This window comes from Sapajus apella, unplaced genomic scaffold (assembly GCF_009761245.1).
Source record: "Sapajus apella isolate SASKATOON/1434 unplaced genomic scaffold, GSC_monkey_1.0 scaffold59, whole genome shotgun sequence".
Classification (NCBI taxonomy): Eukaryota; Metazoa; Chordata; class Mammalia; order Primates; family Cebidae; genus Sapajus; species Sapajus apella.
The window spans coordinates 2,863,955-2,936,043 of NW_022436999.1; the positions used below are offsets into that span (position 1 = coordinate 2,863,955).

The 72,089-nt window shown below is 38.8% G+C and overlaps 2 protein-coding genes and 1 long non-coding RNA gene across 3 annotated transcripts in view; 1 reads left to right on the forward strand and 2 right to left on the reverse strand.

The window, feature by feature from the left end:
- Positions 1-24,419: 24,419 nt before the first annotated feature.
- LOC116528513 (disintegrin and metalloproteinase domain-containing protein 21-like) lies at positions 24,420-30,392 on the forward strand. The gene is given in 2 exon segments (XM_032245759.1): positions 24,420-28,074; positions 28,076-30,392. Coding segments are annotated over 2 exon segments (2,163 nt in total). The 5' UTR covers positions 24,420-27,415; the 3' UTR covers positions 29,580-30,392.
- Positions 30,393-40,117: 9,725 nt separating this feature from the next.
- Positions 40,118-42,555, reverse strand: LOC116528514 (disintegrin and metalloproteinase domain-containing protein 20-like). The gene has a single exon (XM_032245760.1). It carries the CDS (start codon positions 42,489-42,491, stop codon positions 40,260-40,262), a length of 2,232 nt encoding a protein of 743 aa, XP_032101651.1. The 5' UTR covers positions 42,492-42,555; the 3' UTR covers positions 40,118-40,259.
- Positions 42,556-63,488: 20,933 nt separating this feature from the next.
- The window catches only part of LOC116528716, an 8,963-nt gene continuing 362 nt past the window's right edge, over positions 63,489-72,089 (reverse strand). The window contains exons 2-3 of the long non-coding RNA XR_004259160.1: positions 72,037-72,046; positions 63,489-63,777 (exon numbers count right to left, since the gene is read on the reverse strand). This is a non-coding gene — a long non-coding RNA (uncharacterized LOC116528716). The remainder of the gene's footprint in view (positions 63,778-72,036; positions 72,047-72,089) is intronic.

Genomic DNA, 72,089 nt, shown 5'->3' on the forward strand with positions numbered 1-72,089 from the left:
TTTCCAGTCATTAATATATAAGCAGGTGGATAAGTCTTAGTATTTTCTGATCCAACAGGGTCATGAATTATATCTAGCTGACAAAAAACAATGGGGACAGTTTTGAAGTAACTTCCACTAGCCAAAGTAAAGCATGTGCTAGTTTTTCTATGTTAGATTTAGTGATAAATATAGGAAGTCTGTCCCCTTCAACAGTCAAATCCCTAATCAGGAATAGTTCACCATTTCATGTATTTTGTAAAATATGGAGGAACCTCAGTGTTAGTAAATGTCTTTGGTTCAGAAGGCTATTGAGGTTGTTTAATTCTTTTTATTCTCTGACAAAAGTTATTTTTTGAAGAGAAGTGTAATACTATGTGTGAAGGACTGGAAGTTGTACACAATTGAATCATTTGACAAGGAAGATTTCTTGTATTTTACACTTGGATTTCACTCGTTCTATGATCTTTGAAATACTGCACTTGTTATTTGGAGAGAGGTTGTGGTCTACAAATTTTCTAAGTCTATGCTGTCTATTTGAAAGTCTGGTTATTGCTCAGTGGTTGCAATTAAGCAATTTTCTGCCTTCATAGCACCAATTAGAATTAGCTTTTCAATTTGTATCTTTCAACATTAAGTAGCCTCATACGCTTAACTTATCACAGCCTTTCTTCAAGGGAACAATTTCACAGATCTCTTCCATTGTGTTGTAAGAAATACAGTAAGAAGAAATGATGCTCAGCTTCCAATACCCAAATCTATATTAGTCAGGGTTCTCTAAACAGAACCAATAGGATCTGGATGTAGATATATGAGAGGTAATTTATTAGGGGAACTGGCTCATGCAATTATGGTGGCTGAGGAATTCTATGGAGACCTTGGGGTGCAGGTGTTATGGCTGAGTCCAAGTCCAAAGGCTGCAGAACCAGACAAGCCCATAGTGTAACTCTTGATTGGAGGCTGAAGACCTCAGGACCCTGTGGGCTGCTGGTGTAAGTCCTGGAGCTCAAAGGCTGGCAAGCTTAGAGTTCTGATGTCCAAGGCAGCAGATGAAAAGTCTGTCCCAGCTCTCAGGGAGAGCCCAATTTGCCTTCAGTAATTGTTTTCTTTGGGCCCCCCACCTATTGGATGATGTTCACCAACAACTCCCCACCTGATCCATTCAGGCTCACACTCTATCTCCTTTGGAAACATTCTCACAGACACACCCAAAATAATGCTTTACCAGGTTTCTAGATATTCCTTAATCCAGTCAAGCTGACACCTAAAATTAAGTCCACCACCAGTCCAATCCTTGCCAGTTTGGCGCCCATATGCATATCCTTAAGTCTTAATTTCCAAATAAAGACAATAGTATGTCATTATTTGGTTTTGTTTAACATATATGCAACTGTCCTGTGTTTGTGATTTTCAGGATTTTAGACATTAGGGACTTCGACATTAGGGATTTTGATCTTTCAGGATTTCAGTGTTCAGGATTATGGCATTCAGGATTGTATCTTCTGGGATCATAATCCAACCCCCTACTAACTTTTTCTTTTAAGTTTTCCTAGAAATTGTAATCAGCCAGAATCCTGGAGAAGTAAAAGCATGAAAGGAACCTCATGTGTGACGGAAATGGACCTGAGTAATACAAGGAATGAGGCGTAGCAGACAACGTTGGTGTTCTGTCCAGATCCCCTGGGCTTCCTTCCATTGGTTCAGCGTGGCCATTCTCCAGCTGCTGCAGGTTCTGTTGCTAACAGCTCACACCTGCAACAGTCTCAGGAGGATTGCCCTTGGCGGATTGAAGCAACATCACTAAGAGGTGTCTGGAAGTTATGCACTCATCTCTGTAACAGCCTGTGAACAATGACTGCCTGATGCCCCATACGGAGGTACAAAAAAGCCTCACTCCCTGGCCACCAGGTAGGAATGAGCTCCTGGACATTTCAGGATGATGCTATAGCTAAAAATAATGGACTTGCTTCCCTTGACCTCTTCTGTTTTCCTCATTCCCCCGCAGATTCCTCGTGCAATCATGCAATTTCTTTCTTAATAAAATACTTGATTATCTCTGTCCTGCTTTTGTAAAGTTCATTTGGTAATTTCCCCCTAGTATCTAAAATTGGAATTCTTAGTTCATCATTCTGAGCCTTTTTGCCTATTTGAGAATGTCTAATAATGATCCATTTTGCTCAAAGGGAGACTTTAGCAGCACTCTTTATCATTCAGTTATAAGAATTAATTTCCATTACGATTTTTTTTGGCCCACAAATACTTTTAAAAATTTCCAAACACCCACGAGGGGTATTTCTACTTGTCTTTTTGTTACTGATTTTTAAACTTATTTTATGGCTGTTAGATAAGTATTTTGTATGATACTAAGTTTTAAAAATTTATTGAGATGTGTTTTATGCATTGCCATAAATATTTTGTGCTGGGAAAGAATGTATATTCTGTAGCTGTTGAATGCAGTTTTCCATATATATTCTTTTCATTAAACTTGTTAATTGTGTTGCTTAGATTCTTTACATTCTTTTTTTGTCTCTTTGATTTCTTATGAGGAATTAGTTAAAATCTTCCTCTGTGATGGTGAGTTTGTCCCTATATTTTGAACTGTTATTAAATGCACAGAAGTTTAGAATTGTTATGTTTTCCTAATGTATCAAAGCTTTATCATTATGTAGTGACTGTCTATCTCTCTAGAAGTGCTTTTTGCTTTAAAGTCTATTTTGTCTGATATTAGTACAGCTACACCAGATTTCTTTGTTTAGTGTTTTTCTAGTCTATTTTTCCATCCTTTGACTTTCATGCTTCCAATGTCCCTATATTATAGATTTACAGGTGAGGCTCTTAGAAAGAGCATAGAGTTGGCTGGGCGCAGTGGCTCACACCTGTAATACCAGCACCTCGGGAGGCCAAGGTGGGCGGATCACAAGGTCAAGAGATCGAGACCATCCTGGCCAATACGGTGAAATCCCATCTCTACTAAAAATACAAAAAAATTAGCCAGGCGTGGTGGCACACGCCTGTGGTCCCAGCTACTCGGGAGGCTGAGGCAGAAGAATCGCTTGAACCCAGGAGGTGGACGTTGCAGTGAGCTGAGATTGCGCCACTGCATTCCAGCCTGGTGACAGAGCAAGACTCAGTCTTCAAAAAAAAAAAAGAAAGAGCATAGAGCTGTATTATTGTTAATCCAGTTTGACAATCTTTGACTTCTAATTGTAGAGTTTAAGCAATTTCTGTCGATTAAGATTCATTTTATATTTGGTATGTCACAAATTTATATTATCAAAATATTCACTGAACCATCCTAGCAAGGACTGCCTCTTCCAGGTATATCCCTGCTGAAATATAAATTTCCAGCTCCATTAACATGTAAACCCATTAATAGGCTTGGCCATGTGGGTTTTTTTTTTTTTTTAACCAATTAAAACTGAGTAGAGGTAAATGTGCCACTTCTGAGTAGGGCTTTGTTTTTTTCTTTTGTTTTGTTTTGTTTTGAGATGGAGTCTCACTCTGTTGTTCAGGCTGGAGTACAGTGGTGTGATCTTGGCTCACTGCAACCTCTGCCCCCCAGGTTCAAGGGATTCTTCTGCCTCAACCTCCCAAGTAGCTGGGATTATAGGCGCCCACCACCACGCCCAGCTAATTTTTGTATTTTTAGTAGAGACAACATTTCATCATGTTGACCAGGCTAGTCTCAAACTCCTGACCTCAGGTGATCCACACGCCCCAGCCTCCCAGAGTGCTGGGATTACAGGCGTAAGCCACTGCACCAAGCCTGAGTAGAGGCTTTATAATCAACATTCAAAAGCTGAGTTGTTCTCTGCCACAATCCCTGCAGTATTCCACACTATGGCTGTTCCTTTATTGTGTCCCAGATTGAATAGCTAAAGCTAACTGAAGGCTGCTGTGTGATGTGAGAAATAAACCTTGGATTCCATAAGTCACTGATATTTGTAGGTGACTTATGATTCTGACCTTATGAAGTCAGAATAATATATTTAAATTTATTTCTACCATATTATTTGCTGTTCTGTATCTATTATTCCCTGCTTTCATTGTCTTCTATTATGCCTTCTTGATTGCTTTTTAAATTTTTAAATTTCTTCCCTAAGAGTTTGGAATTTTTTTTCTACATTCTTTTAAGTTACTTCCCTATATATTTTAACTTGTATACCAGTATTTATTAGGATAGGCTATATTATGCATAATTTCAAATTCTCTGTGGCTTAGACCAATACAGGTTCCCATTCTTCCTCTACAATATGCAGGTAGATGGAGGGTCCAACATGTGGGAGCATCACCAGTTGTAGTGGCAGAAAGAGGGAGCAGACAGTTTGCAGCGGCACCTAAGTGAGTCTTTCTAGAAGAGACTTGGGTCACTTCTGCTCAAATTTCATTGAACAAAAGTTCCATGATCACATCCAAATTCATGGGAGCAGGGAAGTCCAATCTTCTTGTGTGAGTGGAAGGAGAAGAAAACCTGGAATATTGATGAAGAGATGTAATGTTTACCACAGAAGATGCCATTCTGCTTACCAAAGGTTTGAGTCACCTCCTCCCATGCAGAATACTTATCTCGAAAAAGACAACCCAAAAGTCCCATCTAGATAGAAAGTTTAGCTCAGAGTTAGGTTTCCTTTACATTTTGGAGTAGAGCGGATGCCTGGCAGTCTCTACATCGTCTTGATGTGGTTTGTGTTTGTTTTTTTGAGACAAGATCTCACTTTGTCACTCAGGCTGGAGTGCAGTGGCATGGTCATGACTCACAGCAGCCTAGATCCTCCTGCCTCAGCCTCCTAAGTAGGTGGGACTACATGCATGAGCCACTGCGTCTGGCTAATTCATTTATTTTTTAGAGATGGGGTCTTGCTATGTTGTCCAGGCTGGTCTCAAACTCCTAGGCACAAGCGATTTTCCCACCTTGGTTTCCCAAGTGTTGAGATTATAGGTGTGAGACACCATGCTTGGCCTGGTTACTCTTGATATAAGCCTGTTGGGCCAAAAAGACATACTGAATTCATTGCAAGCACCCAGTATACAATGACAAAACAAATACAGCGTAGCTAAAAAAAAAAAAATCCACTTGGAAAAGAAAAACTCTGTGATATGTAACAATCACTGGTCCACAACAATTGAAATTCCAGTTGGCAAGTATTGTTAAGGCCTCTATCATTGGGGGGATGGGAAATTTGTGCGGATATTTCTTGATTAAATCTACTCTCTAGTGGGTGGAGGAACTTACTTTTCCATTGTTCTCTGTGGCCCTGACTACATTCTGGAAAGTTATTTGTTTTTCATTATCCTTCTTGGCCACATCTGAAATAGAAGACAACAGAGCTACTAGTGGGCTATGTAGCGTTCTCAGCTATTAGATGTCACTGGGAATGACGCACACTTTAGCTCTTTTTTCCAAGTTATTTTATCAAACGAAGCAGTTTGTTGGGCACCACACCCTTAACTTCATCTTTTTGCCCTATTGGTCAATGTTTGTGCTGCCAATAAAGACACACCTGAAACTGGGAACAAAAAGAGGTTTAATTGAAATTACAATTCCACATGACTGGAGAAGCCTCAGAATCATGGTGAGAAATGAAAGGTACTTCTTACATGGTGGCGGCAAGAGGAGAATGAGGAAGAAGCAAAAGCAGAAACCCCTGATAAACCCATCAGATGTTGTGAGACTTAATCACTATCACGAGAATAGCACAGGCAAGTCTGCCCCCCATGATTCATGGGGCCCTCCCACAACACGTGGGAATTTTGGGAAATATAGTTCAAGCTGAGATTTTGATGGGGACACAGCCAAACCATATTATTCTGCTCCCAGCCTGTCCAAATCTCATGCGCTCACATTTTAAAACCAATCCTGCCTTCCCAACAGTCCCGCAAATTCTTAACTCATTTCAGCATTAATCCAAAAGCCCACAGTCCAATGTGTCATTTGAGACAAGGCAAGTCCCTTCTGCCTGTGAGCCTGTAAAATTGAAAGCAAGCTAGTTACTTCCTAGATACAATGGGGGTACAGGTATTGGGCAAATATGGCCATTCCAAATGGGAGAAATTGGCCAAAACAGACTTACAGGGCCCATGCAAGTCTGAAATCCAGTGGGACAGTAAAGTTTTAAAGCTCCAAAATGATCTCCTTTGACTCCAGGTCTCACATCCAGGTCACACTGATGCAAGAATGTGTTCCCATGGTCTTGGGCAGCTCTGCTCCTGTGGCTTTGCAGGGTACAGCTCTCTCCCAGCTGCTTTCATGGGCTGGCATTGAGTGTCTGTGGCTTTTCCAGGTGCATGGTGCAAGCTGTAGGTGGATCTACCATTCTGGGATCTGGAGGATGATAGGCCTCTTCTCACAGCTCCACTAGGTGGTGCCTCAGTAGGGACTCTGTATGGAGGCTCCGACCCCACATTTTCCTTCTGCACTGCCCCAGCAGAAGTTCTCCATGAGGGCCCCACCCTTGCAGCAAACTTTTGCCTGGGCATCCAGGCATTTTCATACATCTTCTGAAATCTAGGCAGAAGTTCCCAAACCTCAATTCTTGACTTCTGTGCACCTACAGGCTCAACACAACGTGGAATCAGCCAAGGCTTTGGGCTTCTGCCCTCTGAAGTCACGGACTGAGCTGCATGTTGATTCCTTTACGCCATAGCTGGAGCAGCTAGGACACAGGGCACCAAGTCCTTTGGCTGCACACAGCACAGGGACCCTGGGCCTGGCCCACAAAACCACTTTTTCCTCCTGGGCCTCCGGATCTGTGATGGGAGGGGCTGCCATGAAGTTCTCTGACATGGCCTGGAGACATTTTCCCCATTGTCTTGGGGATTAACACTAGGCTCCTTGATACTTATGTAAATTTCTGCAGCCAGCTTGAATTTCTCCCCAGAAAATGGGTTTTTGTTTTCTTTTGCATAGTCGGGCTTTTTCACTCTCATTGCCCAGGTTGGAGTGCAAGTTTTCCAAACTTTTATGCTCTGCTTTCCTTATAAAACTGGATGCCTTTAACAGAACCAAAGTCATCTTTTCAATGTTTTGCTGCTTAGAAATTTCTTCTGCCAGATACCCTAAATCATCTTTCTCAAGTTCAGAGTTGCACAAATCTCTAGGGCAGGGGCAAAATGCTGCCAGTCTCTTTGCTAAAACATAACAAGAGTCACCTTTGCCCCAGTTCCAATAAGTTCCTCATCTCCATCTGAGACCACCTCAGCCTGAACCTTGTTGTTCATACTGCTCTCTGCCTATGAGCCTGTAAAATTGAAAGCAAGCTAGTTACTTTCAATTTTGGGCAAAGCCACTCAACAAGTCTCTAGGAAGTTCCACACTTTCTGACATTTTCCTGTCTTCTTCTGAGACCTCCAAACTGTTCCAACCTCTGCCTGTTACTCAGTTCCAAAGTTGCTTCCACATTTTCAGGTATCTTTTCAGCAATACCCTACTTTACTGGTATCAATTTACTGTATTCGTCTATTTTCACGCTGCTGATAAAGACATACCTGAAACTGGGAACAAAAAGAGATTTAATTGGAGTTAGAGTTCCACACGTTCCACCTCAGAATCATGGCAGGAGGGGAAAGGCACTTCTTACATGGTGGCAGCAAGAGAAAAATGAGGAAGAAGCAAAAGTGGAAACCCTTATAAACTCATCAGATCTTGTGGGACTTAATCGCTACAGTGAGAATAGCACAGGAAAGACCAGCCCCTGTGATTCAATTACCTACCCTGGGGCCCCTCCTATAACATGTGGGAATTCTGGGAGATACAATTCAAGTTGAGATTTGGATGAGTACATAGCCAAACCATATCACCCTGTGATCCTTCCTTAATCCATCTGGTGGTTCTCACAAGGGTATAATGTTTATACTGCTAATTTAACCTCTGCCTTAAGGCTGAGTTGTAATTGGCCTTTGCTACTCAAAGATTTTCTTACATTCACCTTTTACTTTTTGGGTTGGTGAACTACTTTTCTATTCTTGAAAGCTCGTGGATTTTTGTATTCTCTATACTCCCTTTTATTCCTGTTTGCAAACACACAAATTCCTTACTAGACTTGGAAATGGCCAAATGCAGCCAACAATAACCAACACTCACTAATAAAGTTTTTTTTTTTCCCTATCCTCTTCCTCTAGAGTTACATATAGCTTTATTGAGTACATAATATGAATCCCAGGTTATGGGAGATTACATCTTACCAATTATTGTGGCATTACATCTTTCTCACCTTCAATATGCATTTCTTCACAGCTTCCCATACCAATGCTTGTTTCTGTTGGGACAAAGCAAGTTATGCTGTCACACAAATAACCCTGAGTTTTCAGAAGGAATTAGACTTCATCCAAGATTTCACTCTTGATTACAGGCTATGAAGGTTCAACAGGAATAGTGCCAGGCTCTGGTCAAGATGGCAGTGAAAGAGAATGGTTACTCAAACTACGTCTTAAAATACTCTCTGGCAAGTGACACTTTCATACACCATTGATCAAAGCCAGTTTTTAGGCAAGGCTAACATCCAAGTAGGCAAGGAGGTCCAGAACCCTATATTCCCCAAAGGAGAGAAGAACCATAAATACTGAAGGGTAACGTTAACATCTGCAAAAAAGTTAATATCTTTAGCCTCTTTTAAAATAATATAAGGACATTAGAAGATTTTAATTTTTTTTTTTTTTTTTTTTTTGCAGTAGAGTCTTGCTGTGTTGCCAGGCGCCAGGCTGGAGTGCAGTGGCGTGAGCGTGGCTCACGGCAACCTCTACCTCCTGGGTTCAAGCAATGCTGCTGCCTCAGCCTCCCAAGTAGCTGGGACTACAAGCGTGTGCCACCACACCCAGCTAATTTTTGTATTTTTTAGTAGAGACGGGGTTTCACCATGTTGGCCAGGATGGTCTAGATCTTTTGACCTCGTAAGGTGCCCGCCTCGGCCTCCCAAAGTGCTGGGATTACAGGCATGAGCCACTGTGCCCAGCAAGATTTTAATTCTTATTTTTCTTAACTTACATAAAAATTTCTTAGGATATTAGTTTTATCTTTCCAATTTTTGTCTCGCAATTAGATGTTATTAATATTAATTATTATAATATCAATATTCTATAATAATAATATTTAATATTAATATTCTATAATATTAACATCTATAGTATTAATAATATATAATTATTAATATTATCTTCTTCTACAGCCAATTTTTTCCCTTTTTTTTTTTTAAATGGAGTTTCACTCTTATTGCCCAGATTGGAGTGCAATGGCGTGATCTTGGCTAACCACAACCTCTGCGTCCTGGATTCAAGTGATTCTCCTGCCTCAGCCTCCCGAGTAGCCGGAATTACAGGCAAGTACTACCACGCCCAGCTAATTTTTTTTTTTTTTTGTATTTTTAGTAGAGACAGGGTTTCTCCATGTCGGTCAGGCTTGTCTCAAACTCCCGACCTCAGGTGATCCACTGGCCTCGGCCTCCCAAAGTGCCATGATTACAGGCATAAGCCACCACACCTGTCCTACATCCAGTCTTTATTTAGATTGATTCCTGGGTTTATCACGTTTTTTTTTTGCTTTTTTTTTTTTGAGAAAAGAGCCTCACTCTGTTACCCAGGCTGGAGTGCAGTAGCGTGATCTTGGCTCACTGCAACCTCCTACGTTAAACCAATTCTGCCTCAGTCTTCCAAGAAGCGGGGATTACAGGTGCCTGCCACCACACCTGGCTAATTTTTTATTTTTAGTAAAGACAGGGTTTCGCTATGTTGGCCAGGCTGGTCTCAAACTACTGACCTCAAGAAATCCACCTGCCTCAGCCTCCCAAAGCGCTGAGATTACAGGCATGAGCCACCACACCTGGCCACGTTTACTACTTTCTTCCTTCTCCAATATTACATCTTAAGGGGTTCAATTTTGTGTGTGTGTGAAATATACCCTTTAGAATCCTTCAACTGTTGGGTGTAAATTGTTTATTTTTGTTTGTCTGAAAAGGTTTTATTTCACCACCTTTTCCTTTTTTAAAGTGAGAGTTTATTTTCCTAGGCACTCAATTGTAGGCTTGCATTTCAGATTTTGAAAGCACGATTTCACTGTCTTGACAGTACCATTGTTGTTGAGAATTCAGCTGTAAAATTAACGTCACTTTTATGTAATCTTCCTTTCCTGCTAGCTTCTTTAAAAATCTTCTTTTGTTTACTTTTCTGTGGTGCACTATAATTTGTTTGGGTGTAGAAGATCTTTAATTCATTTTGGGGTTTGGACACCTTAAATCTGTGGAATCTTGTCTCTCTTCAATCTGGAAAACTTTCAGCCTTCACATCTAGGATTATTGCCTTTGTCAATTCTATCCTGAAAATTTGATTAGATGTAAGATAGATCTTACTCTAATATCTAGGATTTTTCACCTATCATACATTATTTACTTTTTTGCCTCTCTTTTCTCTATATTGTATAATTTCCTTAGAACTATGTGTCAGGACCAGGTGCAGTGGCTCATGCCTGTAATCTCAGCACTTTGGGAGGCTGAGGCGAGTGGATCACTTGAGGTCAGGAGTTTGAGACCAGCCTGGCCAACATGGTGAAACCCCGTCTGTACTAGAAATACAAAAACTAGCCTGGCATGGTGGCGCATCCCTGTAATCCCAGCTATTTGGGTGGCTGAGGCATGAGAATCACTTGAACCTGGGAGGTGGTGGAGGTTGCAGTGAGCTGGTGACACTCTGTCTCAAAAAAAAAAAAAAACTATATGTCAGTTCACTAATTTTGTTTTTAGTTGTATATAATCTGCCATTGTACTTTCAGTATTTTTTCTATGTATATTGAATTTATATATATTTATATATTATTTAAATGTGCATATTGATAATAATTTTTTTATTTTTATTTTTTATTGTACTTTAGGTTCTGGGGTACATGTGCAGATCATGCAGGATTGTTGCATAGGTACATATATGGCAAGGTAGTTTGCTGCCTTCATCCCCCCATCACCTATATCTGGTATTTCTCCCCACGTTATCCCTCGCCACCCTCCCCACCCTCCAATGTCCCTCCCCTAGCCTCCCCCAACTGACAGCAGTGTGTGGCGTCCCCCAGCTGACAGCAGTGTGTGATGCTTCCCTCCCTGTGTCCACATGTTCTGATTGTTCAACACCCACCTATGAGTGAGAACATGTGGTGTTTGGTTTTCTGTTCTTGCGTCAGTTTGCTGAGAATGATGGTTTCCAGATTCATCCATGTCCCTATGAAGGACATGAACTCACCATTTTTTATGGCTGTGTAGTATTCCATGGTGTATATGTGCCACATTTTCTTTATCCAGTCTATCGTTGATGGACATTTGGGTTCATTCCAAGGCTTTGCTATTGTAAACAGTGCCACAATGAACATATGTGTGCATGTGTCTTTATAGTGGAATGATTTATAATTCTTTGGATATATGCCCAGTAACAGGATTGCTGGGTCAAATGATATTTCTATTTCTAGGTCCTTGAGGAATTACCACACTGTCTTCCACAATGGTTGCACTAATTTACACTCCCACCAACAGTGTAAAAGTGTTCCTATTTCTCCACATCCTCTCCAGCATCTGTTGTCTCCTGATTTTTTAATGATTGCCATTCTAACCAGTGTGAGATGGTATCTCAATGTGGTTTTGATTTGCATTTCTCTAATGACCAGTGATGGTGAGCCTTTTTTCATATGTTTTTTGGTCTCATAGATGTCTTCTTTTGTAAAGTATCTGTTCATATCCTTTGCCCATTTTTGAATGGATTTGTCTTTTTTGTTTGTTTGTTTGTTTTGTATATCTGTTTAAGTTCTTTGTAGATTCTGGATACTAGCCCTTTGTCAGATGCATAGATTGCAAAAATTTTTTCCCATTCTGTTGGCTGCCAGTTCACTCTAATGATTGTTTCTTTTGCTGTACAGAAGCTCTGAAGTTTAATTAGATCCCATTTGTCTACTTTGGCTTTTGTTGTCATTGCTTTTGGTGTTTTAGCCACAAAGTCCTTGCCTAAGCCTATGTCCTGAATGGTTTTGCCTAGGTTTTCTTATATGGTTTTTTTTGTGTTAGGTCTTATGTTTAGATCTTTAATCCATCTGGAGTAAATTTTAGTGTAAGGTGTCAGGAAGGGGTCCAGTTTCTGCTTTCTGCACATTGCTAGCCAGTTTTCTCAACACCATTTATTAAACAGGGAATCCTTTCCCCATTGCTTGTTTTTGCCAGTTTTGTCAAAGATCTGATGGTTGTAGATGTGTGGTGTTGCTTCTGTGGCCTCTGTTCTGTTCCATTGGTCTATATCTCTGTTTTGGTAACAGTACCATGCTGTTTTGATTACTGTGGCCTTATAGTATAGTTTGAAGTCAGGCAGCATGATGCCTCCAGCTTTGTTCTTTTTGATTAGAATTGTTTTGGCTATGTGGGCTCTCTTTTGGCTCCATACGAAGTTTGAAGTGGTTTTTTCCAGTTATGTGAAGAAGGTCATTGGTAGCTTGACGGGGATAGCATTGAATCTACAAATTACTTTGGGCAGTATGACCATTTTCCCGATGTTGATTCTTCCCAACCATGAGCATGGAATGTTTTTCCATCTGTTTGTGTCCTCTCTTATTTCGTTGAGCAGTGGTTTGTAGTTCTCCTTGAAGAGGTCCTTTACATCCTTTGTTAGTTGTAGTCCTAGGTATTTTATTAAGGTACATATTGATTATATACATACAATTCAAGTTCTATTTGGTTTTCAAAAAAACTGTCTAGCCATTGTTATTATTTGTTACTAATACCTCCAATACTCTCTTGTTGAAATCATAAAACATATTTTTATAATATTCTGTCTGATAATATGAGAAGCAGAATTATTTGTAATTTTCATTCTGCTATTGTTTTTATTGTTACTTATTCCTGGGACTTTGTTTCCTTCTGTATTTTGTAATGTTCAAAAACTCAAGTGGGAATTTTATGAGACCTAAGTTGAAAATGTATTTTTCCAGAGTTTGCATGTTTTTCCTTCCATGTTTTGAATGTTTTTACTTCCATGCTTTGAAATACCACTACTCAATATTCCTTCAGAATAGATATTGCTCAAAGTTTTTAGTGCCATGTAAGTGTTATCAATTTATTCCCCTAAATGACACAAAGCCTAGCTTACGTGTAGGGAAACACAGGGAATTTATCTCCTCTTCTCCCACCATCAAAGGTAAAAGGCAGTTTTCCTTGTTATCCTCATCTGCAGGTTGTATTTTCTTTTCATTTACCTTGTTTGTATCCTATGGCTCTCCTAATAACATCTCCTTGGCAAAGACCAGACATTGCCTGCTGCTCCCATCGTTTCATGCAGCCATCAAAATAGAAGCTCAGTTTCACCAGGGACGGACAGATATCCTCAGAGAAGGTACCATCTTCAGCATCACTTTCCTCTCTGGGTTCCTGATTTTATTCCATTTTTGGTGGAGAATTTCCCTTACTTTATCATAACACATAATTTTTTTCACCATCCCAATAGTTTAATATTAAAATTAAATTAAAATATTGGGAGGGTGAAAAAAGTTATGTAGCATTTTAAATTATTTTGCTGCGTGAGCTTGGAACTGGACATGTTGTCTGCCATAGTGCCAAATATGGAAGTCCAGTTTTCCAAATTTTGTTTTTCTTATCATTTATTCTGTTACTTTTAAACAAATACACTAGAAAGATCATTAGACCTGGTGTTTGTTTCATAGAGCTTTAAACTACATTGGTCTATCCAGGAGTTACCGGCTTCGATCCTCTAAGAAGAATCTCCAGCACTTCCTGTTCTAAGCAACTACCTTGTCCCTCTTTTACTTTGTCCACTTCCTTGTTTTTGCTCCCTACATGAATCTAGATTGTACTCAAAATCTGACCTTTGTCTTTATTTTTCATTCTAAACCCCAAATCAAGACCACTTGGACTTGAACAGAAATGTAGCTTTCTCAGTTTTCATACTTTTGATACTTCCTAGAATTTGCCTTTGCCGACATCATTGATGTTTCTGCTTTTTACATTCAAAATTGGTCATTAAACTTGAGCAGATCCTATGCCAATCATCCTACTCTGTTTTTAGCCACCTGACTTGTGCCCTAGAAAAGCCTTCTCCACTCAAGAAAAGGAGAAAAATCAGAAAAACACCACTAGTTTGATCTGTAACCAGTCTTCTGACAGTGATCAAATTTTAGTGTCTCTCTCTGTTACCCAGACTGGAGTGCAATGGCATGATCTCAGCTCACTGCAACTTCCACTTCCCGGGTTCAAGTGATTGTCCTTCCTCTGTCTCCCTAGTAGCTGGGATTACAGGGCCTCGCCACCAAGCCTGGCTAATTTTTGTATTTTTAGTAGAGACGGGGTTTTTCCATGTTGGCCAGGCTGGTCTCATGCTCCTGACATCAGGTAATCTGCCCGCCTCAGCCTCCCGAAGTGCTGGGATTACAGGTGCGAGCCACCTGTGGCTTCTTTAGAGGTTATTTTTACTTGTACATTTTCCAGGCTTTAGCGTTGCAGTTTATGTTGCTGTTTCTCACATGGTACATAGTTCCAAGGAGACATCTTCTCTTTGTGTATGTATGTTTTTCTCCTAATAAAATACTATGGACAGAGGAAGGCAGTGCTCTTATCAGATGGGCTTATGCCATGTGACAACTGCTACGCCAGGAAAGGGTTTAGCTTTACACAAGGCAAAAGCCTGAGTGGAGGAAGTCATGGTGCTCTTATCAAAATAAGAAAAAATAGGTCCAGGATATAAACAAAAAGCTTTTACTGTCATTTTTCATTGCCCTTTGAACAAAGTCTAGTTACAAAAGGATTTGGTAGAAAATGTCTTCTTACCCTAAAAGCATCCACTGCTTGAACGTTTATTTCCTTCTACCTTGAAGCAACTGATTGGATTTATAGATGTCCTACCCTCCCTTTGTGGTTTAGACTGCTTGGACCTTAGACATCTGAGGGTTAGCCAAGGCACCTGTTGCCTTGAAACCTAGCAGGGTTTTCACCTCTCCCCAGGCCTAATTCCATTTCTTAGGATCGTCCATTCTCTAATTCACCACAGGGTACAGGAGGCCTAACAAATCGTGATCACAAAGAAGACAGACTGAAGTGAACTGGCAGTGTTTACCAAGCTCGCCTGGATTCAGTTTGTCAATCCTACCACATGGGGGCGATAGGAAGCAGGAATGGGGGAATCACATAAGGCTTTCTAATACACCATGGCTGCCAATCAGCAACTGTGGCCCAGACAGTATTCCAGAAGTTGACAAAACATAGACACTCCTCCTTGGGATTGAAATGCATCGGGGTGGACAGCGAGAAGGGAGAGTGAGAGAAAGGGATAGAGATTTTCTTTCTACTTCTAAATACATCTTTCCAGTCACTTTCCTAAGCATAGGGGATAATGTAACCTTTAGTAATTTGTTGTTGTTGTTGTTTTTAACTTGAATATGTTTTCTATGTCCTTAAATGCTTGGTAACACAGAATTTTTAAATTACGAAATAAATTTGCAGTCAAAGGGTATACTATCATATATCTAATTAAAACACTATTTTAGAGAGTTGCTTATTTATGATGCCAACAGTTGGTAATTTATTTTCAATCTTTGTCAATTTGACTCTTTATTTATTCATATTTTTAAAATTGTAATTATTTTGAATATTTTATTGACATATTTATTGCCTGTTTTTATTTCTTTTTTGAATTTTCCATGAGTATCCTTGATCCAGAAACACATTTTCTGAGTCATTTTGCTCCAGTTTGGATGTATAGCCCCATCACCCCATCTTAACCCCCAGGATGAGAAAGCATTTGCAAAAGAGGAATTTGTCTCATTGTGTTTTTGAAAAGGCAATTCCCTTTCTTATGGCGCATTTTGTTCAAGCTCTCTTTTCTTTCCCCACCTCATATTCCCTCTGGCTCTCTCTTCTCTTTCGGCCTTTCAGGGCTGTGTCCCTGTGAAGAGTTTATGGAAACATCTAGGTCAGACCCATTCAGAGTCCTCCCAACAGGAAATTGAGCCCAGCACTCTGCTATGAAAGGTGACCACCTGACAAAGCATCCTCTTCTGTCCTTTCCAGGTCTTCTGGTTTGTGATGCAGAGTCCTTCATTCAGTTTCTGGCACATCTCTTTCTGATAAATTCACCTCAGAGTCACTTTTACTGGCAGGGGATCCATCATATTAAAATGGCACTTAGGAGGTAGATGAGGCAGTGAGGAGGAAGGGAATGGAAAGACTGAGCAGAAAGAAGAGAGGAGGGTGAGGTGGGAACCTGGGTGGTTGAGGGGAGAAAGTTAACTAAACTGCCTTGGAAATAGGCTCCACATATTTTTGGATCAAGCCTCAGTGTTATATCTAGCGTGTTTGACAGATAGAGTGGATTTTAACTTTTCTTCCTCTACACGACAAAGTTATTTTTAAGAATAATCATGAAATGAAACAAATAATGGGCAGGAAACTTTAAATAGTGAACATTTTCTTTTACTGACCCTTCTATGGTCATGTCAGTAAAAATAAATAAATGAAAATAAAGATCCCATTTCAAAAAAGAAAAACAGAGTGACATTTTAATTCATTGACCTTTCCATATACAGTCATAATACTGGAAAAGTTTTTAAAAATAAAAAGTAAAATGAATAGAGTAGTACAAAAGAATAGGGTAGTTAAAAGGTAACAAATTAATACTTAATTTATTTTTTTAAAAGACATAGGAAAACTCACTTCATGTTGACCTATGATATAAATAAATCACAACATTACAGTTTCTGTTTTCTTGAGTTTTAACTTCCACAGATATGTCCATGACCTCAACAAAACTGATCTTCACATATTTAGTTCAAGGTACAGTGCAACCAGCTTTATCCATTAATTTTTAAATTTATTTTAACTTTGAAAGCTTTGCTAACATGAAGTAAGATAATAAAATACTGAAGAAAAGCTTTAAACAAAGGATAAGCAGAGATTCATAAGAATCTAATTTCACAATAAAAATAAAAAAGTTCAGACTTCCCATGTCTTTATTTTTTCAACATCAACTATAACAGTTTTGAAATATGTCTATAATCTAAAATTCTAAACACAAATAAAAATTTCGTCTTATCACAAAGAATGACAGAATCAAAGTAACTGAAGTTTTATTTCTTTGTCTTTACAGTCATTGTGCTGTAATTGTTTATGTGAATCTTTTGTTTAAACACTGGCATATGTTGTTCATAGGAACTGGAGACACAAACTGCATCCAAAGTTAACTTGAATGATTGTGAACCTTTACAAACTTGCTCTTAAAATGAGTGCATATAGCTAAATCTACAAGGGTCAGGGCTGTCATAATTAAACTCTATGGTGAATGCAATGTATATTAAAGAATAAGCAACAAAATGCTAGTTTGAAGGTCACATATACACTATTAAAATCCAACAGTAACCGTAGCAGTTATTCAAAACCTGGCCCAATACAATATGTCTTTGGGCAACCTGCAGAACGGAAGAAAATATTTGTGAACCATTCATCCCGCAAGGAATTAATATCCATAATAGTAATACAAGGAACTCAACTGAACAACAATAACAAAAATAATCGAATATAAAAGCGAACAAAATACCTGAATGGACATTTCTCAAAGGAAGACATGCAAATGACTAACAGGTATAGGAAAAAATGGTCAACATCACTAATCATCACTGAAATAAAAATCAAAACCACAGTGACATATAATCTTACCCCATCTAGAATGGCTATTAACAAAAGACAAAAAATAACAAATGCTTATAAGAATAGATTAAAGGAAACTCTCATACTCTGTTGCTGGAGTTGTATATTAGTACAGCCATTATGGAGAATGATATGGAGATTCCTCAAAAAACTAAAAATAGAAGTACGATATGACCCAGCAATCCCATTACTGAGTATATGTCCAAAGGAAAGGAAATCTGCATGCCAAAGGGATGTCTGTACTCTCATGTAGCACTATTCACAATAGCCACGGTATGGCATCAACCTAAGTGTCAATCAACGGATGAATGGATTTTTAAAAATGTGATATATATACACAATGGACTACTAGTTAGCCATACGAAAGAATGAAATTCTGTCGTTCAAGGCAACATGGCTGAGCTTGGAGGACCTTGTGTTAAGTTAAATAAGCCAGGTGAAGGAAGATAAATACCAAATATTCTTACTGATATGTGAGGGCTAAAAAAATTGATCTTATAGAAGTAGGAAGTAGAGTAGTGATTACTAGAGGTGAGGAAAGGTGGCCATAAAGGGGAATAGCCCAAGATTGGTTAACTGACAGAAGGTACAGCTAGATAGAAGGAATAAGTTTTAGTGTTCTACGGCACTGAAGCATGTGTCTATAACTTACAATTTATTGTATATTTTCAAGTAGATAGCAGAGTAGATTTTGAATGTCCCCAACACAAAATGATAAATGTTTGAGGTGATGGATATGTTAAAATTACCCTGATTTTATCATTACATATTGTATACATGTATCAAAATACCACACTGTACCCCATAAATATGTATAATGATCATATCTTACGGCTAAATGACTAAATAAATAAAATTCACTTCCCTGAAAGAATAGGTCTTTGGAGAAGAGTATTTATCATTGTCTTTGTTTACAATTGCCAGTTGGTAGCAATAAAAAGTAGATTTTTAGTCAGTTGTTTTTACATTCTCTACAGATAGTGTATTCTCTTATTTCCTGCATCTGGGGCAGACCAGTCTTACAGCCCTGATCTTGATCTGTAAATTGGACCACATAGTCATAAGTTTAGAATCAAATAACATAAAGGAGATACTACTTAGTCATTGGTCACTTGCTATACTCCAAAGATTGTGCAAAGTGCTTTCCAAATATTATTTCATTAATTCCTGCTTTAACTATGAGGTTAGGTATCTTGATTACATACATTTTCCCAATGAGGTGACTGAAGCATAAAGAGGTTAAGTAAGATAGCCAAGATTACACAGTAGCTAGAAAAGAGCTAAAGAGTCAGGCATTGAAAGATCTGTCTGATACCAAAGTCTGTAGTTTTAATGACTCTGCGTGTTTACTAGAAAAGCAACCTATAATTCTCTTATCTTCCACAGTAAGTGTCATATTCAGAGTAATGATTAAGTTCTTGTGACAAATGAATGGGGAAAAGAGGGAGCAGGAACTAAATGGGGTCTTATAAATAATAAAACAACTAATACCTTAGCAATAATACTAATATCCTAAAAACAGGCAATTAGACAAAGATAAAATAAAAATAAGCAAGAATTACATGAAGAGAGGCTCAGACTCTATGATTGTCTGAGGTATGCCTAAGGTTGATCAGAGTGTGGAAAAAAAGAAGCTTCCAAACTGATAATGTGCAATATAAATTGACACATTTCAAATGGAAAAACTAGCAATTCTACCTCAAAAAGAAATAATAAGGATTTCTATTACTGACAATTTGTCAGTTAAATATCCAGAATAACTCTTTTAGTCTAAAAATTATAATTATAAATAAGATTTTAAAAATTATTATACTTTAAGTTCTGGGATACATGGGCAGGACATAGAGGTTTGTTACATAGTTATACATGTGACATGATGGTTTGCTGCAACCATCACCTCGTCATCCACATTAGGTATTTCTCCTAATGTTATCCAGTAATGGGATTGCTGGGTCAAATGGTATTTCTAGTTCTAGATCCTTGAGGAATTGCCACACTGTCTTCCACAGTGGCTGAACTAATTTACACTCCCACCAGCAGTGTAAAAGCATTCCTATTTCTCCACACCCTCACCAGCATGTGGTTTCCTGACTTTTTAATGATCACCATTCTAACTGGCATGAGATGGTATCACATTGTGGTTTTGATTTGCATTTCCCTCATGACTGGTGATGATGAGCATTTTTTCATATGTTTGTTGGGCACATAAATGACTCCTTTTGTGAAGTGTATGTTCATATCCTTCACTCACTTTTTGATGGGGTTGTTTGTTTTATTTTATTGTAAATTTGTTTGAGTTCTTTGTAGATTCTGGATATTTGTCCTTTGTCAGATGGAGAGCTTGCAAAAATTTTCTCCTATTGTGTAGGTTGTCTGTTCACTCTGATGATAGTTTCTTTTTCTGTGCAGAAGCACTTTAGTTTAATTAGATCCCATTTGTCTATTTTGACTTTTGTTGCCATTGCTTTTAGTGTTTTAGTCATGAAGTCTTTGCCCATACATCTGTCCTGAAGGGTATTGCTTAGGTTTTCTTCTAGGGTTTTATGGTTTAGGTCTTCCGTTTAAATCTTTAATCCATCTTGAGTTAATTTTTTTAATAAGGTGTAAGGAAGGGATCCAGTTTCAGTTTTCTGCATATGGCTAAACAGTTTTCCCAACCCATTTATTAAATAGGGAATCCTTTCCCCATTGCTTATTTTTGTCAGTTTTGTCAAAGATCAGATGGTTGTCGATGTGTGGTGTTATTTCTGAGGCCTCCATTCTGTTCCATTGGTCTATATATCTGTTTTGATATAAGTACCATGCTGTTTGATTACTGTAGCCTTGTAGTATAGTTTGAAGTCAGGTAGCGTGATGCCTACAGCTTTGCTCTTTTTGCTTAGGATTGTCTTGGCTATGTGGGCTCTCTTTTGGTTCCATATGAAATTTTAAGTAGTTTTTTCCCCAATTTTGTGAGGAAAGTAAATGGTAGCTTGATGGGGATAGCATTGAATCTATAAATTACTTTGGGCAGTGTGGACATTTTCACGATATTGATTCTTCCTAACCAAGAGCATGGAATGTTTTTCCATCTGTTTGTGTCCTTTCTTATTTCCTTGAACAGTGGCTTGTAGTTCTCCTTGAAGAGGTCCTTCACATTCCATGTAAGTTGTATTCCTAGGTATTTTATTCTCTTTGTAGCAATTGTGAAGGGGAGTTCATTCATGATTTGGCTCTCTGTTTGTCTGTTATTGGTGCATAGGAATGCTTGTGATTTTTGCACTTGATTTTGTATTCTGAGACTTTGCTGAAGCTGCTTATCAGCTTAAGGAGATTTTGGGCTGAGGCGATGGGGTCTTCTAAATGTACAATCATGTCATCTGCAAATAGAGAAAATTTGGCTTCCTCTTTTCCTAACTGAATACGCTTTATTTCTTTCTCTTGCCTGATTACCCTGGTCAGAATTTCCAATACTATGTTGAATAGGAGTGGTGAGAGAGGGCAGTCTTCTTGTGCCGGTTTTCAGAGGGATTGCTTCCAGTTTTTGCCCATTCAGTATGATATTGGCTGTTGGCTTGTCATAAATAGCTCTTATTATTCTGAGATATGTTCCATCAATACCTAGTTTATTGAGAGTTTTTAGCATGAAGCGCTGTTGAATTTTTTCAAAGGCCTTCTCTGCATCTATTGAGATAATCATGTGGTTTTTGTCTTTGGTTCTGTTTATGTGATGGATTACGTTTATTGATTTGCATTTGTTGAACCAGCCTTGCATCTCAAAGATGAATCCGACTTAGTCGTGGTGAATAAGCTTTTTGATATGCTGCTGGATTCAGTTTGCCGGTATTTTATTGAGGATTTTTGCATCGATGTTCATCAGGGATATTGGCCTGAAATTTTTTTGTTGTTGTTGTGTCTCTGCCAGGTTTTGGTATCAGGATGATGCTGGCCTCATAAAATGAGTTAGGGAGGATTCCCTCTTTTTCTATTGTTTGGAATAGTTTCAGAAGGAATGGTACCATCTCTTCTCTGTACCTACGGTAAAATTCATCTGTGAAACTGTCTGGTCCTGGACTTTTTTGGTTAGTAGGCTACTAATTACTGCCTCAATTTCAGAACTTGTTATTGTTCTATTCAGGGATTTGACTTCTTCCTGGTTAGTCTTGGGAGAGAGTAAGTGTCCAGGAATTTTTCCGTTACTTCTAGGTTTTCTGTTTTATTATGTAGAGGTGTTTATAGTATTCTCTGACGGTAGCTTGTATTTCTGTGTTATTGGTGGTGATATCCTCTTTATAATTTTTTATTGCATCTATTTGATTCTTCTCTATTTTATTCTTTATTAGTCTGACTAGTGGTCTATCTATTTTGTGATCTTTGCAAAAAACCAGCTCGTGGATTCATTGATTTTTTGAAGGGTTTTTTTGTGGCTCTATCTCTTTCAGATCTGCTCTGATATTAGTTATTTCATGTTTTCTATTAGCTTTTGAATTTGTTTTCCCTTGCTTCTCTAGTTCTTTTAATTGTGACATAAGGGTGTCAATTTTAGATCTTTCCTGCTTTCTCTTTTGGGCATTTAGTGCCATAAATTTCCCTCTACACACTACTTTACATGTGTCCAAGAGATTCTGGCATGTTGTGTTTTTGTTCTTACTGGTTTCAAAGAACGTATTTATTTCTGCCTTCATTTCATTATTTAGCCAGTAGTCATTCAGGAGCAGGTTGTTCAGTTTTCATGTAGCTGTGTGTCTTTGAGTAAGTTTCTTAATTCTGAGTTCTAATGTGATTGTACTGTGGTCTGAGAGACTGTTTCTTATGATTTCCATTCTTTTGCATTTGCTGAGGAGTGTTTTACTTTCAATTATGTGGTCAGTTTTAGAATAAGTGCGATGTGGTGCTGAGAAGAATGTATATTCTGTTGGTTTGGGGTGGAGAGTTCTGTAGATGTCTATTAGGTACACTTGGTCCAGAGCTCAGTTCAAGGCCCGAATATCCTTGTTAATTTTCTGTCTTGTTGATCTGTCTAATATTGACAGTTGGGTGTTAAATTCTCCCACTATTATTGTGTGGGAATCTAAGTCTCTTTGTAGGTCTCTAAGAGCTTGCTTTATGAGTCTGGGTGCTCCTGTGTTGGGTGCATGTATATTTAGGATAGCTAGCTCTTCTTTGTTGCATTGATACTTTTACCATTATGTAATGCCCATCTTTGTCTCTTTTGATCTTTGTTGGTTTAAAGTCTGTTTTATTAGAGACTAGGATTGCAACCCCAGCTTTTTTTTTTTTTTTTTTTTTTTGCTTTCCATTTGCTTGGTAAATATTTCTGCATCCCTTTATTTTGAGCCAATGTGTGTCTTTGCACCTGAGATGGGTCTCCTGAATACAGCACACTGATGGGTCTCGACTATCCAATTTGCCAGTCTATGTCTTTTAATTGGGACATTTAGCTCATCTACATTTAAGGTTAATATTGTTATGTGTGAATTTGATCCTGCCATTATGATGCTAGCTGGTTATTTTGCCTGTTAGTTGATGCAGTTTCTTCATAGCATTGATGATCTTTATAGTTTGGTATGTTTTGGCAGTGGCTGGTACAGGTCGTTCTTTTTCATGTTTAGTCCTTCCTTCAGGAGCTCTTGTAAGGCAGGCCTGACAAAATCTCTCAGCATTTGCTTGTCTGTAAAGGATTTTATTTCTCCTTCACTTATGAAGCTTATTTGGGTTGGATATGAAATTCTGGGTTGAAAATTGTTTTCCTTAAGAATGTTAAATATCGGCCCCCACTCTCTTGTGGCTTGTAGGGTTTCTTCAGAGACATCCACTGTTAGTCTGATGGGTTTCCCTTTGTGGATAACCTGACCTTTCTCTCTGGCTGCCCTTAGCATTTTTTCCATCATTTGCACCTTGGTGGATCTGACAACTACATGTCTTGGGGTTGTTCTTCTTGAGGAGTACGTTTGTGGTGTTCTTGGTATTTCCTGAATTTGAATGTTGGCCTGTCTTGCTAGGCTGGAGAAGTTCTCCTGGAAAATATCCTGAAGAGTGTTTTCCAACTTGATTTCATTTTCCCATCACTTTCAGGTACACCGATCAAATGTAGATTTGGTCTTTTCATGTAATCTCATATTTCTTGGAAGCTTTGTTTGTTTCTTTTCATTCTTTTTTCTCTAATCTTGTCTTCTTGCTTTATTTCATTGAGTTGATCTTCAATCTCTGATATCTTTTTTCTGCTTGATCGATTTGGCTATTGAAACTTGTGTTTGCTTCACAAAGTTCTTGTGCTGTGTTTTTCAGCTTCATCAGGTCATTTATGTTCTTCTCTAAACTGGTTATTCTAGTTAGCAATCCATCTAACCTTTTTTCAAGGTTCTTAGCTTCCTTGCATTGGGTTAGAACATGCTCCTTTAGCTTGGAGCAGTTTGTTATTACCCACTTTCTGAAGCCTGCTTCTGTCAATTCATCAAATTCATTCCCTGTCCAGTTTTGTTCTTTTGCTGGAGAGGAGTTGTTTTCCCTTGGGGGAGAAGAGGCATTCTGGTTTTTGAAATTTTCAGCCTTTTTGTGGTGGTTTTTCTCTATTTTTGTAGATTTATCTACCTTTGGTCTCTGAAGTTGGTGACCTTTGGATGGGGTCTCTGAGTGGATGTCTTTTTTGTTGATGTTGAAAGTATTCCTTTCTGTTAGTTTTCCTTCTAACAGTCAGGCCTCTCTGCTGCAGGTCTGCTGGAGTTTTCTGGAGGTCCACTCCAGACCCTGCATACCTGGGTATCACCAGTGGAGGCTGCATAACAGCAAAGATTGCTGCCTGTTCCTTCCTCTGGTAGCTTCATCCTGGAAGAGTACCCACCAGGTGCCAGCCAGAGCTCTCCTATATGACATATCTGTCAGCCCCTACTGGGAGGTGTCTCCCAGTCAGGTTACACGAGGGTCAGGGATCCATCCACTTGAGGAGGCAGTCTGTCCCTTATCAGAGCTTGAATGCTGTGCAGGAGATCTGCTGCTCTCTTCAGAGCTGCCAGGCAGGTACGTTTAAGTCTGCTGAAGCTGTGCCCACAACCACCCTTTCCCAGGTGGGCTTTATTTATATGTCCCTGATGGGCTGTGCCTTTTTTCAGAGATGCCCTGCCCAATAAGGAGGGAATCTAGTGAGACAGTCTGCCTGCAGTGTCCTGGCTGTGCTGTGGTGGGCTCCACCTAGTTAGAACTTCCCAATGGCTTTGTTTGCACTGTAAGGTTAAAATCTACTTGAGCCTCAGCAATGGTAGAAGGCTCTCCCCTCACCAAGTTCATGTGTTCCAGGTCGAGCTCAGACTGCTGTGCTGGCTGTGAGAATTTCAAGCCAGTGGATCTTAGCTTGCTGATCTCCATGGGGGTGGGACCCGCTGAAGCAGACCACTTGGCTCCCTGACTTCAGCCCCCTTTTCAGGGAGTGAACATTTCTGTCTTGCAGGTGTTCCAAGCACCACTGGGGTTTGAAAAAATAAAACCGCTACCGCTAGCTAGCACAGTTTCTGACCAAATGGCCACTCAGTTTTGTGCTGGAAACTTAGGGCCCTGGTGGTGGTGTAGGTACCAGAGGGAATCCCTGGTTTGCAGGTTGCAAAGACCGTGGGAAAAGCCCAGTGTCTGGCCCTGGAGTGCAGGGTACAGACCCTAATGGATTCCCTTGCCTATGAGTGGGAGTTCCCTGTCCCCTTGTGCTTCCCGGGTGAGGCAATGCTCCACCCTGCTTCGACTCGCCCTCCTTGGGCTGCACCCACTGTGTGACCAGTCCCAATGAGTTGAACCAGGTTCCTCAGTTGGAAATGCAGAAATCACCCACCTTCTGCATTGATCTGCTGGGAGCTGCACACTGGAGCTGTTCCTATTTGACCATCTTGGTAGCAATCCCTCCCTATAGTTTTTAAATTGCTTCTTATTTAATTGCCTTCCTTTAAGAGTATTATTTTGTTATAATTTATATGGAAAGAAGTGAAAGGCATTTGCTTTTCCCTAGTATGTTTAATAAAAATTTATTTTGTATGGTTAATAGTTTAGAAAACTCAGGTTCTAAACTATTAATAATACAAAATAACTATATTGTAATGAGATAAATAATTGAATTTACTATTGTCAAATTTTAGAAAATCTTTATTGTCTTTTATGTATGAGTTATAATATTTCAGGGTTTTTCAGTTATAATATTTCAGATTTTTCTTGTACAGTGACTAATTTTGATCATTCATAATTTGATGACTTCATAAAGTCCATTGCTTAGCCCCTTTCAGGGTCTTTATGGATGTCTGTAGAATGAGGATTCCTGAAGCATAAACTTTGTAATCCTCAGATTAATCTGGTTTTGATCATATTATAATTATTTATTTGTTTGTCTCTACACAGGCTCAGGGCTTATTATCCTCACTTTTGACAGTCATTTGAGACTATGATGAAATATACGGGCCCTCTTGTCAGAAAAAAAAGGGCACAAAATATGTAAAATATTGAATACAATATTATAGACCTCCTGAAGCTTATTTTTACTCCTGCCACAAATTTCTGCACTAAATTGATAATTTAGTTAACGTATTATGTTTTAATTTTCTTTCTCTAGTATCTAGCACAATGTCCTGCATTTTGTATGCCCAAACACATAAAGGATTGTTTAATAAATAAAGAAATGGATGACTGTTGCCAGCCAGATTGTATGACAGGTGCAGAAATTCCCCACTTTCAAAAATTGTTGGTAAATATAATGAGCAAATATTGGGAATTTTCCTGGCCAATCTTAAAATACCAGACTCTCCAATGGTTTTTCCTTAATGACAAGAGTTTCTTTTCCCAAGACTTCTATACTATGGAGATTCTAATTTTCTCTTCTGAAAGCATTTCCTTTCCTCTTCGGTACTCTCCTGTCAGTAACTGGGAAGAGAAACATTATGCTCTCCATACCCTTAAATGATGTCAGTGTTTTATAAATCTTTTTCTTTTCTAAAAAATTATAATACAATATGAATACATTTTAGTAGCATTCATTTATAATCCAAGACACTTCACCGCCCCTCCTCTTTTTTTCTATTTTTCATTGTACACAGAGCTATACAAGGCATTATAGAAAATACCAAAATGAATGAAAATCATAAACTCTGCACTCAAGAATCTTTCAGTCTAATAAAGTTATGAGCAAAGATGAATACAATGAGAAGATAGAAAAAACTTAGAGATTAAACTAAAGTAAATCATAAAACTGATGCAACTTGACACAGAATTGTGATTATTTTTGATGTCTCCAGTTTTGACAGTCAAAGGAGACACTATCAATAGTTATTACAAAAGCAACACGCATTAACTAGTATTATTTTGGACAAATTGAGACATAGAGCCACCCTACTCTTAAGGTTTTTTACTTTTGCTTTTACTTTTTATTATAGGCATTTTCATACTGCCTGTAAAGACTGAGGTAACTATTTAAGTACCCATCCTCTAACTTTAGCTATTCTCACCACTTGGCCAATGTTGCCTTATCTATGACCCCAACTCCCCAACCCCATTTACTAAAAGCAAATCCAAAGCATTTTCTTGCTTTATCAGTCAGTTTTTCACCACTCCATTCTTTTTCTCCCCTGATTTCCTTTCTTATCCCCATTCCAACCTATCTTTTTATTTTTACTTCCAGCACTGCAGTTCTGATCTAACTTTGCCAGGACACAGATCCATAGGGTCAGCCCTGCATCCTGAGCAGCTCAGAGGGAGGAGCCAGACCAGCGGTGCCTCACACCTTGTCCTCTTCTGCTCTGGACAGATGGCTCCATAACGACAGCTTCGTAATGTTAGTAGATGGGACCCTGCTGCACATCAGGGTCACTCTTCTGCTGCTCTTGCTTGGGGTGTGTTTGTCCATTTCTGGCTATTTTCAGGATGGGCCCTCCCAGCATCTCACTTCCCCAGAATTGGTGACCCCCTTGAAGTTGATCAGCAGGGGCAGAGGTGCAAAGGCTCCTGGATGGTTGTCCTACAGCCTGCGGTTTGGGGGCCAGAGACATGTTGTTCATATGAGGGTCAAGAAGCTCTTGGTTTCTAGACACCTCCCAGTGTTCACCTACACAGAGCAGCATGACCTCCTGGAGGATCAGCCCTTCATCCCAGATGACTGTTACTATCATGGTTTTGTGGAGGGGGCCCCTGAATCGTTGGTTGTTTTCAGTGCTTGTTTTGGGGGCTTGTGAGGAGTGTTACAAATAAATGGTCTCACTCATGAAATTGAACCCATCAGGCACTCTGCCACATTTGAACACCTGATTTATAAGATAAACAGTAATGAGACACAATTCCCAGCTATGAGATGTGGCTTAACAGAGAAGGAAGTAGCATGCCAACAGTTGGAATCTGAAGAGGCTGAGAACTCAGCTCTGGAACCAAATTCTGCTGGTGACTGGTGGACCCATGCGTGGTTTCTGGAGCTGGTTGTTGTGGTGAACCATGATTTCTTACTCTCAAAGCAACATCTCAAAGGTGCAAGAGGATGTATTTCTTGTTGTCAACATAGTGGATTCCATGTATAAGCAATTAGGTACTTACATACTTTTGATTGGAATTAAAATTTGGAATCAAGGGAATATTTTCCCAATGGCAAGCATAGAACAGGTCCTGAACGATTTTGCCCAATGGAAACACGTCAGTCTTTCCCAGCTACAGCATGATGCTGCACATATGTTCATAAAAAATTCACTTATAAGTATACTTGGTCTAGCCTACATTGCAGGAATATGTCGTCCACCTATTGATTGTGGAGTTGATAATTTTCAAGGCGATACGTGGTCTCTTTTTGCCAACACTGTGGCCCATGAGTTAGGTCATACTTTGGGTATGCAGCATGATGAAGAATTCTGTTTTTGTGGGGAAAGAGGCTGCATCATGAGTACTTTCAGAGTGCCAGCAGAGAAATTCACCAATTGCAGTTACGCTGATTTTATGAAGACCTCTTTGAACCAGGGATCATGTCTGCATGATCCTCCCAGATTGGGGGAAATCTTTATGCTAAAGCGTTGCGGGAATGGTGTGGTTGAAAGAGAAGAGCAGTGTGACTGTGGATCTGTACAGCAATGTGAACAAGATGCCTGCTGTCTGTTGAACTGCACTCTGAGGCCTGGGGCTGCCTGTGCTTTTGGGCTTTGTTGCAAAGACTGCAAGTTCATGCCATCAGGGCAACTCTGTAGACAAAAGGTCAATGAATGTGACCTTCCAGAATGGTGCAATGGATCATCCCATCAGTCTCCAGAGGATAGATATGTGCAGGACGGAGTCCCCTGTAGTGACAGTGCCTACTGCTATCAAAAGAGATGTAATAACCATGACCAGCATTGCAGGGAGATTTTTGGTAAAGATGCAAAAAGTGCATCTGAGAATTGCTATAAAGAAATCAACTCTCAGGGCAACCGTTTTGGTCACTGTGGTATAAATGGCACAACATACCTAAAATGTCATATCTCTGATGTCTTTTGTGGGAGAGTTCAATGTGAGAACGTGAGAGACATTCCTATTCTCCAAGATTATTTTATTCTGCAGCACGCTCATATCAATGGTGTCACCTGGTGGGGTATTGACTATCATTTAAGGATGAACACACCTGACATTGGTGAAGTGAAAGATGGTACAGTGTGTGGCCCAGGGAAGATCTGCATCCACAAGAAGTGTGTCAGTCTATCTGTCTTGTCACACGTCTGCCTTCCTGAGACGTGCAATATGAAGGGGATCTGCAATAACAAACATCACTGCCACTGTGGCTACGGGTGGTCCCCGCCCTACTGCCTGCACAGAGGCTATGGGGGTAGTGTCGACAGTGGCCCAGCATCTGCAAAGAGAAGAGTTTTCTTGACAGTGATTATGATTCCTTCTTTGTCTGTTTTTATTTTCCTGTTTACTGTTGGTCTTCTTATGTATCTACGACAACGTTCTGGTCCCAAGGAGACTAAGGCTCATTCATCAGGTTAAGAAAATGTCTCTAACTTAATATTCCATGCATTATTACACTTCAGTCTCTTGGCAGTAGAAATGTTAGTACATCCCTGAAAGTGAGCACATTTCTGACCATTCCCAGAAAGCTGCAAAGATCTTCCCTTACGTCAGTACCACAAACATTGTCATTACGTGCAGGTGATTCTTTACATGTTTCTATCTATTGTTCTTTTTTTTTATTATTATTGTTCATTTTTTAAGCAGCAAATAAAGCTACATTCTTCCCTCACATTAGTCCTTGTTATGTTTCTTGTGCATGGAGATGACTTATAGAAAAGACATGAGGTATGTCTACATTAGAGTGTCCGGGGCAAGGCTTACCTTGCTACTGACATTTATCAATGTGGGAAAATTACTTAAATTTTCTGATGTTCTGCTTCAAAATCTTAAAGTGGGTAGGGATGATAATAATATTTGTTCCACCCAACTTTTTGGTTTATTTGGTAACCAAATAGATAAATAAGTGAATGTTTGTTAAGTATAAACAAATTGTAGTTTGTCTGATAAAAGCTCTTGACCTTGCTTCCTGTGTGCTTCCTAGCTCTTTGTCTTAATTTAGCAGTTTGGATATTTTTTTTGGAGCATTTGCTTTGCATACCAAAATATAAACTCCATGAGGGCGTGGTTATTTTTATCTGTTTTGCTTACTATTATATCCTCAATACCTGCAACAGTGCTTAGTACACAATAAATACTTAAATGAAGTAATGAATTTGAATGGAGTATTAAATAGATGAAATTCATCACAAGGCTGGGCGCAGTGGCTCACACCTGTAATCACAGCACTTTGGGAGGCCGAGGCAGGTGGATCACGAGGCCAAGAGATCGAGACCATCCTAGCCAACAAGGTGAAACCCCGTCTCTACTAAACATATAAAAATTAGCCAGGTGTGGTGGCATGTGCCTGTAGTCCCAGCTACTCGGGAGGCTAAGCCAGGAGAATTGCTTGAACCCAGGGTGTGGAGGTTGCAGTGAGCTGAGATTGTGCCACTGCATTCCAGCCTGGCGACAGAGCAAGACTGTCTCAAAAAAAGAAAAGAAAGAAATTCATCAGGAAAAGTGAAAATAATATTTTGCTACCTTGAAGATGTCATTCTCATCCTCTTTTTTAAACTACTGGATCTCTTACTCAAAATTAAACTTCGAATACTTAAAATATGTTCATTTAAAATTCTGCTGTTTGAACATGGCATACTTTTCTGGTCTTTTTCCCCCCAATTTGTCTTCTCCTCCATCTATTCTCAGTGTTTTTGGAAAGCTTGTCTCTTGAAAATACAGATTGAATCAGATAGCCTTGATTCAGTTAACTTCTGAGTGGCACTCTGTAGATTGAGTCAAATGACACTTTGAGTATCATTTTTCATTACACTTTCCAACTCTACCTATTTTATGTTTATAATATATTTGGCTGTGTCATTCTCTGTGTATTTGTACATGCCATCCTCATTCCCCAAATGTTGTTTACCACCCTCCTTCTACTCCCATACCCTGGAAAACTCCTATTTTCTCTCCATAGAGGTTAAATGTTATATGTTCGTAGAAGCATCCCTTATGAAATGGTAAGAGTTCCACTTGTGTGCCCCTGTCACTTTGTGGTCACTCCTTCATGGTTTGATGCCCTCTAGGAATAGAGGTAGAAAGGGTCCAATAATGTGCTAAGACAAAGGACATCTAGTGGAGCCATACAAGGAGGGAGGAGTGAATCAAGAATACAATCTGGTTAAATCAGAGAAAGCTCCACATTTTGTAAGTGTGCACATCCATATGGAGACAAAAGATAGCTGCTCCAGTATGTTGGTTCTTTTTTGAAATGGTTTATTATAAAAAACTGTTGAAGTTGATTACAGTAAAGTTTATCTGCCCAATGTTCTTTTATATTTGCTGAGTTTTGTATTTCTGCTTGAGATTACTTTGAAATAATCCTTTTTTTTTTCTGGAATTACTTTGGTTTCCGCTTTTATGCTTAATTGTGGAATTTATTTTGCTGTAAGGAATGAGATAGATATCTAATTGTATACTTTTCCAAATGGGCAGTGAGTTATCCTGATACAATAAATCCTTGATCACTGCTTTGGTGGTAAATTGGGATCCTGTATTGCATTTTAAAGTTAATTTGTTAGAGTCACCTTAATTTACTTGTAAATTTTTACAAGAAGCAGTGCATTTTGCAATATTCTTATTTTTGGAAAAGCCGTATATACTTTCTATTCATTGAGTTACTTAGAGCTATATCATCAATTATATCAGGATTGAAGGATATAATTAACATTTTTATAACAAGCATAGAGTCTTACCTCTTGTTTTAATGTAGATTGTCTAAAAATCAGACCCAGAGACAGGATTTAGGTCGAGTTAGTTTTTTGGGGAGGCACAAAACAGGATAGACTAATGAACGAGTTTTCTCTTTGTACTACTGGAGTCATTCCTGTGGGCTCTCTGAGAAGTCATGTGAAACACAGCTTGGAATAATACTCCACGGTTCAGGAGAAAGCTGTAAGGAAAAGAATACCTGAAATACAAACACTTGAAGTGGTAAGCTCTCAGAGCACAGAAATTGTCTGCCGTGGCTGCAAGTGAACTCAAGTGGGACAGGAAGATGTAGGGTGAGTTTTCAGCATCTACTCTACCCAGGTTCCTTAGAAAACATATGCTGAAGCAGGGATTAAATCTAAATGGTTTATTTGGAAAATGCAATCCTAGGGAAATGAGAGTAAAAGTAAAGGTTTTTGGGGCTGGAAAGTATGGTACAGCAGATGCTGGTGGTACCCACCTGTATCCTCTTAGGCTGACCCATGAGGTTATCTGTCTTGAGGTGCTGATGACAAGTCCTGTACACACTAATGGCTTTCTACTTTACGGGGGTGTGCTCAGACCATTCATGGAGTAGGCTGGAAGCAAGAAGGAGTTAATGCATCTAAAGCAATTCTCAATCGATAAGCGACGTTGTATGAATGAGCATGATAGCTTCCCCAGTCCTCATGGGACTTCTCTGTGGTGTTAGGGCCCAAGTGAGGCTGTACATTGTTAGTAGAACAGGAACTGGGTCTCGCTACTTTCTCTCCAAAAAACCCTCAAAAAACTCTCTTCTTTTCTTCACAAAGTCTTCTTTGCTCTTTGAGCATCTGTTGAAAAGGCTGACTGGAGACGGTCTCAGTCTATCCGATTCTCCCTCTGATCCTCCACCATAGACTTTCTTTCAAACTGTGTCTTAACTGTTATTAACCCTCACTGTTTTCTTAAGAGTTTAGGCACAGAACTGACATCGCTTTACTCCAGTCTTACAAACCCTGGCCATGTGAACTAACCTGTCTGACTGCTGGGCATATCAGCATCTAGATTAATGAAAATAATCTGATCCTATTTTTGTTCCTGCTGTTGCAAGTGCCTGGTGGCTCAAATCTGGAGCATGGATGCATGACAAGGTATGGCATCTATGACCAAGAAAACAATGTCACATTACTCTTTTTGGTGAGATGGGCACCTCTATAAAAGCTTGAGGACTGTCTTTTGTTTCGGTAAAGACATTAGAAAGGAATGTTTCCCTTTGTCTTGAAAGTAGAGATGATGCAGGACCTTTCATAGGTAACTTCCCAAGGCGGTGGTATAATCAAAACTTGTGATTTTTAAAAATTATTATACTAAGTTCTGGGGTACATGTGTAGAACGTGTGGGTTTGTTACATAGGTATATATGTGCCATGGTGGTTTACTGCATCCATCCCCCCATCATCTACATTAGATATTTCTCCTATTGTTACCCCTCCCCAATGCCCCAACCCCTGCTATCCCTTCCCCACCCCCTGACAGGCTCCAGTGTGTGATGTTCCTCTCCCTGTGTCCATGTGTTCTCATTGTCCAACGCCCACTTATGAGTGAGAACATGCAGTGTTTGGTTTTCTGCTCTTATGTCAGTTTGCTGAGACCAATGGAACAGAGGCCTCAGAAGTAATACCACACATCTACGACCATCTGATCATTGACAAAACTGACAAAAGCAAGCAATGGGGAAAGGATTCCCTATTTAATAAATGTTGTTGGGAAAACTGGCTAGCCATATGCAGAAAGCTGAAACTGGACCCCTTCCTTACAACTTACACAAAAATTAACTCCAGATAGATTAAAGATTTAAACATAAGACCTAATACCATAAAAACCCTAGAAGAAAACCTAGGCGATACCATTCAGGACATAGGCATAGGCAAGAACTTCATGACTAAAACGCTAAAAGCAATGGCAGCAAAAGCCATATAGGCAAATGGGATCTAATTAAACTTAAGAGCTTCTGCACAGCAAAAGAAACTATCATTAGAGTGAACTGACAACCAACAGAATGGGAAAAAATTTTTGCAATCTACCCATCTGACAAAGGGCTAATATCCAGATTTTTTATTTTTTTGAGATGGAGTCTCGCTCTGTCACCAGGCTGGAGTGCAGAGGCACGCACCACCACATCCAGCTAATGTTTGTATTTTTAGAAGCTGGTTTCACCATGTTGGCCGGGATGGTCTCGATCTCTTGACCTCATGATCTGTCTGTTTTGGCCTCCCAAACTGCTGGAATTACAGGAGTGGGCCACCAAGCCCAGCCAAACCCTGTGATTTGATTCCATAGATGGCACACATAAGCCTCTCACAAAGGTCATAAACAGTCCTTCCACTGACTCTTATGGTACAAACACTTGCCACATCACCAGATGTTATGGATGGCCCAGAAGTCAGCCCTGTGCAACTTGGATTTGCTCACTTGCTCCTCTCACTAGACTGACAGGCACCAAAGATTACATGGTGATAGCGTGGTGAATATTTCAAAAATGTGGAATAACTTGGCTCTCCTATGTCTGATATTGTACAATCTGTCTGCTTCTATGGACTGACATGGATGCATGTAGATACACAGATGCCAATAGGACAGAAGAAAAAGCACAACAAACCCCAATCTGTTGGGCCACAAATTTCACTCTGACATTATTTGTGAACCACATTTGTCCTTTTATCCCATGTGGTAATAAGGTCTATGAAGTGTTGGGGACTCAGATACCTAACGCCTTTGTCACCAGATACTCCTCCTTCAATGCCAGCCAAATTATAAACTTGGGCTCCTTTATTCATAAAGTAGTGCCATGCAAGTGTACTAGATGAGCTATAGAATATTCACTTACAGGTCACAATTCTAAGTTCTTTTCCATTCTGAGATTCATTTTTCCAGGTTTTGAAACTTATGAGATGGAAAGGGCAATTCTCAATATTTCCATAGTAAAAGAGCAGGAGTCATTACTATGCAAGCACTGAGAAGACTCCAAACTGAAGTTAACAGTTTAGCCTCTGTTGTACTTCAGAATCACCATATCCTGGACACAATGACAGCCCAACAAGGAGGAGCTTGTGCAATCATTGGTGAAGAATGCTGCTTATTTGTAAATCGCTAGGGACAAATAGAATCTTTGAAAGACAAGATAAACACTCTTCATCATGTAAATGAAGCTAAACCATTCAATTGGACTGACCTATTGCCAGGGATAGGAGACTGGTTGAATGGAGTATGGGTAAATGTGTTTAGATTTGTTCCTTTCTGCTTATTCATTCTTCTTGTAATCTGTGTTTGTCTTTCCCTTTGCAGATTCCTTGCCACTCAGCTGCTAATATAACTCTTTTCTCCACAAATACCAACTCAGCTTTTAATTTGAAACTTTGAGGAAAGTTTCAGACAGGGGAAATAAAGGAGTTAAAGGCATGCTGCTTCAAAATATGCCAAATTAGTATATTGATTATTTCAAGCTCAAAGCACTTTGAAAACTGTAGTTCCAGAAGTGACTATCTGACCTGTCTTTTCCTGAATATAGCAATCCATAAAGCTTCCATGGAGAAAGATGCCTTCCCTGTGCCAGGAACGAAAATAACCCTATCCCCAGGATTGGAAATTGTTGCTGCAATAGACCTGTACAAATAAAGTAATTCTTATCTCCCACTAGCTTTATAACTCCTCCTTGACACTCCCCACCAATATATCTCCTAGTGACTTCCCTGGAATTCACTGTCACTAGCTTAGATCCTTTTGTCATTTTTTCACAAATCTATTGTTCTTTTTCTAAAAGTATAAAAGCTTTCTGCTTTGGCCATTATTTTACATCTTCACACTCTTGAGAGGATCTCTATGATATGAGTGCCCCCATATTCTAGTTATGATATTGCCTGCAGAGCTTGAGCCAGCATCACTACTGATGGCATATGGATTGTAGGATCTTAAGCGTGGAATCTCACGCAAGTCGGCATATGAACAGAGGATTCATTCACTCTTTAGTGTTTGAGATTCAGGAATGGTATGTAGCAATGAATTATATTGTTTCTATTGTATATCAAACATTTAGTAGCATCTATCCTTCTAGAGTGCTTAGAATGGTCCACAGAAGGCAGAGCCAGAGTGCCAGCTCAGAAACAATATTCTGAAAGAACTGAGTGCCAGCCTTCACAATGCAGTGTGTATATTAAGTCAGAGATTCCTATGTGGTGTTGTATTTCCAGTAGAAAGAACATATGGGACCAAGAACCAAGGAAGAGAAGCTGGGTAGCCTCACTTACCATCACATGTGATGATCCTTTTGATCTGCTTTTCCCTGCAACTCTCTGTTCTCCAGGCAGGTCTTGGTCCACAAAGAGAATGCATCTTTGCCAGAGGACCCAGCAAAACTTCCATAGACCTGCAAGTTGTCCTCAGAGCTTCTGGGACATCTTCTGTTCAAAGACCAGCAGGTAAAAAGAAGTCATTTTGACAGGAGATATTGACCCTGAATAGCAAGGGAAGGTAAGGTGCTGAGCCCCAGAAGAGGAATGGACGATTATATGGAGAAACTAGGGGATTCACTTGGGATCCACTTGGAACCACCCCAATGCAATGGTAATTGAATGGATATGTGTAGCAAGGTTGACCCGAGAAGATCTCAGAACCTTATGGGATGAAGGTGCAAAAGATTTAAAACAAACATTATAGCAAGTGCTCTGGGTCCTCCCTGACTTCCACTTTTGTCCCTTTTTCTTTTTAAAAATAGTCAAAACAAAATTAATGTTATAAAGATGCGGTCTCGCTATGTTGCCCAGGCTGGCCTCAAAGTCCTGGGCTCAAGTATTCCTCCCACCTTGGCCTCCCGAAGTGCTAAGATTACAGGCATGAGCAATCACTCCCAGCACTCCCACCCACAGCCATTTTTTAAAAAACTATATATCCCTCACAGCCCATGGCTATCCAAAACCCCTCAAGGTTGGGAAAGACAGTTCTCAGAATTATTGTTCTGTTGGTTATTAGACTCTAAAGAAGGGACAAGAAAATATGAACAGCCCCCATCTACTGTTTTGGTTAAGCTGAAAACTGATGCTACAATGGAAAGGACAAGGACAGTGACTCAAAGTATTCCCATCTTGTAAAAACCTTGACCATGCTTCACTTGTGACATCACCTGGTCTTCAGGCACTCCCTGATGTAGTTCAATTGAATAAAGCTTTCAAACTCTATGTGAGTTTAAAACGATATATATATATTTAATAATTTTGTGTTGTTACTTTGGATAGATTTGGACAAAACGCCAACACTGCCCAGTTTTGTGTCAAAGACACCATTATCAAAGAACCCTAAATTCCTTGGGTGGAGAGGTAAGCCCTGCTGTTGTTCTCTAATTTTTTTTCCTCATTTTAATTTTCATTCTTGATTTCCAACTTTTATTTTAACTTCAGTGGTACATGTGCAGGATAGGATACGCAGGTTCATTACATGGGTAAACACTGCCATGGCGGTTTGCTGCACAGATCATCCCATCACCTGACTTTGTTTCATAGCATGGTGGTTGCATGCTTTGATTTTTTTCTAGGTAACCTTTTGTCAGACTGAAGTCAGTATTTTCCTTCTGTCTTTCTGAGTTCTTTAGATGTGCAGAGAATTTAGGCAACTTTCCTAAGATGGGACAAGACTCTTCTATTATCTCAAATTCTTCTACTAGGGAAACTCTTATTCAACCCAAACACCTGGCCAGATCTGTGTAGATATATGGTCTGGTACAACGTTGCTCAATCTGTTGAATTCCTAAGTGGCGTGATTTCATAAGGTATACATTTGAACTGCAGTGGCTCTGGTTGCTTGGGGCAATGTCAAACTTGTGCATTTTGTGTCACCTTAGAAGAAAGGGTAGCAGAATAACTTACTTTATTTGGTATGAAGAAACCAAGAAAATATGTTAAACAGTCTCTAGTCTTGAGTCCTGTTTTCACCAACTTCAGTGTTCTTCCTTTCCCAAAGGCCTATTCCCTTCTGTTACCTCTGTTTATGCCTCTGATTCTCACCTCCCTTCTATCCTGATCCCTATCTTCTTAAGGACCCCCTTCCTTCTTTTCTTCCACACTTCCAGCTCCCTCTTACTATTTGACCTGGAACATCACCACTTGTTGGGTAAGACAGGCCCTAAAAACAAGAGAAAAGTTTTAAAAACAAGACACATACAATGTCACTCTATCACCCAGGCTGGAGTGCAGTGGTATGATCATGACTCACTGTAACCTCTAGCTCCTGGTCTCAAGTGATCTTCCTGCCTCAACCTCCCAAGTAGCTGGTTCTATAGGAACACACTATCACACCTGGCTGATTTAAAATTTTTTTTTAGAAATGGGGTCTTGCTATCCTGCCCAGGTTGGTCTTGAACTCCTGGCCTCAGGTGATCTTCCTGCCTCAGCCTCTTGAGTAGTTAGGACTATAGACATGTGCCACCATGCCTAGATAATTTCTTTATATTTTGTGTTGACAGAGTCTCACTATGTTGCCTAGGCTGGTCTCAAACTGATCCTCCCTCCTCAGGCTCCTAAATAACTAAGACTACAGGTATATGCCATCATGAATGGATAAATTTTTTTTGTTTTAATTTTTTGATATTTTATAGGACAGGGTCTCACAATGTTGTCCAGGATAGTTTCAAACTCCTGGCCTCAAGAGATCCTCCTGCTTCAGACCTCCAAAGTGCTGGGATTATAGCCGTGAGCCACTGTGCCAGACCTTAGTGCACTATTTCTGAAGTGATTCTTCCTGTTTCCCTGTAGGTAAGCTTTTGTGTCTGAACATGTATCAGACAGTCAGTTCCATCCTGTAATTTATGGATAGGCAGGGCTTAGGCAATTCCTGAAGATTTTAGATAGGAGATCCCATCCCTTTAATATCCAGAGAAATTGAGCAGTGATTTATCAGTGACTAATGACCCTTTCTGTAATAGTTTAACAGTAAAGACAAAAAGTCAGAGACATTAGATAATGGATTCCTTAGGCTTAGCACAGTGCAAAAATACTGAGAAAAATGAAAATGATAGCAGACAGCATGTACCAAGTGCCTAAAATGTTTCAGGCTTCTCTTAGGTGCTTTCTTTTGATTGTCACAAAGCGTTGGAAAAGTACATTTGACCTGTGAATGTAAAATGTGGACCTTGAAACTCTGAAATATTAAGACTTTGCCTATAATCACATAATCAGCAGTTGGAAGAATCACTGTTGAACTTCAAGGTGCCTATGACACAAAAGGCTTTTAAAACCTTCCTACTGTATCACTGCCAAAGTTGCCTTTTATGCTTATTTAACACTAACAATAAAATGGACAAATAACAAACATCTCATTTATAACCAATCAGAAAAAGACCTAAAGGCCAGGCGCAGTGGCTCACGCCTATATTCCCAGCACTTTGGGAGGCTGAAGCAGGTGAATCACTAGAGGCCAGGAGTTCGAGACCAGCCTGGGCAACAAGGTGAAACTCTGTCTTTCCTTTAAAATACAAAAATTAGTCAGGCATGGTGGCGTGCACCTGTACTCTCAGCTACTTGGCAAAGTTCAGGTGGGAGAATTGCTTGAACCGGGAGGCGGAGGTTGCAGTGAGCTGAGATCACACCACTGCATTCCAGCCTCGCAGCCTGGGCACTGGAGTGAAACTTTGTCTCAAAAAAAAAAAAAAAAAAAAAAAAAAAAGAGAGAAAAAGAAAGAAAATGAAAAAGCCTTAAGAGTGTTAAAACAAATGTACATTAGTGCAAACGGGATTTGCCACAAGAGTATCTAGAAAACATTAGACCACAAATATTAAGTGAGTTCATGTGCTCTTGGTAGTGAATCTAAGACTTTCTGCCAACATCTATAGAAGTATTAAGAATATGACCAGGCCAGGCGTGGTGGCTCACACCTATAATCCTAACACTTTGGGAGGCTGAGGCGGGTGGATCATGAGGTCAAGAGATCGAGACCATCCTGGTTAACATGGTGAAACCCTGTCTCTACTGAAAATACAAAAAATCAGCTGGGCATGGTGGTGCGCGCCTGTAGTCCTAGCTACTGGGGAGGCTGAGGCAGGAGAATTGCTTGAACACAGGAGGCAGAGGTTACGGTGAGCCGAGATCGAGCCATTGCACTCCAGCCTGGGTAACAAGAGCAAAACTCCACCTCAAAAAAAAAAAAAAAAAAAGAATATGACCAGACATAAAATGTTAAGTAAATTTAAACACACAGACCCTTTTTAAATTGCCAAGTGATTTTATTTCAAGATGACATCAGAATCGCTAAAAGGTGATGTAATCGTCAGAGTGATTATGGATTATATCTCCCAGTAAGTGTCAATGTGATTTTCTCCATTGTGTGCATTCCCATTAGTATTTACTCATCAGGTTCAGTATTTTTCAATACTTTCTCGTCCATAAATTCTATTGCTTTTGAAAAACCACCAAAGAGAAGTGAAACCAGAAAAAGGATGTAACGAGTAAATATTAAAAGTAGTACTCGGTTTATATTCACAATTACGCTGCCTGAAAGACGATATTGTCTGTCAGGTGGAGGGCCACTATCTACACTACCCCCTTTTCCTTTCTGTTCACATGTTGGTGGCTGCCACCCATACACACAGTGACAATGGTTTCGGTTGTTACATACTCCTTTGTAATTGCATGTTTTAAGATCACACTCAAAATGCAGGTCTTGATAGAAAGTGCAATTGTGTTTAAGACAGTATTTTCCTGGGCCACAGGTTGCGCCATCCACTACCAGCCCCATTTCTGGCAACTCTGTCCCCTGGTGTGCATCATAGCCAAAGCATTTTTCTTCTTTTATCTCCTGTACTAATATACTCCGAAATGTAGTGTGCTCACCTCCACCGGGAATGCTTCTGACACCACTACAGTGCAACATCCCACAAAAAACATCATCTTCCTCACATGGAAAAGGTTTACTTCCCCCTCTCCGTAGAATAACCCCACAGTTTCCAAATCGGTCCCCCTTCACATTCAATTTTTTGTAGCATGCTGGGGAGCCATCTTTCACTTGGTAGCCAAAAAGGGCTTGGCACTGCGTATCACGGTCACTGCAGTTTCCTCTTATACAAACAGACACTGGTGAACATGGGGTTCCATCCTGGACATAGAAGTCATCTGGACATGTTTCGTTTTTCCCATCACAGTATTCCGGTAGGTCACATATACCACCCACGTCTCTGCAAACCACTCCAGGGACAGCATATTTACACTCACGGCAGCAAAGCCCTGTATTGCAAACACTGCCAAGGGAGAGGGTACAAGAGGTCTCACAACATCTGTCACTGGCACAATCTTTAAGGGAGCCACAGTCACACTCTTCCCTCTGATTTCTGATTTTGTCTCCACAACGAGGAGCTACATAAGGATAATTAGTGTATGCAACATTTGGAGGACTCAAACAAGGATCCCATCGATTAAGCACGTGTTGCAGTCTCTCATAAGAACAATTGCTCAGCATATCATTAAGATCAGGAACAGGAGCCATGACACAGTTGGTTCTTCGAAAACAGTAACAACCCTGAGAATCATGGCGTATGCCCATGTTATGACCCAACGCATGCGCTGTAACACATGCCCCCCTAAACAGGTGGTACCTCATTAAATAGACAAACATTGCTCCCCAGTTGGGGTTGCATAGTCCGTCAAAGCTGGAATAACACTCACTGTTTCCAAGTCGAGTTGCTGTAAAAATAACTGAGGTGTCATGTGGAAATTGGTGAAACCATACATGATATTTCCACAAACCAAAGTCATTTACAATACTATCAGCAGGCCTCCCATGCATCTGCACTCTATCCATATTATTCCATATGCATAACATCCGAATATAGACATTTAAATAACCTGGTTTGAAAATGGTATGTATTATGCTGTTAAGAATCACCATATTCTCTATGATTAGTGACATATTTTGGTTTCGCAAGAATAGTGCATTAGTAACCGTGTAGTGAAGTTTCAAGTTTTTTCTATGATGCCGCCACAAGTAAACGTGACCTGCTCTGGGAGTTTCAGCCAGTTTTACCTTTTCAGATTCATGATTTATCTTTTCCCCTTCAGTCTTACACCTACTAGCCTCTCCTGGACTTTCTTCCGACACAAGCAGTGATACCAAATGCTCAAATCTGGAAGAAGCCTCCAGGGGTTTGATTTCATAAGTCAAGTCATCCACCTGCAGCATGCCACGCAAACCTCCATGGCAGGTGTCCAATGTGGCCACAGATCCAGGAACCCCTTCCAGGTAGCAGTAGTAGTGACAGTCTCGTGGGACAAAGGGGTAGTTCTCCTGCATGGCCCCCTGGTCATTATCAGTGAAAATAGGTAAATGTCTGGGTATCATGTTCTTCTTGAGCTTCATGTGGATCACGTGTCTTCGGCCCTGGAAACGCATGCTGTAAGAGAGTTGGTCTGGCGTCTCAACTCCGCCCCTTCTGTGGGGCACTTTCCTGGGGATCACAATTTCTGAGGAAGTGAAGCGCCATCCTGGTGGGTCATGAAAACAATAGACCTGGGACAAGAGTGCCCAGAGGACAGGCAGCCAGAGAGCACCTGTTAAGGGGTCCTGAACCCAGGCAGATCCCATGAATAAGGGAGGCTTTGACCAAAGAAAATGCAGTCAAATGGGAGGCAGAAAGAGGATTCCTCAGTCTTCAGCCCTCTCCTCAGGACAGTTATGAGGAAATCAGAGTGAGTCTGCAGGCTTGGCACCCCCTGGTAGGGGGAAGGGTTAGACTATTACATAACAATGGTGTGCTCATCAGGGGAGGCTGTTTTCAGTGAGCTGGAGACCTAGGCTGGGGGGGTCAAAGGAAGAGAAAAAAATGGCGGGAATTGAGAATAGCAGTGTATAACTGAGCTGAAATGTCCCTTGTCCTCTAAGGGAAGTCATAAGTGGGGTTTGATGAGTAAGTGGGCTTGATGCAGGTTTAGGACACTTAAGGACATTTTTCTGAAACCTAAATGAGGAAAGGATTCAACATGTAATTAAGAGGAAAGCGTGTACAATGATAAGGAAAGCGGAAACTTCTCCTTAAAAGAATTTTGAGGATAGACTTAGAGTTATAGAAATCAAATGGAGTTAGGCTAATGAATAAATTGAAGAGTAAATAAATGTCATGAGAAAAATTAGGGTGTGCAGCTATAGTTTCTTATCAAGTTAAACATATACCTGTGCTGTGATCCAGCCATTTCAGTGCTAGGAACTAACCCATATTGTTTGTCTCTGAATGTTCATAGCAGCATTATTCATAAATTCATTCTACAACCTGGAAACCAAGAACCAGTCCTTGATAGGTGAATGGATAAACAAACGATACGTTCATTCATTGGAATACTTCTCTGTAATAACAGGAACAAACTTCTGAAACATGCAATATCTTGGATGAATTTCACAGAAATTTTGAAGCAAAGAAACCAGACCAAATGGAGTAATTAACATGTGATTTAATTTGTATAATGTTCTGGGATACTTTAAATTAATCTATGGAAATAGAAATGTAATTATTACTTTCTAGATGTTTGAGTGGGGGAGGGGCATGAAGGGACCTTTCTGGAACAATGTCAAGTATCAATCAAGTATCCTGATTGTGATGGTGATTTAAAAAAAAAAAGAAAACTCATCAAGCTGCATCCTTAACATCTGTGTGTTTTGTCGTAAGCTAAGTACACCTCAAGAATTAATTTTCTATAAAGGTTCTGACTTCAGTTTCTTTCTGACTCAATCCAGAATTAGCACATCATGAAATTATCTCAACTATCTTCCTTTCCTTTTCAAAAATAATTTTAACATAGAATTGCAGGAAAACAGACTCAAGTTGGTATAAGGAAGTTACCTAAAACAGCTTACCTCATTAATTTTTCTCCTCTTATGAATTGTACCTTTTAGTCGGGAAGATTTACACTAGGTAATATTTAGAAAAGAAGTGAGAATATATTAATGTTTAAATGTGTTTTGTACAGTACTGAAAGATTTGTTTTTAAATTCAGTGCAGTCAGAAATATTTTAAAAGTACAAGAATGAGCTGATCTCAGCCTGAAATAAACTGGCCACAATAAAAAAAAAATTCTAAGAAGAAAGTAATGTAAAGGTAGGAAGAGGAATAAAAGTAATTGCAATGATAAGAATTATAAAATGTAATAATTTATATATTAATGTGTATTAAGAATTGTTGAAAAAATAAGAACAGATCAAAAGGGTTGGGCCATTTGGGGAGGAGTAATAGCTAGTTATCCGTTTATTATTTTACATGACAGGAAGTGTTGACTGGAATCTCTAAGAATGGGATGACATGAGGGGAGTCATATTAGAAAGATAATTAGGCTGCTTTTTATATTCAGGTACTGTTTTCAGAAAACTCTCAAACCATTTTTTTCCTCTGCTCTCACACTGCCGTAACAATCAACACAAAAGAAGACTTCTGTGACCAAAAGTGTGTGTATGTGTGTGTGTGTGTGTGTGTGTGTGTTTCCCCACACATTGAACAACAGATACCAGCTGTGTGTCCTCCAAATCAATTCTGACACCATCTACCTGGATATAGTGTCAGATTGCACAGGTTGGGGAGCCAGTCCCCAACTTCAGCTACCAGACACATGTGCCAGCCTCCAGAACTTCTGACCAACAAGTTTCAAGTTGGGATTCCCATGACCCTTTTTCGAGCTTGGTTAATTTGTTAGAATGGAATTCAGGAAAACACTTAACGCTTACCCAGTTATTGTAAAGGGTATTATACAGGATGCAGAAGAAAAGATGCATAGGCTGAGGTATGGTGCAAGGGGCACAGAGCTTCCATGGCCTCCCTGTGTACCATCATCAAGGAGCCCCCACATGTTTAGCTATCCAGAAGTTCTCTGAACCCTGCCCTTTTGAGTTTTGTGTATGTATGTATTCATTTCTTTCTTTCTTTCTTTTTAAAGTTTATTTTACTTTAAATTCTGGGATACATGTGCTGAACATACAGATTTGTTATACGGGTATACATGTGCCATGGTGGTTTGCTGCACCTATCAACCTGTCATCTAGGTTTTAAGCCCTGCATGCCTTAGGTATTTGTCCTAATGCTCTCCCTCCGCTTACCCTCTACCTTTTGAAAGGCTGCACTGTGTGATGTTCCCCTCCCTGCATCCATATGTTCTCGTTGTTCAACTCCCGCTTATGAGTGAGAACATGCAGTGTTTGGTTCTCTGTTCCTGTGTTAGTTTGCTGAGGATGATGGTTTCCAACTTCATCCATGTCCCTGCAAAAGACATGAGCTCATCCTTTTTTATATAGCTGCATGATATTCCATGGTGTATATGTGCACATTTTTCTTTATCCAGTCTATTATTGATGGCCATTTGGGTTGATTCCAAGTCTTTACTATTGTAAATAGTGTTGCAATAAACATACATGTGCATATGTCTTTATAGTAGAATGATTTATAACCATTCGGGTATATACCCAGTAATGGGATTGCTGGGTGAAATGGTATTTCTGGTTCTAGATCCTTGAGGGATCGCCACACTGTCTTGCACACAATGGTTGAACTAATTTACACTCCCATCAACAGTGTAAAAGTACTTATTTCTCTGCATCTTTGCCAGCATCTGTTGTTTCCAGTCTTTTTAATGATCACCATTGTAACTGGCATGAGATGGTATCTCATTGTGGTTTTGATTTTCATTTCTCTAATGACCAGTGATGATGAGCTTTTTTTCACATGTTGTTGGCCACATAAATGTCTTCTTTCAAGAAGTGTCTGTTCATATCTTTTGCCCACATTTTGATGGGGTTGTTTGTTTTTTCCTTGTAAATTTGTTTAAGTTCCTTGTGGATTCTGAATATTAGTCCTTTGTCAGATGGATAGATTGCAAAAATTTTCTCTCACTTTGTAGGTTACCTGTTCACTCTAATGATAGTTTCTTTTGCTGGGCAGAAGCTCTTTAATTTAATTAGATCTCATTTGTCAATTTTGGCTTTTGTTGCCTTTGTTTTTGCTGATAAACAGCTTCAGCAAAGTCATAGGATACAAAATCAACGTGCAAAAATCACAAGCGTTCCTATACACCAATAATAGACAAGCAGAGAGCCAAATAATGAGTGAACTCCCATTCACAATTACTACAAAGTTAGTAAAATACCTAGGAATATAACTTACAAGGGATGTAAAGGATCTCTTCAAGGAGAACTACAGACCACTGCTCAAGGAAATAAGAGAGGACACAAACAAATGGAAAAAATTTCCATGCTCATGGATAGGAAGAACAAATATTGTGAAAATGGGCATACTGCCAAAAGTAATTTATAGATTGAATGCTATTCCCATCAAACTATCGTTGATTTTCTTCACAGAACTGGAGAAAGCTACTTGAAATTTCATATAGAACCAAAAAAAAGAGCCCGTATAGCCAAGACGATCCTAAGCAAAAAGAACAAATCTGGAGGCATCACGCTACCTGACTTCTAACTGTACTACAAGGCTACAGGAACCAAAACAGCATGGTACTGGTACCAAAACAGAAATATAGACCAATGGAACAGAACAGAGACCTCAGAAATAATACCACACATCTACAACCATCTGATCTTTGACAAACCTGAAAAACACAAGCAAAGGGGAAAAGATTACCTATTTAATAAATGGCTAGTGTGACAGTAGATTTTTCATCCTTAAACAATATTTTTCAAGTACTGAAAGAAAAGAGCTATCAACCATTAATTTTATATTATGTGAAACTGTCCTTTAGAAATGAAGAGGAAATAAAGACATTCTGAAAGGAAGGAGAACTACAAGAGTTTGTAGCTAGCAGATCTATTGTTAAATGTTGGCTAAAGGACACTGTGAAAAGCAGTTTGGAGATTTTTCAAAGAACTAGAAAGAGAACTACCATTCAGCTGTGCAATCCAATTACTGGATATATATCAAATAAATATAAATTGTTCTACCAAAAAGACACGTGCATGTTTATTGCAGCACTATTCACAATAGCAAAGACGTAGAACAAACCTACGTGCCCAACAATAGTGGATTAGATAAAGAAAATGTGGTACATCCACCCTATGGAATACTATAGAGCCATAAAAAAATGAAATCGTGTCCGTTGCAGTAACAAAGATGCAGCTTGATATGATTTGGATCTGTATTCCCACCTGAATCTTATGTTGAATGGTGATCCCCAATCCCCATTGTTGGAGGTGGGGCATAGTGAGAGGTGACTGAATCGTGGGGATGGATCCTTCATGAATGGTTTTGCATCATCTTCTCAGGTGATGGCGAGTGAATTCTCATGAGATCTGTTTGTTTAAAAGTGTGTAGCACCTTCCACCTTTACTCTCTTTCTCATTCTCCAGGCATATGAAGTGATGGCTTCCCCTTCACCTTCTGCCATGATTGTAAGTTTCCTGAAACCCCCGCCTGAAGCCAAGAAGGTGCCAGCATCATGCTTCCTGTGTAGCCTGCAGAACTGAGTCAATTAACTTCTTTTCTTTATAAATTACCCAGTTCTATGTATTTCTTTATAGCAGTGCTAGAATGAACAAATACACAGCTGGAGGTAACAGAAAACCAAAACCAAATACAAATAAGAATTAGCTATAACAAATAGAAATAAGTAATGAAATGGAAGACTTAAGAATTAACAATAATTACGTGAAATGTAAATGATTTGTCTTGACAGATAAGCAGAGTGGATAAACATGTAAGTCACATATTTATGTTTATTTGTATATATCAGAGCAACCACTGTGAAAACTATATAAGGAGATAGATTTAAAAATGCTATAAATATGACATTTTGGGCTGGATGATTAAAAAAAAAAGAAAAAAATGCTATAAATAATTCCAGATGGACAAAACATTCAGGTAGCTCACAGGAAGGGAAGAAAAGGAAAGCAAAGAAATAAGAATTAGAAAAAGCAAATAGAAATAATCAATGAAATGGAAGACTTAAGAATTAGCAATGATTACCTTAAATGTAAATGGTCTTAATACACCAATCTAAAGACAGAGAGAAGCAGAATGGTTAAATAAACATGACATAACAATATGCTGTGTATAAAAAATTAACTTCAAATCTAATTAAATAGGTTGAATGTAAAAGAACTGAAAAAGATTTACCATGCAAACATTGATTTTAAAAAAGCAAGAGTGGCTACATACTCTTACACACAAATGAGTACAAATATAATTGAAGAAATCTGAGTAAGCCCAGTGAATTGTATTGATGTCAACAACCTACTTCTGTTATTGTAGTATGGTTTAATAACTATATTTTTCTTCCATTGGGAGAAACTAGGTAACAACTATATGAGATCTCTCTATTATTTTTATAGCTACCTATGAATCTATAATTATCTCAATAAAATTTTCAATTAAAAATTTGAAGGAGTAGTTTAAAATCTTCCTAAAAAGAAAACAAGCTTTGATGGTTTTATAAGCCAATTTTACCTAGCAGTTAAGAAATAAATAACTCCAATCTTGTGCCATTGAATGTTATTCGTTTCATTTTAAGAGACTGGTATAATCATAACACTTAAACCTAAGAACGAGGATACAAGAAAGAAAATTATAGCTTGCTCTCAATAATGACCATGGATTTAAAAATCCTACACAAAATATTAAGTCTGATTTAGCAATGTGTAAAAAGAGTATATTACAATCAATTTGAATTTATTTCAGTAATGCAACATTGTTTCAACATTTGAAAATCAATCATATTAATTCAGTACATTACAGATTAAGGAAGAAAGACTATATCATCAGATCAAATAATGCAATTACTTGGCTAAAATCCAATATCCATTCATGACTTAAATTAAAAAACAAGCATTAGCAAACTAAAATGAACCTACAACAAATAACATACTTATCTCTGCAACACTGAAGCATTCTCTTTTAAGATTTACTACAAGACACAGATTATATATTACCACTTTCATTAATCATTGCTCTGGAGTTCAAGCCAGCACAGTAGGCAAGAAAAGAAATAAATGTATAAGAATTTTTAAAAAAGTAAAACTTATGTCATAATTTATAAATGGTATAATTTTCTTCATAGAAAATCCTAAATAATTTACAGATAAATTACTCAAGAGCAATTAGCATGTCTGTTAGATAAAATACAGTTACATAAAATACTTGTGTTTTAGTATGGCCACCGGAAACTTTTAAAAATAATATTTACAGGATCCTCAATATGTAAATACCTAGAAAAAGCTAGCAAAAGGTACACAAGTCCTTTACTGAGTAAATGATGAATCTTTCACAAATTAGTGACCAAAACAAGAGATACAGTACATTCATGGATTGGAAGACAATATTATAAAGATGTCAGTTCTCTCTCAAATTGATATATTAATTTAATGCAATTCCAGTGAAAAATTTAAAAAGTATTTTGCTGATATTGAAACAGGAAAGTTCCCTTATCCCCCTGGAAGCACGAAGGGTGTGTGATGTGGGTGTGGCTTGCTTCTTCCAAGCCTGGATGCTCAAATCTCTAGCAAGAGCATGCAGATGGGTAGGTTGTGGGGCTCTGAATCCACGGTAGTGTCTAGGGGTGAATGTTTACAGCTGAAGCCCCAGTGGGCATGTGTTACAGTATGCTCTTTCAGTTTAGCTGTCCGTAGGTGGCTTGTGTTAGTCAGCTCAATTAGACCCCTCCTTTATCTCAAGAACAGAGAGCTTTTGTATTCCCGGGTTTCCTGCCTTGGTGTACCAGAAGAATCAGATCACACATGTGCTTGAAGAATGAGTGCAAGGTTTTATTGAGTGGAAGTAACTCTCAGTAGATGGGGGAGCCAGAAGGGAGATGGAGTGGGAAGGTGGTTTTCACCTGGAGTTGGGTGCTCAGCCACCAGGCTTGCCTCCTAGCGCCCCAGCCAAACGCCACATTGTTCCGGCATGTGTTGGTGTGCCCTTATGCCTATGCATTCCTCCTGATGTCCAGCTGCTTGTGTCTTCTGCTGGTGTGTTATTCTCAATGTCCAGCTGCTTGTGTCTCTGCCCACTACGGTTTGGAGGTTTTTGTAGGCATGAAATGGGGGTATGGCAGGCCAGGTGGTCTTGGGAAATGCAACATTTGGGCATGAAAACAGAAATGTCTGTCCTTACTTAGGTCTGTGGCCGCAGGCCTGGGGTGAAGCCATAGCCAGGGACCATGCCCTTCCCTTCCCAGCACTTCCCTACCTCACTCCCGTATCGATATCAAAAGCTGTTTCTAAATTGCTTATGGAAGAATAAAGTAGCCAAAATACTCTTGAGAAAAAACTTCAAGATGAGAGGAATACCTGTCAGATATGGAGAGTCTTTATATAATTCTAGTAATTAGATAGAGTGTGCTATTAGTAGAGATGTAGACAATTATTTCAGAAGAATAGAATGGAAGCCTGGGAAAAACTTACGCAAATATTGCAACTTGGTATATAATAGGGTTGACAGCAAATAAATAGAGAAAGGATATTTCTTCCATAAATGATGCTGTAATAATGGGAAAAATAACTCACATTATACACAAAAATTAGTATCTATCAGATGGATCAAGAATCTAAATGTCAAAGGCAACTATAAAAGTTCTCCAGGACCTTTATACATGCTGGTCCTTGTGTTCAGAATGTTCTGTTATGCCCTCTGTCTGCTTAACTGCAACTCATCCTTCAGATTTCAGCTTACATATGACTTCTGCAAGGTTCTTTGAACTGGCTGCACCATAGGCCATACCCTAAGTGGAGACATGGCAACCCTGGTAACCCACACATACACCTCTGGATGGACTCCCGGAGCAAGAAAGTCTGAAGTAAGAAGAATAGCTATCTCCTGCATTGCCCGATTAACTGACCTTGTGACATTCCACCATTGTTCTGGCTTAACTGATAAGCCAACCTTGTGACACTGAACCTTGGACCTTGTGACACCCACCCCATGACACCCCCCCCAACCGCTTGCAAAAACCGCACTGAACTGTAACTTCTGTAACTTTCCACTGCCTACCCCAAACCTATAAAACCAACTCCTATTCCACCGCCGTCCGCTGACTCTCTTTTCAGACTCAGCCTGCCCACACCTGGGTGAATAAACAGCCATGTTGCTCACACAAAGCCTGTTTAGAGGGTGTCTTCATTCAGAGCATGCTTAACAACTTCCTCAAAAAAGCCTTCCTTGGTTGTCCAGGCTTAATCAGATTCCCTTGTTATAAATGCTCAGAGGTCCTCTCCTTTTGTTTTTTTAAAACTCTTTCTTTGAGATATACTTTATATAAAATAAAGTGAACAAATTTTAAGTGTTTAGCTTGATGGGTTTTTTTACATGGGTAAGTAAATACCTGTGTAACCACCACCTAGATCAAGACAGACAGATGCTTCTCTTAAGTTTAGGTACTTGATTTATTTCTATTGTCAAATAAAAGAGAAGGCAGGCAGCAAGGGTTAGATGGAAGTTTTGCTAACTGGTCCTGAAAAAAAAAAAGCCTATTTACACGACTCAAAGCAACTTCTAATTTAAAAATTATGTCACTTTCGCACTCTCCATTCTCTCTGTGTGTCTATTTTTATATGAATTCCATTCTTATTTCAATACTATAAACTTAATATATCTTCATCTATTATTCTGAAGGTACACTTTCCATGTATTTATTCAGCATTATCATTTTTGAGAAATTTTTAGTTTTTATAAATTTTTTTTTCTAGATGACTTTCAGAAATCACTTTATTAAACAGTCGTAAAAACATGAAACATGCTAGAAACATGTCATATCTTTAGTTTGTTTAAGTTTTTTCATTCATGGCCTTAGTGGCAGAAACTGCTATGTGAATTCTGGTCACTGGAGTTACATTAAATTAATGTATGGAATGTCCAGCATTGACCCATAAAATCGATGTCTTTCCAGCTCAGTGTCCTCCCCCTCAAAATTCTCCATACTCATTTCCCCATTTGACATGCCTGGAATAAAGATGGAAACGACCTCATAGCAATTTTGGAAGCCATGTTTTGAAGACAGAAGAGCCACAGTGATAGAGACAGGAGGCGGTCAAGGGTCCCCCTGCAAAACCCGTCTTCAAGCCTAAAACAGCCTGAAGGCTGAAAAACCGGATTACCGACCTGGAGAATCTCCCATTGGCCTAAGCACTGGGAGGACGGCATAGGGCATGGTAGCTGGTCCTCCTGTTGCTGTATGGTAACCAGGAGTCAGTCTGTGACATGGGGGCCTGTTTACAGGAACCCCTCTCACTTTGCTGAGAGCCTTTTTCCTTTTCACCCGATAAATTCCATAACTCCTCACTCTTCAAAGTGTCTGTGTGCATAATCTTCCCTGATCGTGTCACAAGAACCCAGTTTTTCCTACAATGAGAAGAAGGAAGTAACCTGGGTCCCTAAAATTCATTCAAAAAAGAACTACTCTCTGATCTGAAATACTCATTTTGTCTTTATGTGTGGAAGATATAAACTTTCACTGTGGTAATCTACTGAAATCTTGAGGCTGTGTGTTGTAACAGCTAGGCAATTGTGACTAATGCATTTTTAGGAGGTTCTCTAGAACTTTTCATCACTGAAACCATACGATTATCATTTATGTTTAATGATATATTAGTTATATTATGTATTGTATTACTTTTAAAAACATATTACATTTAAGAAGATAATAATGTAAGAAAAATGAGAAATTAGGAAAAGTAAATTAAAATCACGGTAACATTGACATTTAATAATAACAGTTTTTAACATATGATTTCTATCTTTTCAGTTGTCCATTAGATGGTCAGTCAGTTTTTGAGCTTTGCCATGTTGTGATTTAAAAATAAGCTTAACATTTCTTAAGTTCCCACTTGCCCATGGAATAGTTTCCAGACTTAGAAAATAAAAATATAGAATCCCTAGTTCAGTTTGAATTTTGACTAAATAATGAATAATTTTTTTAGGATAAAATTGTCCCAGGCAATATTTGAGACATACTTACATTAAAAACTTGCTTGCTGTTTATTTGAAATACAAATTTAACTGGGTATCCTGAATTTTACTTGTTAACCCTAAAATGCAAGGAAATAACATGAAAGTGTGCCCCCAGTTGTTTTTTCTAAGTTTCATGTTTTAAGAAACAGTTCAGCATGGTCCTTCCCTGTTGTCATCCATGCTGCCCCACTACTGTCATCCTTGCTAATGGCCCTCATAAGAAAGCATAACTAAGGCTGTCTTTACAGCTTGTTAGAGATCATAAACAACAATAAAATAAGACTATAAGCTTGAGTCCATCTCAGAGTCCCTTATTGGGCTCTACCCTCCCAAGTTCTTTACCTGCCTTCACATGGTACAGTGAATTCATGGGCATCATTGGGGAAACTCTTAGAATCTCTATGCCGCTAAATTCAGATTCAACTTCCCTGACACCCTAGTGTCACTTCTGCATTCTGGGTATCATCCTAAGTGCTTTACATGCATTGTCTTATTTAATTGACTGAAGTGACCAACCATCTTGGCTTGCCCAAGATTGTCCCAGTTTTAGTATTGCAAGTCCTGGTCCCATGAAACCCCTCCCTAGGAAGAAAAGCCCTAGTTTTCAGTGATGGATATGGAAGGTTGGGGGAGAAGTACAAAATTCATACAGTGGTTCAAAGAATAAAGGCTAAAGACAAACAACATTGCTTTTAGTATCAAATGATACAACATAAATTATCTGTTTTTCATAGCCACTGTCTCTGATTTCCCTTTCCCAATGATGTTGGCAATTGTAATTTGTGTTTGCAGTAATGAACCATCGTTATTGCACCATTGAGTAATGCAAGTTAAGTGTGCCACTTTAGGGAAAAAAAAGCACTGGAAAAAGCCAAGTTAAACAGGACTTTTCAATTTTTTTCCCACCACTTAGTAACTTACTTGGACTCCAATTTCAGCTTCACAAGTGCAAATTACCTATATGCTTCAAAATCGTTTTCCTTGAGGAAGAAAAGTTCAGCTTGGGATGGGATCCAATAAGTTTCAGACTGTTTTTTTTTTTTTTTTTTTCAAATCCACATGTTATTTTATTATCTTATTCCTTTTTATGTGTTCTCCGGTGTAGTGTACACTATTCATTTCTGCACCTTTCACAGACTGATCTCTTAGTCAAGTGTCTCGAACTCCCTGTACTCAGAGCAGTCAACTTGCTGCTCTCACAATACAGCTTGCTTATGTGCCCAGCTTACTGCTTCGTCTGTTGACTTCTGAGACAAGTCAATATGGGTACTGCTTTTTATAAGCAGATTTTGGGGGAGTTACTTTCAACTTGCTTCTTTTAGGGTCTTCCTTGTTTCTAAACCAGTTTTTATATGAGTTTTTAGCTAAGAGTTTTCTCCATGTTGCTAGGCAGTTCTGTTTTTTTTTTTAAGTAAATATTTAAACCATGGATAGCCTATATAATGAATTTATAGATGAAGAGGGCTTGATTGACAAAGAACTAATCTATCAAAACGAGCCTGTAGTAACAAAGTGGATAGACATTTCTGGAGAGCTGGAAACTAATTCCTACAAGTCCAAAATTCCTGCTGTTGGCAGGAAGTAAAACCCTAAGTGTTCCATGTCCACATGCTTTTGTTGAGAAAGTTTTTAGCTTTATGTCATTACATTGGACTGATATCTACATTCCACACAATATGGACTTGCTAAGAGCGGAGCTGCAAGTCAAAGTGAATTTTATGTTTTATTGTTCAGTGCTAATATTACACAAATGAAAATAAGGGTGTTCTAAATGCTACAAGCAGTTCAGACAAGGATTGTGGTAAAGAAAGCAGAAAGTAAAAGTATGGGACAGAAAGAAATGTCATTATTATTTTTTATTCAATATACGCAATATCTGTTAATTGGTTTTATTGATTCACATGAGCACTTTAAAAAACCTTACATTTATATACCTAAGAATATATATCTATGGTCAACTTATAGTTGACAAGTATGCCAAGACCATTCAATGGGAAAAGAATTGTCTTTTCAACAAATGGTGCTGGGACAGCTGGATAGCTGTATGCAAAAAATGGAGCTGGACCCTCATATGGTTTGAATATATGTCCTTACCCAAATCTGATGTTGAATTGCAATCCCCATTGTTGGAAGTGAGGCCTGGTGGGAGGTATTTGAATCATGGGGACATATCCCTCATAAATGGCTTAGCCTTGTCCCTTTGGTGATAAGTGAGCTCCCATTCTCTGTTCTCCAAAAGTGCATGGCACGTTGCGCTCACTTTCTCTCTGTTCTCACCATGTAATGTGCCTGCTCCCCCTTTGCCTTCCACCATCATTAGAAGCTTCCTGAAGCCTTCCTTAATGCAGTTGCCACTATTCTTCCTGTACAGCCTATAGAACTGTGAGCCAGTTAAATATTTTCCTATAAATTACCCAGTCTCAGGTATTTCTTTATAACAATGCAAAAACAACCTAATACAGACCGCTACCTCATGCTTTTTTTTTTTTTTTTTTTTTTTTTGAGACAGAGTCTTCGTTTGTCACCCAGGCTGTAGTGCAGTGGTGCCATCTTGGCTTATTGCAACCTCCGCCTCCTGGGTTCAGGCAATTCTCCTATCTCAGCCTCTTGAGTAGCTGGGATTACAGGTATACACCACCATGCCGGGCTAATTGTGTACTTGTAGAGACAGGGTTTCACCATGTTGGCACACTGGTCTTGAACTCCTGACCTCAGGTGATCCGCCCACCTTGGCCTCCCAAAGTGCTGGGATTACAGGTATGAGCTTAATCATGAGCTTGTAATCCAGGCCTAGTCAGATTTGGCAAATGATTCTTAGATGTGACACCATAAGCATGATAAAAAATAAATTAGAGGCAAAAGAAAAAAATAAATTAGACTTTATCAAAATTTAAAACTTTTGTGCTTCAACATACATCATGAAGAAGGTGAAAAAGGTAATCCACAGAATGGCAGAAAATATTTGAACATTATATATCTGATAAGGGACTTGTGTCTAGAATAGATAAAGAAGTTTTAAATTCAATAGTAAAAAACAACTAACTCAATTTAAAAATAGGCTAAGGATCTCTCCAAAGAAGACATATAAATGGCCAAGAAAGTACATAAAGAGATACCCAAGGCCAGACACAGTGACTTACACCTGTAATCCCATCCATTTAGGACGGGAGAATTATTTGTCACCCAAGACAGGAGGATTGTTTGTTGCCAGAAGTTTGAGACCAGCCTGGGTAACATAGTGAGACCACCTCTATAAAAAATACACATATATAGCCCAGCATGGTGGGGTGCACCTATAGTTCCACCTACTCAGGAGGCTGAGGTGGGAGGCTCATTTGAGCCCAGGAGATCAAGGCTGCAGTGAGCTATGATCATTGCACTCCAGCTTGGGTGACAGGGGAGATCCTGTCTCTTAAAACAAAAATAAACGTGCTTGATATTATTAGATGCTGGTCATCATTCATCAACATGGAAATGCAAAGCAAACCACAATGAGATACTACTTCATACCCATAAGAAGGTGAGAATAAAAAAGTCAGATAACAGCAAGCATTGGTACTGCTTGTGGGAACATAAAATCGTTGGTCCAGCTTCTTTGGAAAAGTCTTGCAGTACATTAATAAATTAAACATAGAGTTATTATAAGACCCAGTAATTCTACTCCTAAGCATATATTTAAAAGAAATTAAAACACACATCCACCTAGAAACTCATACATGAATGTTTATATCAGCATTATTCATAATTGCCCAAAGTGGAAATAACCCAAATGTCCATAATCGACAAATGGTTGAACAAAATATGATATCCATATAGTGAAATAATGTTCATTCCATTAAATGGAGTGAAGCAGTGATAACATGCTGCCATACGAACAAACTTTTAAAGAATGTTAAGTGAAATAAGTCACACACAAAAGGACAAATATTGTATGGTTCCACTTATATGAAAAATCTAGGATTGACAAATTCATAGAGACAGAAAGTAGATTAGCGGCTGCTTAGAGCTGTCGGGGGAGGGGAGAGGGATGGCAGCTAAAGGCTATGGAGCTTCTTCCTAAGGTGGTGAAAATGTTCTAAGATTGACTATGACAATGGCTGTATGTCTCCAAATATGCTAATAATAATTGAACTGTAGACTTTAAGTGAGTGAACTGTGTAGTATGTGAATTATGTCAGTAAAACTATTTTAAAAATAATACACAATACTATAGCCTACTAAATTCAGATATCAATACAACGTTTCAAAAGGAGTTAAAAATAAATTGCTTGTATCAGAAGGCAGAAAGCAACATTGTAAAAATATTGTTTTAATTTTCTTACACATGATTCATTTAATTAGTCCTACTGTTAATTATTACTAATTCTATCAATTAGTTCTATTGTTTTGTTTAAACAGTAGCATTTATGTAACAGAAAAGTAATACATAATGACGCATAATTTCAGATAACATTGATTTTCATATTTTTGTTAAAGTAATACAACACCATTATGCTAATTCTAATTATAGATAATATATATGTATAATAATATATTATTATATAATACATATATGTATTAATTTATTTTGGTCTGGTATGTCTGTGTTCCAGGTTAGCATTGTAACTAATTGGTTACTCATTTAACTCCCACATAAATTCTACGATATAGATAATGCTATTATCCTCTCCAAACTCCTGGCCCCAGTTTATAGATAAAGGAACAGAGGCTCAGAGATATTAAGTTACTTGTTTAAAACAACAAGAAAATAAATGAAATGTTTTTCTCCCTCCCATATGTAGGTCTACCTTCTCAATTATTTCTCCTTTTTAGGGTGATTAAAGATGAAAATGTCCATTCTTTTTAATATAGTTTTCAAAAACTAGTAGTCCATGGTAGTGTGAGTTTGAGTGTGTACATGCATACACATGAGTGCATGTTTGTGCATGTTTTGGCCAGCAGCTCGTTTTAAAACTGGGAACTTTCATATATAAATCCAGATTTTGTTTTTCTCTTGAAAACTCGATGATTTGTCAACACTGGGTCCACATTCCTCCACAGCAGCAGTTGCTGGCCCGTAGCTATCTCTTTAGTCGGGACATTCTTCTTCAATTTGCCTAGTTTCCCCTCTCCGGCAGCCTCACTCAAGGACATTATACTTCCTTTAAAGAGGTAGCCTACCATAATGGCTAAAGACAGGGCTCTGGAGCCAGGTGGATTCAAATCTCAGCTCTGCTACTTATTGGTTCTATAACAATAGACAAATTACTTAGCCTTTCTGTGTATTGATTTCTTCATTTAGTAAAACTCAACTAAAAATAATGTCTTCTTCATGGGGTTTTTAAAGGATCTACTGTAATAATTCAAGTAAAAACCCTTAGAGCACTCCTTGCCATTTATACATGTTTCCTGTTGTTATAATTCCTGCCTGTCACAGTGTAGTCACTTCCGTTTGCATCCCTTGCTGTAAAGGAAACACCATCCCTCCACCCTCAAAGGTACAGCCTCAGCCAGACAGATCAGATCATAATAGTCTAGCAACTGTGCCTTTGGGGGTGTTCTGTCCTAAGTAATTCCACACGTGGACATCAATCATCCAGCCCATGATGAGCTGAAACTTGGCCAGTTCAATTACTTTTTATAGCCTCTCTTCATTAGAGAAGATCCTGCCTCATGTTCCTTCTGCAGTTTTTGGTTTCTCAGATTTAGTTACCCTGCATATAATTAATCAAAAGGGAACATCAATAGCTTCAACACAACAAGCAGCATAAGGCAAGGCAGTCTCTAAATCCACACAGACAAACAACATTCTTTCCATCCTCATCTTGAACTCCACCCCAAAGAAGTTATGGAGTCTCAGAGGCAACTCTGTTTCAAACACACTTGAGAAGGTCCGTTACCAAACAGAATATTGACCATTCCATCTAAATCATTTGAATGAGGTTAAGGGTGCCCCACCTGCTCCCTCCACCGCATTCCCTCACCTGTGCCTCCAGAAGATAAAATGCAATCTTTACCTCCTTTAGGGCTAAAAATGAAACTGACAATTTTTTAAAGATTCCACAAGAATATTAAAGGTCTGGCTTTAAATAATTGCACCTAGATATTCATATAGATTGTAAATAGAAATACATGTAATTTTAACAAAATAGATTCTACTCTCCACGATATCTTAATATCTGCTCTATTCACTACATTATTAATATATCTATTGTCAATGCATTTACTTCTGCAGTATTTTTTCAGTGGTTTTTTGTTATTCAGTGACATGTATGTGATCAATTGCCTATACTTGGACATCTGAATTGTTTCCTGATTCACTCAGTAGGAGAACAATTATGTGATAAACATCCTTGTAAATTACATTTATTTACCCTGGAAATTTTTCCTAGATGTGATTCTCCTAAGTTCTGCTCACCTTTGAAAATAATTTATTTGTGAGAAAAAAATCTTTTGTTTGCTTTTTGCTTTTAATTTTATTTTAAGTTCTGGGGTACATCTGCAGGATGTGCAGTTTTGTTACATAGGTAAACATGTGCCATGGCGGTTTGCTGCACCTATCAACCCATTACTTAGATATTAAGCCTGGCGTGCATTAGCTATTTTTTCTTATGCTCTCCCCTATGCTGCCTTCTCCAAACAGGCCCCAGTGTATGTTATTCCTTCCGTTGTGTCCAAGTGTCCTCATTGTTCAGCTCTGACTTATAAGTGAGAACATGCAGTGTTTGGTTTTCTGTTCCTGCATTAGTTTGCTGAGGATAACGGCTTCCAACTTCCTCCATGTTCCTGCAAAGGACATGATCTTGTTCCTTTTGATGGTTGCATCATATTCCATGGTGTATATGTACCACATTCTCTTTATCTAGTCTATCATTGATGGGCATTTGGGTTGATTCCATGTCTTTGCTGTTGTGAATAGTGCTGCAGTGACCATACACGTGCATGCGTCTTTATAATAGAATGATTTATATTCCTTTGAGTATATACCCAATAATAGGATTGCTATGTCAAATGGAGGAAAAAAACTTAAAATATCCTAAATCAAATCTTCTCTTTATTTCTGTTAGACCCTAATTGACACAGAAGCTACTATTTATCAATATCTACTATGTGTCCTGTACTTTACATTCTTTACTTAAATCACCCAACAGCCTTTTTGTGATTAGTATTATTTTCATTTAGGAAATGAGGGCCAAAAAAGCAAAGTAATATGCCCAAGGTGACATATAGTAGCAGAACTAAAATTTGAATTCTTTGGCTGCACTTCTAAGTTCAGGCACTTTCCTTAACATCATATTCCAGAGGTGATTTCATGATTCAATTTTTGTTTACATCCAATAACATTTTAGATGCTGTGAGAAAGATGACCATTTAAAACTGTCAGTGAATGAATTTACAAAACGAATAACCACCCACCAACAAAAATTTATGGAAATCAAAATGTTTGGTTATTGGGTAAGTGAAATCAAGAAGCATTTCCAATTTGTACCATCTGCTTTGAGATGGATACATGGTCAAGCTAAACTACATGCTCTTCCCCAGCACTTGTTCAAAGCTCTTTGAGAGGTCTCTCTATTCATTAATTTAAATCTTTTCTGTTAGTTACTATAAAAAACATAAGTACGAATTTCAATCTGTTTTAGACTTAACAACAAAGAACACAGTTAAAAGTCTGTCCTGTCACCTATACTCAAGGCATTGTGGAATGTTGACTCGGGTTGGTTCTGCTTTGCCCACTCTCTGATGTAAATCTGTCCATCTTCTAGAAAGGTCAGTTTCCACCAATAGAAGCACAAATTCATCTTGTTAGCCCAACAGATCAACTCTTGGAATTGAATTTGTTCGTATTTGTAGTTTGCAGGTACTATAATATTGAGGCTGCCCTTCAGAAAAGTTGGGCCTTTCACTCATTGACCACCAATGGCCTGTGTCCATTAGGACAGATTTACCTGCAAGAAAGAGTGTCTTAAACCATAAGAATTTCTTTCTTTTTTTCTTTTTTCCTTAGGAAAGTTTCCTGAAGTAGGCAGTTCCAGAGCTGAGTGGCAACTCACAAATGTGATCAGGAGTCTAGACACTTTCCATCCTTCAACTCCAGCATCATTAGCAGACTGCTTCTCATCTTCATGCTCATCATCTCACTGTCACAAGCAGGCCGCCACAGCTTTAAGCACTAGGGCTTCATGCTAGCTACGTTCAAAGATGAGAAAAATGGGGGCAAAGGAAAAATACCTTTCTTGTTCATCAGGAAGGAAAAATTTCCCAGATTTTCTCCTGTCCCCATGGTGGAAATTGAATCGTATGGCCATCTCTAACTGTAAGATAGGCCAAAAAGTGAGTAGCTGGCAAAGAGGCTTCAGAGTCCTATGACTGGCTTAGACCAGTTACAATTTGTATTTTTTCAGCCCTTTAATTTCTCCCTTTTGTGTGCCTTTTTTGGATCTTCACTCTTACTGCAGTCAAGGCAAAAGAAAGGGGAAAAGGCTGTTATATAGCTAACAGTCCCTGCCACTCATGTGATGTGGTATCTCTTATCATCCTCTGTGCTCTGATAAGCAAGAAAGGGCAGTAAAGTTACCTATATGCTGTGATTAGGTCTGGTCAAGAAGTGGATTATGTCTCTGTGTGGTTCCTGCATTAGCCTTGGCCGAAGAATGAAAAAGATAACAAAGACACCAAAAAATGAAGGAATGTGACGATTAAAATCTTCTATAGGCTGGCTCATTACAAAGACCAATAAGAATTTCAGCTAGGCCAAAAATAAGGCGGCAACTGAAGCTGTGGTTCTAAGTCAAGCAGAGAATAGTAAATCTCTGATAGTATTTTAGTTGAAGACAGCTCCCCTTACCTCTTAAGACTAAGAATCAGCCAAGCCCCCTGATCAGAAAGGCCAGCTTATTAGGGCAAAAGTCAGGATGTGTGTGCCATGATGGGCAGTTTTAAATGCTTTGAATGCTGGTGTGTGTGTGTTCCTCAGCATGTGCTATGCGCTGAAACAAGTCTGACTGACAGCTGTATACCAAATATAATAATTTGCTCTAAAAACCAGTCCTGGGGTCTGAGTCTCCCCTATCTACTTTGGATGAGGTCTTAACAATTTGAGGAGGGGAACCAGGAACCTGCCAAGGTTGTAACATGATGACATTTACCCCAAAAAACAATCACATGGAGCATAATTTTGGCTTTTGCCAATCCCAGCCTCTTCCTGCACTATTTTCTTTGGTGCCTCTAGAGCCTAGAGGCCAGTCTGTGAAATTAAAAGGCGGTGCCCATGGGAAAGTGATTACTATATAATGCTAAATTTAAAATTAGAATACCAAATTGTAGCTACCAAATGACATCAGATATATCCACATATATGTGTGTAATTATATAAAATTAGAAAGCTTAATAATAGTTATCTCCAGGTGGTGGTGTTTGGATGATTATTCTTTATACTTTCCTGCATGTCTAATTTGCCAACAATAAATATGCACTGCTTTCATAATCAGGTAAAATCACTGGGTTTTTTTCTTCTTTTTTAAATCAGTGTCATGGAAGCTGCTGTCACAACAGGTGGTCTATGTACCATCTTGGGAAGGAGCATATCTTTCAAAAGCTGTTTTCTTTTCATCAAGTAGTGCATTTCTCACTGCTGAAAGGAAGATTAATAAACAGATCAACACCAGAAGTTCTGTGATGATTTCCTAGGGGAAAGACTGCCCAGGGTGCTGGAGGCCTGACCTGTTTGGCCTGCTGCTGCTCCTGGCTCTCCAGGGAATTTAACAGATTAATCATTGTGCTCCATTAGAGACTTTGCCATTTTTAGCTCTGTTGCCTTCTAAACTGTGGGCAAACATGCAGCAGGCTGAGTACCTTGCAGGTAGGTAACCAAGGCCTCATGAAGGGTAGTAGCTTTCCATTAAAAAGAGGGCTACCTAAATAAAGAATGATGTCATATTTTAGGTAGAAAGTATTCAAAGAAGATGAAATCAAGCTAAAAACCTCGGGGATTATAGGCTATCTGGCTTCACCAGCAGCCAGAGGTGCAGGTCTTCCCACATCATCTCTCCCCACTCTCTCTATCATTCACTAGGTTCTATTCAAGACAGCTTCTTCTTGCTCCTCAGAAACAATGGCTGCTCATCTGCCCTCCAAATCTGCACATGGCTCATTCCTTTATTTCACTTAAATCTACACATGTCTCATTCCTTCATTTCACTTAAATCTGCACATGGCTCATTCCTTCTTTTCGTTTCCAGCTCTCTTAGCTGACTTTGAGGAGTTCAAGACTTCAGTGGAGAAAGTAACTGCACATGTGGTGGAAATAGCAAGAGAACTAGAATTAGAAATGAAGCCTGAAGATGTGACTGAATTGCTACAACCTCATGATCAAACTTGAATGGATGAAGAGTTGCTTTTTATGGAGGAGCAAAGAAAGTGGTTTCTTGAGATGGAATCAACTCCTGGTGAAGATGCTATCAACATTGTTGAGATGTCAACAAAGGATTTGGAATGTTACATCAACTTCTTTGGTAAAGCAGTGGCACAGTTTGAGAGGATTGACTTCAATTTTGAAGAAAGTTTTCCTGTGGTTAAAATATCTCACTTCCTCTCTTCTCTCTTGGTATATGTATTATATATATATATATACATATATGATATATTTGATGTATTATAATATTATATATACTACATATAATATAAATTCAACACATTTTTGTTTTGCAAAGCAAATTCTATCAAACGGTATTGCATACTACAAGGGATCTTTCATGAGAAGGAGAGTTAATTGACGTGGCAAACTTTATTGTTGTCTTATTTTCAGAAATTGCCACAGCTGCCCCAACCTTCAGCAGCCACCACTGTGATCAGTAAGCAGCCATAAACATTGAGTCGAGACCCTCCACCAGCAAAAAGATCACACCTTGCTGAAGGTTCAGGTGATTGTTAGCATTTCTAGCACTAAAGTATTTTTAATTAAGATATGTACTTTTTAAAAGACATAATGCTATTTTATACTTAATAGTCTATAGTAGGATGTACACATACCTTTTACATGCACTGGGAAACAAAAAAGTTTGTGCAACTCTCTTTGTTCTAATCACTGTTGTGATCTTGAATTAAATCTGTAATATCTCTGAGGTTGCCTGCGTAATTGGCTTTCAAAAAGAAAATTCTGTAATCAATGAAAGAATGAACAAATCATCCCCCAGCCCACATCTCATTTATGAAGGGGATTTTGTAGCAGCTTTACCACCCCTTACCAAGGTAGGAACTTTAAGGCCGGTGTTGGATATACACTTACTTTTTATTTCCCTCTCTCATCACCATGATGCATCATCACTACTGAAAAATATGTCTCTCTCCTTAAACTCACTTTCTTTTGTTTTTGTCTAGTTTATTTCTTTCATCCTTTCCTCTGGGGAATTCCTTCAGAGCCCCAGCCTTTTTTTGAGTGTCTCCTTTGTGTTCTTCATCGTGACACAAACCTGTTCTTTCTGATCTGGACCTAGCCTCTGAACCTCAGAGACTGTTACTAGTATCCAAGGGCAGTGATGGAGGAAGACCTCACTGGCATCCTCATGGCTGCAGAAAATTCTGTGGAGTTTTATTCCTCCCCAACATTTAACTTGGCACTGTGACACTATTTTCTCCTCTTGAAAAATGGAATAGGCAGTTCTGCATTGAAACCTCTTACCAATTGGAATGCATTTTTTTTTTAGCAAATAAAGACTACCAGAGACTGCAAGACTTTTCTTCAGAAAGGAGTGTGCAATGGAAGAAACAAATCTGAGCTGGAAGTCAGGGTCAGGGGTCTGGTCCCAACACTCCACTAACCATGTGCTCTTAAGTAAATTGCTTAATCGTTTATGAGCCTTCGTTTCCTTATCTGTCAAATGAAAGAATATCTACCTTTGAGGGTTACTGTTAGTTTCTAAGGAGATATCTATGAGCATAATTAAAAATTGTAAAATGCTATGTAAATGTTGAATGATTATTATATATTTTGTAAGTCAAATTATACAAGATCAGGAAGCGGTTTACCTCCATTTTAGAACAGTGAAGAGATTTGTCATTCTATTCTTGGTTATTATGTTTCCTATTTATCCAGGTTTCTATCTCAGTTTGACTCTCATACCCTCTCTCCACCCTCTCAGTGCACCATGATCCCGAGGGCATTCAAAGGGTTAGAAGATCTTTGTTCGCCTTCTGTGGGAGAGAGCAGTTCTCTTGAAGAGGAGCTCCTGAATTTTATGCCTTTGAAGTCCCTCTTCCGGCTGTGTTCTTCTAACCCAGGTGGGCCTCCCTAAATTAAATGTCTATGGGATACTTCAGAAAGATGGAAAGTGCTGCCCCTGTAGCCTGTTTCTGCCAAGAGTGGATATATGATGATTGTCAATGGAATAAGAATGCCATGCCTTCAGTATTACAGCATCCTCTTTGCCTTCTCTCCCTAGATTCTGACATACATTTGCTTTTCCAGTCATAGGTTAAACTTGCCATTTAGTGACCTTCTTAAAACATATAGGCATCCTCATCTAACATCCAGTAGCACATCTTTTTACTTCTTATGTAATTCTGACGCATGTTTAGGAAGGTTTTATTGCTAGACTGTGAGCCACTTCAGAGAAAGTATTTCCATGGTAGAACATATAGGCCTTGTTTACTGATTGGACAAAGGATGAGGGAGAAAGAGAAGTCCAGCATGACGTCCAGGTGTCTGGCTTGAGAAACTAGAAAGATGGCAGCCCTGACTTGGGAAATATGAGAGGAAACATGTCTGGAGGGCATGGATCCCTGATGAACCTGGGGAGCTGGCATGATATTCGAAGGAGAAATGTCAGAGGCAGCTGGAGATATGTGTGGGAAGCTCAGGAGGGAAGGCTGACTGGAGATACAGATTTGAGAACTGTCAGCATCTAGATGATTGTTGAAGCCGTGGGAACAGGTGAGAATACCCAGGGAGTATGTAAAGTGAGGAGAGAAGGCCAAGGGCAGAACTCTGGAGAACATAGGTACAAAAAATATGGACAGAAAGAGGGGAGCCCACAAAGATGTCTAAAAGAGTTGGATAGAGAAAAAATTAGAGCTAAGAGAAATTATTGGCCAATCTCTGCTATGAATGTAGATACAGAAATCCTTTACAATTTGCTAGCTAACCAAATTAAGTAATACACTTAAAAGGATAATGTGACACAACCAACATGACTTTATTCTGGGAATGTAAAGCTGATTAGTCATTAAAAAATTAATTAATTATAATTTATCACTTTAAAAGATTAAGTAGATATTTCATACAATTTCTCAATAGATGCAAAGAAAGCATTTGATGAAGTTCTGTTCATCAAAAGACACAATAAAAGGAATGAAAAGGAAAGCAAAAAGGCTTATGACTAAAATAAGAGAAACCTTGAGAAATTAGGAAGAGAAGGGAAATTCCTTAATTTAATAATTTCTACAAAAAAAATCATATTTAACGGGAAAATATTGAAAGCATTTCCGTTGAGATCAAGAAAGAAACAGAGATTCTCGCTATGTCCACTGCTATTTATTGATGTATTTGTGATCCTAGTCATTGCAAAAATAAAAGATTTGTAAGGAAGAAATGTGCAAGCACAGTTATGCATGAGGAAAGAAATCCCAAACAATCTACAAACTTTTAGAATTAAAGTAAGTTTAACAATGTTGCTGTATACAAAATCAGTTTACAAAAATTTAATTTTTAATCATAAAAAACAATTTTACATAAAATTTGGTTTAATTAGAACAAAAAGAAAATAATACCATTTATGTGGCATTACAGAACCCAAATGCCAAGGAATAAATCTAAAGAAACACAGTTGTCTCTCAATAAATATGGGGGATGAGTTCCAGGAACCCCTGCATATACACAAATCCAGGGATACTCAAGTCCCACAGTTGGCCCTGTGGAACATGCATATATGAAAAGTTGTCCTTCAGTATAGGCAGGTCTCACATCCTGCAAATACTGCATTTTTAAAATCTGCTTTAGGTTGAACAAATATATACATATAAGTGGGTCATCGAAATTCAAAGCCCTGATCTTCAAGGGTCTACTGTGTGCAAGACCTGTGCATTGAAAATTTTAAGACATCACTGGGAGAAATTAAAGATCTAAATAATAAATATTCCATGATCACAGGTCAGAAGACTCAATATTGTAAAGATGTCAAGTCTCTTCAGTTTGATCTATAAATTCAGTGCGATCTTAATTAGCTTCTCAGCAGGCATTTTGGTGAAAACGGACAAGCTGATTCTAAAATTTATGTGTAATTGCAAAGGGCCAAAAATAACCAAGATACTCATGAAGAAGAACAAAGCAAAAACACTCATTCTACCTGATACTAAGATTTCTTATAAGCTACATTAATTAAGACAGTGTGATGTAGATACAAGATGAGAAAGTAAAACAGTAAAACAGAGTAGAAGGTCCATAAATAGACCCATATATACACAAAACTTGATTCATAGGAAAGGCGATATTGCAGGTAAAATGATCTCTCCAATAAAATCTACTGGGTCATTTATATATTCATATGAAATAAATAAAATTCCACCCCTACTTTATATTAAATACAAAAATTCAATCCCAGGAGAATTGCAGATCCAAAATTTAAAGTTAGAAAGTAAAAGTTCTAGAAACTAACACAGAAAAATATCTTCATAACCTTGATTAGGCAAAGGAACAGAAACCAGAAAGCACTTATGATAAAAAAGAAAAACATGATAAATAGACTACATTAAAAGTAACACTTCTGTTCTTCAAAAGACACAATACAGGGATGAAAAGGCAGCCACCAACTGGGAGAAGATATTTGCAATGTATGTGATGATAGAAGACTCATCCAGAATATGTGAAGAATCTTCACAAATCATTAAGAAAAAGATCTCATGGAAAAATAAGTCATGAAATTGAGCAAATACTTAACAAAAAATGGGATCCAAAAGCCAATACACGTATGAAAAATGCTTCCACTTCAGTAGTCAGTAGGAAATGGAAATTTGGTAGGCAGTTTTCCTCTGACAGTGCTAAGGAGGCTGAGAGGTCTGAACTGGGTGGAGTTCACCATAGCCCAGCAAAGCAGCTGTGGCCAGACTGCTTCTCTAGATTCCTCCTCACTGGGCAGGGCATCTCTGAAGGAAAGGTAACAGCCCCAGTCAGGGGCTTACAGACAAAACCCTCATCTCCCTGTGACAGAGCACCTGGGGAAAGGAGTGGAGAGAGCACCTAATCCCGACAAGAGGGATTCTTCTAGCACGGCACACCAACTCTACTAAGTGGGTCGCTGGCCCCTGTGCCTCCTGCCTGGGAGAGACCTCCCAACAGGGGTCAACAAGCACCTCATACAGGAGAGCTCTTGTGGGCATCAGGCTGGTGCTCCTCTGGGATGAAGCTTCCAGAAGAAAGAGCAGGCAGCAATCTTTGCTGTTCCGCAGCCTCTACTGGTGATACGCAGGTGAACAGGGTGTGGAGTGGAACTCCAGCAAACTGCCGCAGACCTGCAGAAGAGGAGCCTGACTGTTAGAAGAAAAACTAACAAACAGAAAGCAATAACATCAACATCAACAAAAAGGAACTCCACACACAGAAACCCCATCCAAAGGTCATCAGCCTCAAAGATCAAAGGTAGATAAGTCCATGAAGATGAGGAAAAACCAGTGCAAAATGCTGAAAATTCCAAACACCAGAATGCTTCTTCTTCTCCAAATGATCACAACTTTTCTCCAGAAAGGGAACGAAGCTGGATGGAGAATGAGACTGACGAAGTGACAGAAGTAGGCTTCAGAAGGTCGGTAATAAAACTGCTCTGAGTTAAAGGAGGATGTTCTAGCCCAATGCAAGGAAGCTAAGAACCTTGCTAAAAGGTTACAGGAATTGCTAACTAGAATAACCAGTTTAGGTAGGAACATAAATGATCTGATTGAGCTGAAAAACACAGCATAAGAACTTCATGAAGTATACACAAGTGTCAACAGCCGAACTGATCAAGCAGAAGAAACGATATCAGAGATTGAAGATCAACTTACTGAAATAAAGCATGAAGACAAGATTAGAGAGAAAAGAATGAAAAGGAATGAACAAAGTCTCCAAGAAATATGGGCCTATGTGAAAAGACCAAACCTACAATTGATTGGTATGCCTGAAAATGATGGGGAGAATGGAACCAAGTTGGTAAACACACTTCAGTATACTATCCAGGAGAACTTCCCCAGCCTAGCAAGACAGGCCAACATTCAAATTCAGGAAATACAGAGACCATCACTAACATACTCCTTGAGAAGAGCAACCCCAAGACACACAATTGTCAGATTCTACGAGGTTGAAACCGAAGGAAAAAATGTTAAGGTCAGCCAGAGAGAAAGATCAGGTTACCTGCAAAAGGAAGCCCATCAAACTAACAGTGAATCTCTCTGCAGAAACCCTACAAGCCAGAAGAGAGTGAGGGCCAATATTCAACATTCTTTAAAAAAAATAATTTTGAACCCAGAATTTCACATCGAGCAAAACTAAGCTTCATAAGCAAAGGAGAAATAAAATCCTTTACAGACAAGCAAATACTGATGGGTTTTTTCACCACCAGGCCTGCCTTACAAGAGCTCCTGAAGGAAGCACTAAATATAGAAAGAAAAAACTGGTACCAGCCACTGCAAAACACATCAAAATATAAAGACTAATGATACTAAGAAGAAACTGCATCAACTAATGTGCAAAGTAACCAGCTAGCATCATGATGACAGGATCAAATTCATACATAACTATAGTAACCTTAAATGTAAATGGGCTAAATGCTGCAGTGAAAAGACACAGACTGGTAAGTTGGTTAAAGAGTCAAGTCCCAGTGGTGTGCTGTATTCAGGAGACTCATCTCATGTGCAAAGACACACATAGGCTCAAAATAAAGAGATGGAGAAATATTTACCAAGTAAATGGAAAGCGAGAGAAAAAAAGGCAGGGGCTATAATCCTGGTCTCTGATAAAACAGACTTTAAACCAACAAAGATCAAAAGAGAACAATAAGGGCATTGCATAATGGTGAAGTAATCAATGCAACAAAAAGAGCTAACTATTCTAAATATATATGTACCCAATACAGGAGCACCTAGATTTATAAAACAAGTTCTTAGAGACCTAAAAAGTGACTTAGACTCCCACACACAATAATAGTGGGAGACTTTAACACTCCACTGTCAATATTAGATCAACAAGATCAACAATATCAATTAGCAATGATATTCAGGCCTTGAACTCAGCTCTGGACCAAGTGGACCTAATAGACATCTACAGAACTCTCCACCCCAAATCAACCAGCATATACATTCTTCTCAGCACCACATAGCACTTATTCTAAAACTGACCACATAATTAGAAGTAAACACTCCTCAGCAAATGCAAAAGAACAAAATCATAACAGTCTCTCAGACCACAGTGCAATCAAATTAGAACTCTGGATTAAGAAATTCACTCAAAACCACACAACTACATAGAAACTGAACAATGTACTCCTGAATGACTACTGAAATAAAGAAGTTCTTTGAAACCAGTGAGAACAGAGAGACAACATAGCAGAATCTCTGGGACACAGCTAAAGCAGTGTTAAGAGGGAAATTTATAGCATGAAATACCCACATCAGAAAGCTGGAAAGATCTAAAATTGACACCCTAACATCACAATTTGAATAACTAGAGAAGAAAACCAAACAAATTCAAAAGTAGCAGAAGACAAGAAATAACTAAGATCAGAGCAGAACTAAAGGAGATGCAGAACTGAAGGAGATACAGACATGGAAAACCCTTCAAAAAATCAATGAATCCAGAAGCTGTTTTTTTTTTTTTTTTTGAAAAGATTAACAAATAGATCACTAACTAGAATAATAAAGAACAAAAGAGAGAAGAATCAAATAGAGATGCGATAAAAAATGAAGGGGTATCACCACTGATCCCACAGAAATACAAACTACCATCAAAGAATACCATAAGTACCTAGATGCAAATAAACTGGAAAATCTAGAACAAATGGATAAGTTCCTGGACACATACACCCACCCAAGACTAAACCAGGAAGAAGTCGAATCCTTTGCTAGACCAATAACAAGTTCTGAAATTGAGGCAGTAATTAATAGCCTGCCAGCCAAAAAAAGCCCAGTATCAGATGGATTCACAGCTGAATTCTACCAGAGGTACAAAGAGGAGCTGGTACCATTCCTTCTGAAACTATTCCAAACAATAGAAAAAGAGGGACTCCTCCCTAACTCATTTTATGAGGCCAGCATCATCTTGATACCAAAACCTGGCAGAGACACAACTAAAAAAGAAAACTTCAGGCCAATATCCCTGATAAACATAAATGTGAAAATTATCAATAGAATACTGGCAAACTGAATCCAGCAACACATCAAAAAGTGTATCCACCATGATCAGGTCGGCTCCATTCCTGGGATGCAAGGCTGGTTCAACATATGCAAATCAATAAATGGAATCCATCACATAAACAGAACCAATGACAAAAACCACATGATTACTTCAATAGATGCAGAAAAGGCCTTTTGATAAAAGTCACCATCCCCTCATACTAAAAACTCTCAATAAACTAGGTATTAACGGAATGTATATCAAAATAGTAAGAGCTATTTATGACAGACCTGTAGCCAATATCATATTAAATGTGCAAAAGTTGGTAGCATTCCCTTTGAAAACCAGCACAAGAAAAGGATGCCCTCTCTCAAAACTCCTGTTCAACATAGTATTGGAATTTCTGGCCAAGGCAATCAGGCAAGAGAAAGAAATAAAGGGTATTCATATAGGAAGAAAAGTAAAATTGTCTCTGTTTACAGATGACATGATTGTATATTTAGAAAACCCCATCATCTCAACCCAAAAATTCCTTAAGCTGGTATGCAACTTCAGCGAAGTCTCAGGATACAAAATCAAGGTGCAAAAATCACAAGCATTTCTAAACACCAATAATATACAAGCAGAGAGCCAAATCACGAGTGAACTCTCAATCAAAATTGCTACAAAGAGAATAAAATACCCAGGAATAAAACTTACAAGGGACGTGAAGGATCTCTTCAAGGAGAACTACAAATCACTGCTCAAAGAAATATGAGAGGACACAAACAAATGGAAGAACATTCCATACTCATGGATAAGAAGAATCAATATTGTGAAAATGGCCATAATGCCCAAAGCAATTTATAATTTCAATGCTTTTCCCATTAAGCTACCACTGACTTTCTTCTCAGAATTAGAAGAAACTACTTTAAATTTAATATGGAAC

Coding starts and splice junctions, on each gene's coding strand:
- LOC116528514 (XM_032245760.1), bottom strand. CDS start 42,491: ATGGGATCTGCCTGGGTTCAGGACCCCTTAACAGGTGCTCTCTGGCTG.